The sequence below is a fragment of the Puma concolor genome, chromosome D1, assembly GCF_028749965.1.
Source record: "Puma concolor isolate L17-30 chromosome D1, mPumCon1.1.hap2, whole genome shotgun sequence".
In the NCBI taxonomy this organism is placed as follows: Eukaryota; Metazoa; Chordata; class Mammalia; order Carnivora; family Felidae; genus Puma; species Puma concolor.
The window spans coordinates 100,799,395-100,860,342 of NC_141676.1; the positions used below are offsets into that span (position 1 = coordinate 100,799,395).

Genomic DNA, 60,948 nt, shown 5'->3' on the forward strand with positions numbered 1-60,948 from the left:
CATCACATCACCTGTCATCTGACCCAGTCCTTTGCCTTTCATTAGCTCTTTTCTAACCCCGATCTCCCCCACATCTTGTATCGAGATCTGGGCTCTCCCGGTTCACTGGTGAGCCACAAGGAACTGCGCAGATGTGAACCAGAAAACATTGACTGAGGGCCTCCAGTATGCCAGGCATTTTGGAATTTAAAGAAAGCCTGTGTGTTAGGCAGTGACCCCATTTAAGTTTGAGATTGATAAATGGCCACATAGCTAGTGAGTGGCGGAGTTGGGATCGCCAAGAGGTTTCAGTGTAAACAGGCAAGGGGCATCAGTATCCCATGAGTGGTGGTGATCTGGGAAGACTTCCAGAAAAGATTGAATTGGTGTGTAACAGAAGCTCTCTACTACACGGTTGAAACTTTATCGTTTAATATGACCGGAAGCAAAGATTATAATGTAGGGAAGTGGCATTTGATGAGAAAAACATAATGGTATGTACCCTGGAGAAACCTGAGCAGATCTGATTGATGGAACAGAGGTGGAAAGAAAAATTAGGGGTGATATCAAGGAGCGAAGAGCATCATTTCAGTGCCAAAATCAGCTGCCAAATGTTCCAGAGAAATCAAATTAAGGATGAGAAAGTTAATTTACCAATATGGAAATATTAGAGCAGTTTGAGAAAATTAGGATAGAAACCAGAGTGAGTGAATATGGCTATAAAGGAAGAGGAGTCAGAAAGCTAAATAAGGATGTGGAACATAAATAAGGTAGATGGAGAATTGATACCTGAAGAGACCAGAAATTGTGGGATTAGCCTTGGAAGCATGGGGCCTTTTCCATGGATGGGATGATGGGAGAGAAATTTGAAAGTGGAAATTCTGAAGTCTTTATCTTCCCAGTGAAGTGAAAAAGCAAGATCTTCAGTGAAGGCTATGTGACAGGTCGGAGAAACTGGAGAAAAAAGGTTAAAGCTTGAATTTCTGGACACACACAAGGGTTGCTGGGCACTGTTGGCAACCACAGATTTGTGTTCACACTGCTCTAAAGACTGTCATTTTCCTACAACAGTGGTCTGGAGCTTGGATACTGGAACAGAGGGGAATGACTGGGTTAATCCAGGTTGAGGTCTTACATGGCAGAGGTATAGAAACAAAGGGCAAGACAGGGAACATGGTAGTGAATGATTAAAATGAAAGACCTGGGGTTTAGGCCTGATAAAGAAAAGTGAAGCCAGAAGTGAACTGATTAGGAAAACACATGCCCCAAGACTCATCTGGGTAACTCCAGGACCAGAAGCCTGGTAAGGCAGGTCAGCCAGGTGACACACATTTGATAGCACCTTGAACAGAAGTGAAGGTCAGAGTCCTCTAAAATTTCAAGGGGATTTCTGAAACTGCCACTAGCTTTTCATACCGTAATGAAGGAAGTGATAACAAAGGTTGTAAGTCAGGTGTTCATTTATTAAATACAAGCTTTGAACAAACACCCCCAGGCAAGTTTGACAAGAAGTAACCTTCCTGGAATGTTTCAAAATACAGTTACGTTGATCAAATTTTATTTCAATCAACCTTTTTGTTGTTTTGTTTTATTTTTTTATTTGCTTCTAGGTTTTCCTGTGTTGCAGTTAGAGCATGTGCATTATTTCCTCATATGACATCAACAGTGCAGCGTCAGCCTCTCTGGCTTGTAAAGGCACCCAGTAGACTTCTGCTCTGGGCAATGGCTGCTTAGCAACCAGCATCAAATAAAGTAACGAAGCTTTTGTAGACTGTGATACCAAATAGGAACTGGCACCTTCACCTGCACCGGTAAAAAACTTTTAAAGTTTCTTTGTTTTTACATATCCATTAAAAACTATATATATTAAAAAAAAAAAAAAACAACAACAACCAAATAAACCAAGATTGCTTGATAAAACCTACTTAAATAATTTTCCAAGTTTAGTTATTACCCTCTTGGTAAGCAATCCCAGAGCTGATAAAGAGTCTTCATTTTCCTATCATACTCCAGCAAAGCCAGCACTTAAAACTAGGGATATCAGAAAGTCTGCTTGAATAGACTTAGAGCTGCTTCTGAGTTTCAGACAACAAAACATCTCTTCAAGCTTCTGAGCGCGTATATACACCACGGTGTATCAAGATGATAATTTTTTAGTCTCGTTTTTGGGATGTTCTTAAATTAAGGAAAGAAAAAGAAAAAAAGGCACAGAGGACACTTGGTTTCCTAACCACCAGTGGCCTTAAGCTAAACACTTGCTTTTGTGATGAGTTTAAAGATACTCAGCAGCATTAATGGTGCCACAGCCATTCATAAAAAGTTTCAGGAAAAAAAAAAAAAAAAAAAAAAGGCTTGCCAGAAAAGGCTTACAATCTGAAGACCACAGAAGTAGAGTACAGACACAGATACAAGAGGCAGCAGAGAGGTTGTTAACTAGAAAGCTGCTGGCAACAGCTGCCTTCTGAGGTTTTGTACCCATTTTTCCTCCAATTTTGTCCTAAAACTGGTCTTTTCCGCGCTTAGAAAAAAAAAAAAATCCTATTACATTGGGTTTGGAAAATAAATGCAAGTAGATAGAAGCTTATTTTTTTATACACAGTTCATTCGCAGAGCAGGAGGCTAATAAATATGAAATGAAGCTCATCTTAAGAAAATAAACAAATCCTGTTAACCCAAGCCTGAAAGGCCCAGGTTGCAGACTAAATTAGTATCTTACATTCTGGCATTTCCAAGAGTCCTAGACTCCTTTTTTTTTTCATTATAAGCAACAGCAACAGGCAACTTTACCTAGTGTGGGATTCCCGCTGATATGAGGTTTTCCAAGTGACACCATCAAAAGCGCTTAGAGCAACTTGTGCTGGAATATCGTACAACTACCATCTTCTCTGAAAGAGGCCACGGTTAAAAATGAAGCAGTGACCCCTGTTTCTAGATCATATCACTCTGTCACTTATGATATATTCAGGCTTACGGGGATAGTGCTGTAGTCCATGGGGGAATGTGCCTCACTTAGCATGGTAAGCTGCACCTTTGAGTAGGGAGCGCGAGCTCAACTTGGACAAGTGGGGCCCATCCGCCTGCTAACTACACAGGGCTAAGTGGATATTTAAATTGGCCGTGGACAAGGTTGTGCTCAAATTCCTACTTTGCTAATTGATGATCTAAGGCTGAGTTAGAAGCAGATCTTGGAAATTGGGTCACAGGCCCAAACAAACGTTAACTATATACATGTTATAGTCTCAGAATTTTGTCTAGAATAAGTGTGTCAGTAAACATGGCCACACACTGCATACATCTTACCATGGAAGAGACAATATAGAGTGGTACTCAGTTTACACTAGACCAATATAAAAATGTACATGGTGTATATATATACTGAGATATGCTGTTGATGAGTGTCTTAAAATGACATTTTTCATGGTTACCATATTTGTTCCCTAACTTTTCTACTCAAGCCTAGTCCTTATAGCAAGTTTTCTTCCTTTTTTCTTTCACCTCAGAATTTTCTGAAGAAAGTGTCAACAATTCACGTCTGTCCTACCAATCCTCCTAAAAATATTATGGGGTATATATAAGTTTTTGGGTAGTGATAACCCCAGGGGCGATTTCATGGGATCTTTTGAGTTACAAGAGAACACAAAATTAAGAACTACCAACAGAAATTGCATCAGATTCCTTTTTGAAAATCTCATCTATTATATTCAAAAGTCTACTCAAACATCAAGGTATCTGCTTTTATGTGAAAGGTTATTCTGTAACATGGCGGAGCCGTAACAAGAAAAGGGCTGACATCCGGGTCATGAAGACTAGTAAATAGCTTGACGACATAGGACTTTCTGGTGGTGTCAGCTGTCACTGAAATATGTGACCCCATATACTTAAAAGCCGTGTTCACCAAAGGTGTTTGAGCAGTTCTTGGAAGAACAACAGTAAGATGGCAGGAAGTTTTAGTAGCTAAAGTTAATATAACTTAAGGTAGGAAAAGGAAGAAAAAAGAGTAGGAAGAGAGAACAAAGGGTACAATTAGCAATCGTTTCTAAACTTGGTGCTGCTATAATAAACATAATTTCCTGCAAGCCAGGAGAGCACTGTAAAGTTCTTAGGAATAAATCTAAAGTATCATAATTTGAGCAAGAGCAGTTCTCTAATCTAGTAAAAAAAAAAAAAAAAAAGAAAGAAAAAGAAAAGGAACAGAACCAAAAAAAGAGAGAAACCACAAACAATTGTTTATCTACACTCTGGGATTGGGTTTTTGGTTCGTTTAGTTCACAGTAATTTATTCAAGTTGCTCCTTTTGTTGTTGTTTCCTCTCTGCGAGCCACCGTTGTATTTTTTCTTTTAGTTCTGTGTTTGGCCGGATCTGGTCCATGGTGAGGGGACTACGGTTAAAGGGATCGGTTTGGTCACTGGGACAAAGAGAGAAAGGGAAAGGGGTTATTTCCGCAAGTTCTGACACCCGGAGCCCAAGCTAGACCAGCTGGTGCATCTCCCTGTGGGACTGAAGCTAGACCGCACTGTGACAGAGTCGAGTGCCGACTTGAGGCCAGAAAGAATGAGATGAGAAAGAGTGGTTTTTGGGTGTTCTGCAGACTCTTTAGCTACGTGGTCTCTCTGCTTCTTAACAAACTTTATTTTGACATTGCTGTTCAGGACGATCCTTGATTGGATTTCCCTGAGGCAGAGAGCCTGTGCACTCATGTCAGCGTAAAGAGCTGTTTGTAGTTTTAGTGACAGACTCTCGAGACAGTCTAAGATCTTAAGGGATAAAGCCCTGTAGACTGATACCTGAGTTAGTTGGCTGACTGCTACACAAGTCAATGCAGATTATGGTTTCCTGACAGGTAAGAGGTTCTAGTATACTTTAAGGGCTGCTAAGTTTTCTGTCTGTATCCTGAGGCCACAATAAAATATAAGTTTTCACTGATGCTTTGGAAAAGACATACCATCTGGTACAGCCTTATGCATATAGTAAATGCTTAATACCAAATACCATGAAGTCGAAAATCCCTTTTTGCGATGTTTAAGCAACAGTATTTCCTTAAGTTTGGGTCAACTTCTAGAACTTAATTTCTAAGTAGGAAGAGTCTCTCAGTACCCATTTCTATCTAATGTAGCACGTACGGCCTGCAGGCTTGGTGAACCTCGTGGCCACCATGGCTGAGTACCGTAGCAGCAGCAGCAGATGGGTTAACCCATGTGATGGCTACAGTGTAAAAACCAAGTTAAACAAAACAAACTGGTCGTTTATATTTTTACAACTGAAATAAAATTAAAACAAGTTTCAGTCAACTTCTACTTCAGGTTGACCTAATTCGTAACATACACTGTCAGAGAGGACTTCCTTAAGGAAATTTCTCAACGGAGTGTCTTGTTGTGGAGGTTTAAATCCTCACCAATCAAGCGATACACCTCTACCGAAATGCCTCCCCAGCTCACTAATAAATCAAGAACGTGGGACACCTACTGGGCGCACAGCTCTCTATTAGGAAACTGCGAAAAGAGGAGAGCAAACAAACGTGCATCTGCTGCCTGGGGCTGCTCTTTGGGGCCGGCATACCTGAGCAGATGTCTGGCAATGGTGGATCTATCCACAGTGACTCTGGAGGATGGCAGCACCACAGGGTCGGACATGAGCGTGCTCATGATGGGATCCAGGAACTCATCGCAGGCGTCTGCGTACGTCTCCTCTTCCTGTTGCTGGAGGTCTGCTAGAGACTAAGCACAAAACCTGGTAGTTAAGGTGACTTCACAGAGTCGCTGAATTCAAAATGCTCACTGACTATACCTTAATCTTCAAGGGTTATTTTTGGGTGTTCTTTACGAGACAATGACAATCCTCAGCCTTCTTTTCTACGCAAGCCAAGACAGGAATTATAAAAGCGAATTTAACATTCAACCCTAACTCTGAAACTTCAGTTTGCCTCAGCTGCTGGCGGTCATGACTAGAGATGGTTTAAGTGTTAACAGAAAAAGAAACACATCACATGGGAGATCCTGCTGGCAACAGCCCTACTGTAAATGTCATAATTGAAAAGGGGATGGTGGGAGGAATTATTTACACAGTGCTCCATCACTCATGCAGTCTATGTATGAAAGGCAGCTTCTGGTTTTAGTTACAAACAGGTATAGGAGGAGTTTAAAGTAGCTTCAACATTTTGATCTCTTCATGACTCTAGTTCCTCAAGAAGCCACCTGGGTAAGCTCTAGGCAAGAAGGAACCCAACTCAAAAAGTAGCTCAAGGAAGGGAACACTGATGTCAGTAAGGAAGATTTGCTTTTTTTTTTTTAACAGTTTATTTATTTAAAAAAAATTTTTAATGTTTATTTATTTTTGAGAGAGAGAGAGAGAGAGAGACAGAGAGAGACAGAGAGAGTGTGTGAGCGGTGGAGGGGCAGAGAAAGAGGAGACACGGAATCCGAGGCAGGCTCTAGGCTCCGAGCTGTCAGCACAGAGCCCGATGTGGACTCAAACTCATGAACCGTGAGATCATAACCTGAGTTGAAATCAAGAGTCGGAGGGTTAACTGACTGAGCCACCCAGACACCACTCTTTTTTTTTTTTTTTTAATAAGGAAGGTTTTCTATTAGAGTCGGTGCCATGATTTTCCCTTCTTTGTAATGCTAATGAAGGTCGATCAAACTTCAACCAGAGGGATTAGCTGAATATAAGACAGTATTTTTATCTATCAAATGTATGACTATTCCCATATAAGCCAACTACTAAGTACAAATATAATGAACAGAGAAAATCCATAAAAATCAAACGACTAAAAACAACTGATCTTGAATTCTATTCGAAAAAGTTCTGGGTTAATGACAGATTTTCAAACCTATTGTTAACACTGTGCAGAAAAGTTTTCATAAAAACAGCCTATAAAAATCTGTACATTCTTCTCTTCCAGTAGAAGTTTCTTAAATCGATTTTCTGTTCTTCCCTCTCGTGTTGACAAGAGAATTAATATGGTAGTGATGATACGATATGGTGATGTGTGGAAGTGCTGAATCACTATATTGTACACCTGAAACTAATACAACATTGTATGTTAACTAACTGGATTTAAAATACAAACTTAAAATAAAAACAAGGTAGTTCTACTTATTCACTGCCTGGCAAGAATCATGTTTGTTTTCTCAAGACAATATCCTTTTTACCCTTTGAAATAGAGTAACCAGAAGAACAGCTGAGTCAACAAAGCGATTTCTATTGAATACATTAATAAACAAATTCTCCTCCTCACCTTGATTCTCTCTGCTAAGTTGCTGAAAGCCACAATCATATTCCCGGGCTTATTTATTTTCTTCAGGACTCGGACTGTCTGTGCAAAGAGAGTTGGGGAATAGGAACGTCCATCCTTGGGCACGGTGGCACAGAAGTTCTCCTCATCCCTGGAAGGTCAGCATCAGAAAAAAACTGAACATCAGAGGGTAGGTCAATGAAGGAGATAACATCTGGGTCGAGGAACAAGGCTCCCCACCACTTACACGCCACGAATGTTCTTTTGATTATAGAAAGATTTCTTCTAGTTTTTAGCAAGGAAGTCTATCAAGTATCCTGCAACCTTAAAAGAATACTGCTTTTCCAAACATTGGTTAAAACTAGTAAAGTTTATCTTTGCACAGATAAAGGCAGAATGTTGAAAAATCTGAACAATGTCCCATAGGTCATACAACACCTCATTATTAAAACTACATAAAATTCCTTCATCTAACCAACTGGAAAGGAACCATTTTTCTATTTGCACATAATCACCAGTCATTCCATTATCAAAATCCCAAATTAAAACATTAGCATTCCCTCTGGCTTGCCCAGTTAAATCTCAGGTACCCAAGATTTAAGTAGATAGTGCAGATATCTGATACGAGCTGCTGGGGTTTGAAGTCAAATTCACTGAAGTCCTTGACTTTTAAGGCCCCCATCTTGGGGCCAACCAGGTGCTGCAGGAAGTAGTTCAACATGGAGATGATGCGCTCAGCCAGGAAAGGATGCACAAAGAGTGATTTGATCTCTAGAAAAAAAGGCAAAGTCTATGAAAACTCAACCTATAAACCATCTTTTATTATGTCTTAGAGTTTCATTTGGAGACCTCTGGGAAATAGTTTTTAAATTATACAAGTAATACATTTTCATTGCAGTTGTGTTAGAGAACTGCAGTGAGCAAAAACAAAATATAAACCTAGCACCCAGAAATAAACACTGTCAACATTTTGCTAATACTTCCTTTTAGCTTTTGTCCATATTTACATACACATTTTTAAAACAAAATGATTATCATGGTGTACATATTCTGTAACTTACTTTTTCAGTTAACTATATCATAACTATCTTACCATTTTAGTAAATGTATGTTCCTGTGTTGTCCAACATGGTAGCCACTGGCCCCATGAGGCTATTTAATTTAAAATTCAGTCTCTCAGTCACACTAACCACACTGCAAGTGTTCAACAGCCACACATGGCTAGTATCTACAGTATTAGTCCAGATTTACAGAGCATTTCCATCAGACAGACTTCTGCTGAATAGCAATGATTTGCACTTCTTTAAAAAAAGTATTTATTTTTTGAGAGACGGAGAGTGAGAGAGCAAGCACGTGCACAAGCCAGGGAGGGTCAGAGAGAGAGGGAGGGAGAGAGATCGCAAGCAGGCTCCGCGCCGTCAGCACAGACAGAGCCCGACGCGGGGCTTGAACTCATGAACTGTGAGATCACGACCTGAGCCAAAACCAAAAGTCAGATGCTCCACCAACTAAGCCACCCGGAGCCCCTGCACTCTTTTTAACGACCACATAGTTTTGCAGTGTGCGATTTCACCTTAAGTTATTCATCTTTACTGCTAGCCATTCTACTATAAGCATTTCACTTATTTGTATTTATTGAAAAAAAGATTTTATTCTTAAGTCATCTCCACACCCAGCATGGGGCTCCACCTCACAGCCCTGACACCAAGTTGCAGCGCTCCGTCGACTGAACCAGCCGGGCGCCCCGGCATTTCACTTACTGATGAATTTCACTGTGTACATATTTTGTAGACTTACTACTTCCTTACAATGAATTTTTAAGGAATTGCTAGGGCAAAAGACATAAACTCCACAGAAATGTAAAACAAAACATTAACACTTGTCAGGTTTTAAGAAGCCAAACAGCACGATATGGCTTGCTTAGTACTACTGGTTCTGGATCTTATAATTTTAGTCACTGTCAATATTGACACCACTACCGATGAGAGTTTAACTCTTATTTCCTGTCTCTCTTTCATAAATACAAATCCTCCCAGTATATAGTCATTAAGATTATATAAATATCATTCACAGTAGAGTGACATAGTGTCCTAATGATTACGTATATAAAGTAATACATATACAGTTTTTAATAGAACTATTAACAAATTGGCTTGCTTATTTTTAGAGTACCAATCACTCAATCTTCCCAAACTCTCCCCAAGAAATGTAAAGCTCTCGATAGGATCATTTCTAGCCCTTCTTTTTCGAACTGCTCCTTCTGGAAGCTCCCATGTGGACTCCTGGCTCTATAGGCCTGCTGTGTGGTGGTCACACAAGCTCCTTTTACCACATCCTGGGCACCTCTCCTGTGTCTCTCTTAGGGGATTCCACCTTCCTCCTTCTGGGTTTACTCTCTCACTTTAATGGAGAAGATCTTTTTGTAGCTTCTCAAGAAAGAGTATTCTGGAAGTAAATCTGACACCTTCATGTCTAAAAATGTCCTCAGGTTCACCCTCAAACAGAAGTGATAATTTGGCTGGCTAGAGTTCTAGGCTGCAAAACTATTTTCCATGAGGAGTGTGTGCCAGCTTCCATTGTCACTGCTATGAAAATCAAAGACATTTCATACTTAAACCATTGACATGACCGGACTTTTCTCTGGGACCCTTTAGGATCTTCTCTTTACCTTGATTTCCTGTCACAATAACACCTTAGTGTGAAAATTTAAAAATTCCTTGTGTTGGGCACATGATGGCTCTTTCAGTGTAGAAGCTTTTAGTCTTTGAGAAATTTTGGTATTATTCTTTGATAATTTCCTCCACTCCATTTTTCTCTTTTAAGACTTTCTACATTGATCCTTTATTTTCTTATCCTTTCCATTCTAAGTCTTTCTGTTCTGCTTTCATGGAACAGCCCCTTAAGTTGATCTTTTAACCATTCTGACAGGTAAAAATTACTTGTCATATTTTTAATGTCCAAGAGCTCTTTCTTGTTCTTTATTTATTTAAAAAAAATTTTTTTTTCAATGTTTATTTATTTTTGGGACAGAGAGAGACAGAGCATGAACGGGCGAGGGGCAGAAAGAGAGGGAGACACAGAATCGGAAACAGGCTCCAGGCTCTGAGCCATCAGCCCAGAGCCCGACGCGGGGCTCGAACTCATGGACTGCGAGATCATGACCTGGCTGAAGTCGGACGCTTAACCGACTGCGCCACCCAGGTGCCCCAAACGTTTATTTATTTTTGAGAGACAGAGAGAGACAGAGCATGAGTGGGGGAGGGGCTGAGAGAGAGGAGACACAGAATCTGAAGCAGGCTCCAGGCTCTGAGTTGTCAGCACAGAGCCTGACACGGGGCTCAAACTCACAGACTGTGAGATCACGGCCTGAGCCAAAGTCGGATGCTCAACCAACTGAGCCACCCAGGCGCCCCTAAAGATTTTTTTTTTAAGTTTTCATCAAATATCTATGTTTCATGTTGGAGGATTTCTTCAAATGTCTGGTGATCCTTGGTTATCATTTTACATGTAATCAATATAAAATTATTAATGAAATATTTTACATTAAAAATACTAAGTCTTGAGGTGTTTTATGTATCTCAATTCAGACTAGCCACATTTATTTATTAAAAAACAATTTTTATTCATTTGGCAAGGGGGGGTAGAATCCCAGGCAGTCTCCACGTTGTCAGGGCAGAGCCTGCTGTGGGGCTCGAATTCATGAAACTGTGAGATCACGACTTGCAACGAAATCAAGAGTTGGATGCTCAACTGCCTGAGCCACCCAGGCGCCCCCAGACTAGCCCAATTAAAAATGTCCGATAGCTACATGTGGCAAGTGGCTACTGAATTGGGACACTAGCTCTAGAGGGAGTGGAGATAAATGTGGACCTACCACATTTAATCAGAGTTCAAGAATATTCTTCAGGTTAACACACACGCGCGCGCACACACACACACACACACACACACACACACACATGCTCACACCCCCCCACATATATTTATATGGCTACCTTGTCCTCAAGAAAAATCATACCAACTTATGCTTTCTGGTAGCGGTGTGAGGGTGAACATTTCCCATGTCAACAATGGGCATCTTGAAGCTTCTCTAGTGATTCATTTCCCGATGGAGCACACATCACCAGAGTCTGAACTCTTGGTTTCATCTGGGCTGATCCCTCACATGAAGCAGGTCTTGACCACTGGACTTTTTGGGAAGACAGTGCTTTGGGTCCTTACCTGATGTCAGAAAGGCAAGGGTACCAATTGTTTCATTGGACATGATGTTATGGAAACGTGCCAGCTGTCCAAACATCTGCAGGCCAGCCTCCTTCTCTCGGCGGGCTTCTGGAGTCAGACTATCCCATTCGCCTCGGTCTTTCTCAATCTGTTGAATCTTTATCTTGCTCAGATACTACAGAAATCAGAGGTGAAACGTATCAGAGACGAAAGTGCATTTGAAGGGAAGATGGTATTTAAGTGGTTCTGCTTAAAATCTAGTTTACTAAGTTGGGAAAACCAGGCACTATGCGAGAAACACGAGCCTTTATTTCTCAGCATAGGGCTGGAGCTCTATATAGACGGAGCTTGGGTCGACTTACGGGTAGTTCTAGTCTGCACAGTATGGCCTGTGAAGTAGAAAGGGGGGTAAATAGTGTAATGTAGGAAACCTAGGCAAAAATAAACAGGCTGAAGTGAAAAAAAGAATGAATCCTTCCTGAAAAATGGAAAACAAAACAAAACAAAAAACCAGACTCCAAAACTGCCTATCAAAAAACAAAGCTCTATCAAATATGCAAGCTGTCTGGAAGGAGAAGCATAAATATTAAACACTGTCTACTTCTCATTCTTACAGTCCTATGACAATGCCATCTGGTGTCATTCTCTGTGTCACATGGCTCTCGCTTAGAAGGGGCTGTTTCTTACAGGACTTGTTCTTGTTTTCTAAGAAAACCTATCTAAAATCTCAAAGTATGGGCTTATGAAAAAAGCAGGCGCTTTTCTCACAAATTAAAGACAAGTTACTGGGGTGCTGCTAATCACTCTGAGGACCTTGTGTCTGTCCAACAGACTACCTTCACTGTTCACCAGCTTCCTCTCCCTTTGGGTCACTGCCTTATCTATCTGACACCTGTCACAGAGAAGGGAGAGTTTTAACAGGAGCAATAAGCAGCTCCGTAAGGGGTGGGTAAGGATATGATGCACTGAAGTTGCTGATAGGCACCCTGGTGTATACTTTGGGAAACTTATGTTTCAAATATAAAGATCTGGGAGGCCATGGACAGAGGGAGTATTGGTGACTTGGTAGTGTTTATGTGAAAAAATAACCTAAACCAGAGATTTTTTTGCCCCCCCCAAATGGTGGTGCAAAAATCAGGATCTTTTAGGAAAGGGGTAAGAATCATTGCCTTGTGTGAGTCACTGTTACTGATGAGATGGGATGGAAGGTGGCTGAAAGTCACTGACCAAACGCAAGGTCCTCTTGATTTCTTTTTGTGGTGCTGGCCTGATGAATCCTGCCAGTGTACCTTAGTTTGGCTTCATCACACTTTCTTCTACCTTGTTTTTGTTTTCGTTTTTAAAGTTTATTTACTTATTTTGAGAAAGAGCGCACATGTATGCATGAGTGGGGGAAGGGCAGAGAGAGGGAGAGTGAGAATCCCAAGCAGGCTCCTTCCTCACTGTCAGTGCAGAGCCTGACTTGGAGGTCGATCCCAAGAATCATGGGATCATGGCCTGAGCCAAAATCAAGAGCTGGACGCTTAACCAACTGAGCTACCCAAGCGCCCCAACACACTTTCTTTTCCACTCTGCCAAAATATCATCCTAGCTTAGGAGGCTTCAATGGCCCCGTGATCTTGATCTCTAATGGAACAACACCTATCAAGCTCTGCAATGGCAAGGTGGGTGGTACACTACTACTCAGAAATTTTTGGTGTCCAAACTGCTACTAGGGGCATAAGGATTGCTCTGATATAATTTGATGGTAAAAAGTACGTATTGATCATTATTTGATGAATTAGGGGCAGCTCAATACGTTTTAAAAATTATTTCTTTATCTATTCTCACCTGTATGGCTTCATCCAGAAGGAAGATGGCATCGTTCATTAGCAGGTTGAGAAAGCGGAGGAAAAGTGGAGGATTCATGGCTTCTAAATTCTTTGACGCATAGTCAGCCAGATCCTGTAAGTCCCAGCCCAAGACAAAAGCATTTTAGGACTGAACCGAAACTCACTGGGACTTATCTGAAGTAAAACTCTGGGTCAATCAGCTTTGGCTTCAGTGAAAGCTCTCTCACCTTAATGCTCTCTCGATAGGTATCCGTTCCCCACATATACCTTAGGATGGGATACATGGGACGTCGGTAATTAAACTTCTGTTCAAACTGATGGGGGTCTCCTGGAAAAGGGCAAGAGCAAAAAGCCAGCAAAGGGAGTGCTATCAGAGAAAGAGTAAGAGCTTATGTCCACGGGGAGCTACTTTATTTCATTCTGAATGTGTCAACACTACTGGCAAAATCTGCCCTGGGGAGTTGATAAAGGCCCAGAGTTACAGCCAAGTGTTTACTTATTTCCTTACTGACAGAGCAAGAGGGAGACAGATGTAAAGGGTACCTTATGCTGAAAAGGACACGGTCTAAGTTGTAGAATAAAAGCCAGGGGAAACAAAGGCCTCAATATCCAAACGTAGGGTACTTTCAGACTTTGAACGAGGCCTCTGAACTGGCCACTGTGGCAGTGGCAGTGACAACTGTTGCAAAATGGGAAACTAAGTAACGCCCACATTCTTCACGGCTAACATCCAAGCTGTGAGACCAACTGGTAAATCAGGTCAGGGGCTAAAAACCTGATGCTTACACTGTTTTGACCTATCAGAGGAACCACTTGATCTCTGTAGCTTGGGTCATATAATAAAAGAAGAACGTGGGATTTGTAGTCAGAACATCTAGGCTCCACTTAATACAAGTCTTTTAACATTTTCAACTTGCAAATTCAGAAATAAAACAGGAATTGTAATACATTCTCTACCAGTGCAAGTGAAGGGCTGAAATGGTTATATGAGTTAAATGCAGTACCTTATTGTGTGACAGTGTATGTATTATGAAGGTTTACATGCACTATGTCAGTCATCACTTCAACCCGTTTTATGGATGAGGAAACTAAGGCTCAGAGGTGAGCAAGTGACAAAGCCAAAATCCAAATAGGAAAGGCAGTCAGTACAATGTTAAATGTCTCTTTAAATGTTAGTCATATTTATTACTGAATGGTAGGACATCTCTTTTAAAGGGGGTCTTAAATAACCACTTAACATATACTGTTTACTGAGATGGGGTAGTTTACTCTTGATCTCAGGGTCATGAGTTTGAGGCCGATGTTGGAGATAGAGTTTACTGAAAAACAAGGGGAAAAAAAAAAAAAAAAAAAAAAAAAAAAAAGAACCATCCCACTATTCTGCAATTATGAGGCACAAAAAAATAAAGACCTAGGTTGTGATCGGACAGCCTGCTTTGTTTGAGCATGATTAAATCAAGCATATAATAAAATTGGTAAGAGCATATGTTTTGATGTGAGACAGAATCAAACGGATTCTACCACGTGGTTGTAAGAGACAGACAATTCATCTTCTCGAGCACTCACATCCTTATATGTACAATGAAGACAGTACAGGAAAACTTGCCAGATGGTGACAAATTAATGAGACAATGTAAAAAAAAAAAAAAAAAAAAAAAAAGCACTCAGCATCAAGACCGGCACATAGCAGATATTCAATAAATGATGGTGCTTCTCAGTTCTAGGCTGTGTTACCTGTAAACTCAATGTCCACAAAGACCTTGATTAGAGCTTCTGCAAGGTGGGATGCATAGGGAAAGTTGCAGAACACACGTTTCCGGTGGAACACACTGGATACCAAGGGGTTTGGGGTCTGATCCAGGTGAGGCATCACTGCTTCCAATACCTCAGCCAGTTTGGCCCTCAGGTGGGGATTCTTCATCCTGCAAAAAGGGCGGAAAGCAAGATGAGCAGGTAGAGAACTTACCTCTCAAATTCATGACTATTTCCTCCACATGAGGAGCCAAACACCCTCTATCACTGTTACAGAGAAAAACAAGACTCTGAAGTTTCAAGTCTTGGCAATTTCTGGGGGGGATAATGCAGGGTACATCATTCAACTTTTGAGATAACAACTTACCAAGTATGAGGATGAGTACTTAAGTTTCTATTTAATATGTACTTGTCTATAATAATCCATTGTTTACTGCCTACTATTCTCTGACAGTTTCACTGAAGATAAACTTGTCTTCTTAAGCTTTCTGAGAAAAAGGTCCGGGATGCAGTTATTCTAGGTTACTGTTATATAACGCACCCCACATGTACCTAATAAACACCTGTTGACTCGGGATTTTTCATTAGGTCTGCTCAGATCAGCAAAGGACTGGCTTCTACCTACTTCTCACTGATGTGGCTCAGGGGACTATGCATCATTTTCTTTGTGTAGAAATCTTCACTTATGTACACAGCTTCCTTTGGCCTAGATACCAAAACAAAACAAAACAAAAAACAAAAAACCCACAGAAGCAACTCTACAGGTCAGTGAGCATCTTTCTTTGAGAAAGAGGACCAGAAGCTATGAATGAAAAGATGAGATCAGAAAGCATCTACGTATGTTTACTACCCATGCAACTCAGAATTTCAAGGGTAAACTTTGTTAGCATACAATTATTAGCTCATTAGAAGCTGCCTGCCGCTGGTAAGGTTTCTGGCATTAAGGGAACTATTTTAACCAGGGACTAGCAGTGGAACTCCCATCAGGTATCTTACATGCAGGTTCAAATTCTCTGTGGGCGAAGTCCTTTGCTTATTGTGCCTCTCAAGGGTGGGATTTGTGGGCTACCCATAAGGATGGCCACGTGATTCATTAATGCTAACACAACTTCTGAAGGCAACCCCTTATGATTCAGGCGTGTGCGTTGCTTGGTTGTGCACCTCTAAACAGTGTAAGAGCCAAGCTCTCAGCCTTTCACCTTTCTATGCTTCCAGTGAAAATGGTGATAAAGTGGAGGACATGTTCCAGGGAATCTGCTGACGTCTCCAAGATGTCATCAGCAAAGCGGCGGAGAAAAATGAGGAAGTCACCCAAGTTATCTGCAAAAAATTCTGAAAGAGAAAATACTCAATGTAATTAGTGAAACACCTAACTTCTGTACTAAGCAATACTGAAATTCCTTCCTTTTGCTCTACCCAGTAAAGGTTAAAAAATCCCAAATGTTTTGTAGATGCTAGGAATGGTGACCAGTTCATAAGTGTAGAATCTCCTTTAAATCTAAGTCAATTTTTATTTCTATCCTAGTAAATATGAGAATAGCAGAGACACAAAATACTGTTAAACCCACCAGTGCAATTTAAGAAATTACACTGATTTACATTCTTTTCCATACTCAAGGTTAACTGTGCATTAAATAACCTTTTATTTATTTATTTAAGCTTATTTATTTATTTATTTATTTATTTAGAGAAAACGAACAAGCTGGGGAAGGACAGAGAGAGGGGGACAGAGGATATGAAGTGGGCTCTATGCCGACAGCAGAGAACCCAATGCGGGGCTCGAACTCAAGAGCCAAGCCGTGAGATCATGACCTAAGCTGAAGTCGGACACTCAACCGACTGAGCCACCTAGGCGCCCCCACGATCTTTAATAAAGATGAATACATTAGATTAGATGACTATAGTCATCAGTCTCCAGGATGGTCCTCCAATTGTATTTGCTTCCTGGCATTCATGCCCATGTGTGTCCCCTCCTACACTCTTCTAGGGTAGAAGCATACAGAAGCAATGGTGTATCATTTCTATGGTTAGGTTATAAAAGCCTATAGCTTCCATTTTGGTCACTAGCTCTGGAGAAAGCCAGCTGCCATATTACGAACAGTACTCAGGAGAGATCCGTGTGACCTGGAAAGGAGGCAATCAGGGTTTGCCAACAACCACATGACCAGGCTTGTAAGCAGATCCTCCAGTCCTGGTCGAGTCCTCATATTCCTGTGGCCCTGACTGACAGCTTGGCTGCAACCTCCTAAAAGACCCAGAGGCAGAACCATGAGGCCAAGCCACTCCTGGATTCCTGATCCTCAGAAAACTGTGTGAGATAATGTTTGTTTTAAGGTGCTACGTTTTAGGGTGATTGGTTACTCAGCAACAGATAACCGATACAGCGATCAACAACACATAACCTGATCTTCATGGACAATATTGGCCAACTCCACACCAACAAACCTCCCTTGTGGGTTAACCAACAGGAGGTGATTTTTTTTTCCCTCTGAAGAATAGCACTGGGCGAGGCATGCAGATAAATTTGTATGCTGAACAACAAAAACAACATGAATGCTAAGACTAAACAGCTCTGAAAACCCTGGCTGCACTTAATCCTTTGAAGATTATTTTCTAATACACAAAGAAGTGGGGACACACGGCTGAGGAAAAAGCTGTTAGTTCTCCCATACTTCGACCAGTAGATAGTAGCTACATATTTGTTTCTCCAAAAACAGTGGAAAGGGTATTTTGAGGATTAAACTTCTGAAGTGACCCAGTTAAACTCAGACAGTTATAAATAGGCAGTTCCCGAGGGAGAGCCTGCTTACCTGGCACATAAGCCAAAGAGCTGTAGCCATCTGGCAAAGGGAAAGTTAGCTCTATTGGCTGTGAGCCCTCATTGCCTATGGCCAGTTGAACGAGTAGAACAGCCATGGACACCTGCAAATTCAGACAATTTTGTAGCATCTGTGGCTCGGTCATGGCAGTCTTGGTAGAAAGATAGATGGTCATCAGTCGTTCAAACTGCTCACGAAGGCTGTCAGCAGCAGGGCTAGAACTCTGCTGAGCATCCCGCCAGGCAACCTGCAGCCGATGCAGATTTTGGTTGATTTTTACCATCTGATCATGCAACCTGCCCCCAAGAAAGCAGAAGACACCGGGTCAGGAGCCTCATATAGGACAGCTGAGTACAGACTGTTGGAAAAACAAGTCCTCATTTACTTATTCTAGTATTCTCTTTTAGGATATAGGGCGCTGCAATCGTGATGACACAAAAGGCACTCACAAAAATCGCTGACAGGGCAGGGGTCATAGCGTCGGGAAAATGTTACCCGGTATTTGACATAAGTGACGCTAATTACAAATAGCACACTTCAGCTGAAATGCACCGTCCAAAGAACAGCAGCTTGGCCGGACAGGGAGTAGAAGGGGCTGTTATCACGTAAAATGACTATGAGACCAAGTACGAAAGGCCTAGCAGGATTCTTCGCCACTGTACCGTTGCAATGATTCTACTTGGATGTGGTTATATGGACAGTCTTTCTACGGTTAGTTGAGAACTAAAGCTGGTGAAAGAGGCCTCTAGATTAGTAACGACCACATATAAACCGGCAGCCACCTGGGATGCAACCTGAGAACAGCTTCCACACCTCTACTGTTCGACATAAAATTGTTCTTCACAAAGGGTCAGCCAAATGTTCTCTAATGAAAGGAAGCCCCATAATTCAATGTTATGGATAGCTGTCTCTATGGGTACAGTCCAAAGCCATCTTCTTTGGTCCTACAGATAGCGTCTAGGGTTAGCTAGCCAATATGGGGGAAACCAGATGACATTCATTCCTGGGTCTGAAGCTAGGTGATTGAACAGGCTGAACACAAGCTGCACTGTTATCCAGTACCTCATTTAAAACGTCAATGAGGGGCGCCTGGGTGGCGCAGTCGGTTAAGCGTCCGACTTCAGCCAGGTCACGATCTCGCGGTCCGTGAGTTCGAGCCCCGCGTCGGGCTCTGGGCTGACGGCTCAGAGCCTGGAGCCTGTTTCCGATTCTGTGTCTCCCTCTCTCTCTGACCCTCCCCCGTTCATGCCCTGTCTCTCTCTGTCCCCAAAATAAATAAATGTTAAAAGAAAAAATTAAAAAAAAAAAAAATAAATAAAAAAATAAAACGTCAATGATAGGGACAGAAAAACTATCTGATAAAGATATAATCTCATTTTTCTAGAAATTTGCTGAGGTTTAAAACATGCTCTGTGCCCATGTAAGTATCCTGAAAAGACATTAAAAACTGCTATCCTCAGGACCTCTTCCTACCGACTGTATCATCTTTCTTCCCTTAGTTATACTTGCACTCACAATCAGTTAAACCAGAGGGGTGAAAATCAGAGAATGGCTTGTGGCCAGCCAGAACCAGAACCATTTTTGGAAGTCAGACATTCCAGTTCTTAAATGTTCCCACTTCTAGAATCCTTTTGATCTTTGATCTTTTGTGGTCCTACTCATCTTACTGGAATCCCATACAAACATCTTTAATTTTGTCAATTTTGTCCCTGTATCAGAGAGTAGAGCTTTGTCTTTTTTCCATCAGGAGTGGTAAGTCATGAAAATTCAAGAGCAGGAAGTGGAAAGTTAAAAGAAAACAATTCCACTATCACAGATCACAACAGGAAGACAGCGATTTACAAAATTTCAAGTTTAGAGAAAAATAGTAGTGCGTTTTTACTTTTTGAGAAGTGTAGCAGGTCAAGAATGAAAAGTAAATTCAGGTTATTTGGATAAAGCCAACTCATGTACACACAAACGCGTACAAACCCCATTCCTATGAGATCCTAATGGGAGCGTGCAGACTAAAGGGAGACTCACTTTCAACCTCCTGGTTATCAACGCCACGAAACAGTTCTTTCTTAATCATATCAGAACAGTTACCTGTGAAATCCCAAGTACAAGGTGTACTCTGTCAGGACAAGGTTCTCCGTCACAAGGTTGTAGTTCTGGGGAAACTTTGGCTCCTGCACAGCTGGGATCAAACAAGTTTCTTTGTCCAAACCTCAAAGAGGGTAAAAGGAACAGTAAATGACTCGGCACGGACTTCTGTCTGGGGTCTCCAGTGTCCCCTTCCTCTAGCTCAACTTCCATACCGCTATCAGTGAGGGTTTAAAAAAAAAAAAAAAAATTTTTTTTTGTTTTGTTTTTGTTGTTTTTGTTAGTAATTTCTTTTAAAAAACAAACATAGAAAACACTGGAGTTTTTCCCAGTGATAGACAGTGGATCATCTGTATATATTTGTGCTTTTCTGTATTTAAGATTACTTGCTTTTGAGCAGGTATCGCTTTTATAATTAGAAGAGTCACAAAACTGAGAGAGAATACGCCAAAATTAGGAGTGATTCGTTTTTTCTTTCTTTTTAAATTTTTTTTTTTTTTTCAACGTTTATTTATTTTTGGGACAGAGAGAGACAGAGCATGAACGGGGGAGGGGCAGAGAGAGAGGGAGACACAGAATCGGAAACAGGCTCCAGGCTCCGAGCCATCAGCCCAGAGCCCGACGCGGGGCTTGAACTCACGGACCGCGAGATCGTGACCTGGCTGAAGTCGGACGCTTAACCGACTGCGCCACCCAGGCGCCCCTTTTCTTTCTTTTTAAAGAGTGATTCATTTTGAATGACTTATATTTTGATTTCTCTGCATTGTTTTCTCCAAACCGGCCCCAATATTCTCCCGCCCTCGTCTCATTTCCTGCCAATTCCCATATCCCTGCCCCGAATGCCTTTCCCCCCTGTTCTAGACCCACCGAGCTTTCCCACTATTCCCCAGCCAGGCCTTTCATAGCTTTGTACCTTCATACTTTAAACCCAACTCATCTTTCCAGACTCGGCCACGAAGGCTTCCACCTTCTGTGGAATTTACTATTCACTCCTTCCTCTGTGCTCCCATAGTTAAGCCCTACACCATATTATGATCATCTGTTAATATTATCTGCCTTCTTCTGGAGACTTTGGGTCAAAACACAAAACAGGGATTGTGCTTTCTTTATTTTTAGAAAGAATGAATCAATCAATACCCAAGGCTGCTAAATTCAGAAGGGTGTCACTAAGGCACAACATCTAAAAGCTACCAGTTTTTTTAAACATCTTAGTTATACCAGCTCTTCTTTCTGCCTCATCTTGAGAAAGAAGCACCTTTGTGAAAAAGGATAAAAGTGAACGCCTTAGATGTTACACACACACACACACACACACACACACACACACACACACACACAGTCTTGAAAAGCCCAGTGCTCCCCTACCTCTCATGTGTACATTTTTAATTTTTCGTTCTTCATCATTCAACTCCTTCAGGGCACAGTAGGTGGGATTAAAGGTGAGGAGCCGAGAGGATCTGGGTTTGCAAAATGGCTGGCACAGCTTCAGGAGAGCAGCACCCAGATTCAGAAAGAAGGCATCCGAGGCATACATTTGGAAGAAGATTTCTGGCATCTGATTGGCCCAAATCTTGGTGCGGCCTGCATTTGCGTGCAAACAGTTTCCAAGCCAGGCCAAGATACAGTGTTTGGTTTCTGGAGAGAGCTGGAGTAAGTTCTTCAGCATCTGGTAGATCTTTTCATGGAACTGAGCCATGAACTGTTTAACCAGAAAACACAACCACAGAACATTCCACTTTCACAATCCTCGTATTTGTTACTCCCAAACCTTAGCCCCTGGCAATTTCCAAAAATAACCTAATCCTAATCTTTTCCCTCACTCTCCCTGTGCTTTATGCCCTAGTTCTGATTAAAAAAAAAAAAAAAAAAATTGCGGGCACTTATGAGAGATTCCCTGAGGAGCTGCCAAACCGCACATCGCATTCATGTAGCTTTAGAGTAGGGGTCAGTAAACTTTGTCTGCAAAGGGCCAGGTGATAAATATTTTCGGCTTTGCAAGCTATGTGGTAGGTGTGGCAACTATTGGACCCTACCACTGTGGCATGAAATCAAGCCACAAATACATTTATGAATGGGCATAGCGATGTTCAATAGAACTATTTACTAAAACAGGTAGCAGGTCGGATCTGGCCACTGCAGTAATTTGTCAATCCATGCCTTAGAGTGCGATGATGGGGGATTTAAACCACCCCTGACTCAACCATTTACTGCCTCATGTTGGCCAGACTTCTACTATAAATTACACTAAGAAGCCATGTGGAAGGAAAGAAAGGGAAAAAAATGGTTTATAAGCTGGAGTTCAGCCCAAGATTTTAGGAGCTAAGGTTGGAAGAAATAGCTTAGTGGTGGGGCACCTGGGTGGCTCAGTCGGTTAAACGTCCGACTTCGGCTCGGGTCATGATCTCGCGGTTTGTGGGTCTGAGCCCTGCATCAGGCTCTGTGTTGACAGCTTGGAGCCTGGAGCCTGCTTTGGATTCTGTATCTCCCTCTCTGCCCTTCCCTCCACCCATGCTCTGTCTCTGTCTCTCTGTCTCTCTCAAAAATAAATAAAATAAAAAAAAGAGCTTAGTGACAACAATGAAGGCAACAATGAGAGGAAGTGCTGTGCCACAGAAGAGCAGCAGCTTACTCTTAAACCGCACACAGATTTCTCCTCTTCCTTCACCCATGCTAAAAAGAGGACAATTTCTTTACATGATTACAGTAGAAAGCCAAGCAGATCAATCTGCTTTCCCAAAGAGGCTCAAGCAGCCTTATCTGCATCTGCTTCCCGAGGAAACTCGACTTAATCTAAGATCAGGGCACTGGGATACAGTGGTAAACAGTTCCACCTGATGGATGTTGGCCTCTTGCACTTTGATCTCCTGGGGACTGGAACGAGATGGATTCAGGAAGTAGCCATGATTTTCTACTACACCCGGAGTCTTTAGTAAGCAGGAGACATTGAGGATTACTCCCAGCAAGGTCTTCTGGTACATCTGCCCATTGCTAGGGTCCTTGGGCTGAATGTATTCAACAAAAACCTATAAAAGAAAACAAGTCCTTATTTATCTGTATGAGGAGATAAAGGTGGTGAGATGAGAGGGTCTCAAAGAGTTAAGTCTATACAACGGCCAGTGTATCTTTCTTTTATTTGATAGGGAATATTTGAATGCCCTCACGATAGGGATGCATAAAGTAGTAAACGTCCAGCTCAAATGAATACATACCACTTTTCAGACTTACCTTTGCCATATCTTTCTGCCTAGTGAAATAGAGAAGAATATCCAGATATGCATAAAACAGGATCTGACAGAGTTCTAGGTCTTTTATTCGGCTCAATAAAATATCAAACACTGGAATCATGACTTCTGGAAATGTTCGAACTTCCTCATCCAATATCAAGGCTTCAATGACCTCTTCCAGAAACTCAGTTACATCTTCAAAATCTAACAGATGACAAATGAGAGCAGAAGTGCACAGCAATTTTTACATGCTTTTACACAATGGATCTCTACTTTTCTCATACTTCTGATAATTCCACTGGTATTGAACCCCAAAGGTCAAGTTATGAGCTCTCTTCTGGCACCGTAGTGGCTCTGAGGCTTTCTAAAGCAATTAGAGGAATTTTAAATTGTGAAGTCAGAATGCAGAAATGCACAAATCTTGCTTATGTACTCACGGGCTCCTTGGATGGCTTCCAACATCAAATCTACCAGTTGCTCATGGATGTTTTGGTCAACATAGATCTCTGGGGTGAGGAGAACTGTTCGGGTATTGGACACAGTGAGGTTCCTGCACTGTACTGCAAAGGGGAGCAGGTTCTCTGGAACTTTGGTAATCTGGAAACAGAATGAAGAAGAGAGGGGAGAGTCTAGCTCTATGACTTGAACAAAGGAAGACACAACAAATAGAATGAAAAAGACAATGTATTCCCAAACAATACTGCTGTCCCGTGGATGCTTGAAAATTCAGGAGAGTTCATCCTTTGGTTTAAGGAATCACCTACCTGCTAGGATTCTAATCCTAGAAGTGACCAAGCTTAGACTACTCTATTATTTATACTTTGGTGGAAATGAATTTATTAGACCTTTTATTTTCCCCCAGACCTTTTCTAAAGGTATGCTTTTTTTTTTTGAAATTTTTAAACGTTTATTCATTCTTAAGAGACGCAGACAGAACGTGGATGAGGAAGGGCAGAGAGAGAGGGAGACACAGAATCCAAAGCAAGATCCAGGCTCTGAGCTGTCAGCACAGAGCCCGACGTGGGGCTTGAACCCACGAACCGTGAGATCATGACCTAAGCTGAAGTCGGACGCTTAACTGACTGAGCCACCCAGGTGACCCTAAAGGCATGCTTTTTTAAAATTTTAGGTTTATTTATTTTGAGAGAGACAGAGAGAAAGCATGAGTGGGGTAGGGGTAGGGGCAGGGGGAGATGGAGAGAGAGAATCCCAAGCAGGATCCACACCCAGTACAGAGCCCAATGCGAGGCTTGATCCCACGACTGTGAGATCATGACCTGAGCTGAAATCAAGAGTCAGTCATTCAACTGACTGAGCCACCTATGTGCTTCAAGGATGTGATTTTTTTAATGTTTTATTTTTGAGAGAGAGAGTATGAGTGGGGAAGGGGCAGAGGGGGAGAGAGGGAGAGGGAGAGGGAGAGAGGGGGAGAGAGAGGGAGAGAGAGAGAGAGAGAGAGAGAGAGAGAGAGAGAGAGAGAGAGAGAAAGAGGGAGACACAAGAATCTGAAGCAGGGTCCAGGCTCTCAGCTGTCAGCATAGAGCCCAACATGGGGGATGACCTCACGGACTGTGAGATCATGACCTGCACTGAAGTCAGACACTTAACCAACTGAACCACCCAGGTGCTCCCAACAGTATGATTTTTTAAGAGGTTTGTAAAGAGAACAGGGGATACTGGTTAATTAGGGAAAGGAGTAGACCCCAAGCCACAGAAAGGAGAGACTAAAGTTTTAGACATCAAATAGTGCCTGTAATATCTAGTTCCAGATATAATATGATGTATATAAACTGACATAAAAAGCCAGTGATCCAACTCTCTGGCTTACATATTGAAGTCAAACCCAAGATGACCACACAGTTCTCAATAGCGAGTATTCCTTTACCTCTTCCTTAGCTCTTTGGAAGCAGGAATAAAGGTAACAAAAAATGTGCCTCTCCCCTGCATCTCGATCAGCAGAGAGATTCAATGTTGTGGAAGAAGTCATGTTAATCAAGTGGTTGCCTGGATCCTGAAGTAATAAGCGAGCGAAGACAGCCTTTAAGAAAAACATATAAACAAAACACTAAGCAACTGCAGAATTCATCTTAAAACATCAATATGAAAAGGTAATCTGGACACAGGTTATTGTGAGAATCACAGGATGTAGAGTGAAGGGGGAATAAAGGACCCCACTTACTACTTTAGAAAGTATTATATATGTAAATATAACTGTATATGCTATTGATCTTTGTTTTAAAAAAAAATTTTTTTTAACATTTATTTTTAAGAGATGGAGACAGAGTGTGAGTGGGGGAGGGGCAGAGATAGAGGGAGACACAGAATCTGAAGCAGGCTCCAGGCTCTGAGCTGTCAGCGCAGAGCCTAATGCGGGGCTCGATCCCACCAACCGTGAGATTGTGACCTGAGCTGAAGTCAGATGCTCAACTGACTGAGCCACCTAGCACCTCTATGCCGTTGATCTTTGAACAATATGGGTTTGACGTGGATTTTTTTTAATAAATACAGAATGCTATCATAAATGTATTTTTTTCTCTTGCTTATGATTTTCTTTGTAATATTTTCTTTTCCCTAACTGACTTTGTTTGTTATCGGTGAGGCTTCTGGTCAACAGTAGGCTTCTAGTTAAGTTTTTGGAGTCATGAGTTACATGCAAATTTTCAACTGCCCCTAACTCCCATGTTGTTCAAGGAGCAACCGTACAGTTATCCTAAACAGAGTTCAAGTGTCTGTCTAGTATAAGCCTGGCACAGAGTAAGCACGAAAACAGATTTGTCGAATGGTGTGGAGAATTAACGATTCAACTTATATACGCAATCTACTTCTCTGTGTGATTGCTGGCCTCATTCAGACTTACATAAAGATAATTTAAACACAGAAGGTTAAACTACAAGTTGTGGAGTATCTTCCCTAGCAAACTCTTATTCCTTTAATGTTCATTAGGCACTTATAAGGCAAAACACACTGTTTGATTTTGCAAACGATATGAAGAAGAAAGGCATGGGCCCTGCCCTCGAGAAGTTAAAGATCTGATAGGGAAGATAAGACAGGTACATAAAAAAGCCACTACATGTGACAGAAGGTGACAATTCCCATCAGAGAGGCATAGATAGATTACTCCAGGAATTCAGAGGAGAGAATAACAACTCCTACTTGGCAAGGCTTCATAAATAAGATGGCATTTTAACTGGGCCTTAAAGAAAGGGTATATCTGGATATGTGGCCCTGGTAAATGAGAAGATTGCAAAAGAGGCACACCACAAACAAAGTTAAGAGATGGAGCTAAGCAAAGTCATGGTTGCAGAAAAGTGGCCAATTTTTGCTGAAGGCATAAGAAAAAAAATAAGAATGGTACCTGCTCAACATTGTTCATATCAAGCCAGTCTTGATCTTCCAGGTCTACCGCCATTTCTTCCAAATACACACAACGGCTGGGGATGCCATTCCCACTTTTCAAGCTTGGGTCACCTGGGAAATGGTTTTAATCTGGTAGGTTAAGGATAACGCTTCTGTCTTATATGGACAGCTGATTTTGACAGCATTTCTTTTCAACTCCAAGTAGAGCTCCGGTAATATCAGAATAATCTTGACACACAAAATAGTAGCTAAAGATTTAAATCTTTTTAAAGAGTCCAAAAGCATGGGCTCGGTTATAAACCTAACATCATGACATTTAAAGAATACATCCCAGACACTGGCACCAATCTTGGGGTTTAACTATAGAGAGGACACAGAAGGAAAACACCGACACCTCTTGAGGTTTCCATCTAAATGTTTAGGTCACCTCGGAAAAGAAAAAGGGTTTGGCTGCCATTCCCACTTCCCTTTCAAGGTAGTGAAGACAAGAAGCTACATGGCCCAGTCAGTACCAAAAGGATAATGAAAGCTGCACCTGTGTCTAAATACTATTTTTAGGTCACATCAGAAGCTTCACTGAAATATCAATCTTGTGTTCCAGGGAGTATAGCGGATTTGTTTAAACACCAGATACAATAGATTTCTAAGAGCAAGTTGCCAGCCCAAGCAGGAAGGGCAGAGTTATGAAAACTGGCTGCAAGTCTGTAATCCATTGTTTGTTTGTTTGTCTTTTGAGAGGGCATGTGTGCACGGGGGAGGGGCAGAGGGAGAGGGAGAGAGAATCTTAAGCAGGCTCCATGCCCAGCGTGTGTGTGTGTGTGTGTGTGTGTGTGTGTGTGTGTGTGTGTGTGTGTATGTGGCATGGGGTGGGGTGGGGGGCGCGACAGGGGTCTCCATCTCACAGCCAGGAGATCGTGACGTGAGCTGAAATCAAGAGTTGGACATTTAACCAACTGAGCCACCCAGGTGCCCCTGTAACTCACTGTTATCCAGAGTAATGAGGAAGATCCTTTGGATCATGTGATTGATGTTGAGTTGCTCACATATTTCCTGCTGTGAACGGAATGAGCGGCTAATCTCAGCCACAGAGTAATCAAATTCATCCAGGCTTTCTGACACACTATTATCCGAGTCATCTGGGGTAGCTGGGAGTTCATCTGCCAGAAAATGTAAGCCATTAACAGTTAAACTCCTCTCTGTAGGAGGGAACCAAGTATCCTATCAAAAATGATAAAAGTAACCAAGAGGAAGACAATTTCGGATGTGAAACAAGTTAATCATCTAATTAGTAAACATCTCAAGTCAGGCACCATCTTTTTTAAAAACTTGAGATAGAAATGACATGCAACATTATATTAGTTTCAGGCACACAACATAATGATTTGATGTATGTATATATCGCTAAATGATCACCACAGTAAGTCTAGTTAACATCTGTCACCATATAATTAAAAAAAACTATTTTCTCTTGTGTCAAGAATCTTTAAGATGTACTCTCTTAGTAACTTGCAAATATGCAATACAGTATTAGGAGCCACAGTCACCATGCTGTTCATTACACCCCCAGGACTTATTTCTAACTGATGTTTGTACCTTTTGATCCCCTGTACCCACCGTGGGCAACCACCAATCTGTTTATCTGAGAGCTTTCTCTCCTTTTTTTAGATTTCACATATAACTGAGAACATCTGTTTGTTTGTATTTGTCTTTTACCGTCTGACTTATTTCACTTTACACAATGCCCTCAAGGTTTGTCCATGTTGTTGCAAGTGGCAACAAACGTGTGTGTGTGTGTGTATGTGTGTATCATATCTTCTTTATCCACACATTCATCAATGGACACAGGATATTTCCATGTCTTGGCCATTGTAAGCAATGCTGCAATGAACATGGGGGTGCATGTATCTTTTTAAGTTAGTGTTTTCATTTCCTTTGGAGAAATCTCCAGAAGTGGAGTTGCTGGATCATATGGTAGTTCTATTTTTAATTTTTTGAGGAACCTCTGTACTGTTTTTCCATAGTGGCTGCACCAATTTACATTCCCACCGACAGCGCACAAGGGTTCCCTGTCCTCCACATCCTCACCAACTTGTTATTTTTTGTTTTTTGATTACAGCCACTTTAACAGGTGTGAAGTGATACCTCCCTGTGGTTTTGATTTGCATTTCTTTGACGATGAGTAATGCTGAGCACCTTTTCATGTACTTGTTGGTCATCTGCATGTCTTCCTTGGGAAAATGTCTGTACAGACCTTCTGCCCATTTTTTAATTGGATTATTTGTGTGTTTTTAGCTACTGAGCTGCATCAGGCAACGTCTTAAGTATAGGATTCTGAAATCCCTGGCTGAAATCCTACCACATTTTACACATCAAAAGTTTTATTCTTTCTATTCATTAATTGATTGCACTCCCTATTAGGAAAAATGGCAACTATGTTCCCTACAGAATCCTAGCGAACGAAGATTTACCTAATAGATCAACATGCCTTTAATTATTTCAAAGACACGCTTTTTCCTGATTTTAAGAGAACACATATGTTTTAATAATCTATTAATAGCAAAGCATTCCAGATATTTTTTTCTATTCTGAGATGCTAATGTTTATTGCTAGGATTTTCAGTTACAAAAGAGGAAGGGGTATCATACTATATACACTGCTTTTCAGCTTGCTTTTTAAACTTAATCAGCACCAACACCTTTCTCTGTTAGGTCATTTATAGGCCTACCTCATTCTTTGCAATAGCTCACTGTATTGCATTGTATGCACACACTCTGATTTGTGTAGCTACTTCTCAAGTGATGAACATTTGGGCTGTTTCCAACTTTTCATGATTTCAAACACTACTGCACCGAATAGTACTCTTTTTGTACACCTGAGTATTTCTGTAAGGTAAATTTGTAGAAGCAGAATTGCTGAGTTAAAGAGCTTGCACATTTAAAAGTTAACATATACTACCAAATTATTCTCAGAAAGGTTGCTCTCATTTACAAGCCCATCACAAATTTCAGGGGCGCCTGGGTGGCTCAGTCAGCTGAGGGTCCGACTTTGGCTCAGGTCATGATCTCATGATCTCATGGTTCATGAGTTTAAGCCCTGCATTGGGCTCACTGCTGTCAGCAAACAGCCTGCCTCAGATCCTCTGTCTCCCCACCCTTCGCCCCTCCACTGCTTTCTCTGAAAAATAAACATTAAAACAAAAAACAAAAAACAAAAAACTTCACAAATTTCATAGGTAAAAACCTAAATATTATTTTTTTTAAGTTTACTCATTTTGAAGAGAGAGAGTGAGAGAGAGAGAGCAAGCAGAAGGGCAGAGAGAGAGGAAGACAGAGAATCTCAAGGAGGCTCTGTGCTGTCAGTGCAGAGCCCGACATGGGGCTCAAACTCACGAACCATTAAGATCATGACCCGAGCTGAAATCAAAGGTTGGACACTCAACCGACTGAGCCACTCAGGTGCCCCTAACCTAATTGTTTTTTTAATGGGTAGTATTCTAATTTTAGTGAGACTGGATTTTTTTTTTAAGTTTATTTACTTATTTTGAGAGAGAGAGAGAGAGAGAGAGAAAGCGCAAGCGGGGGGGGGGGGGGGGGGGGACAGAAAGAATCCCAAGCAGGCTCTGTGCTCTCAGCTTGGAGCCCAGCTTAAGGCTTGAACTCACAAACTGTGAGATCATGACCTGAGCTGAAACCAGGAGTTGGATGCTTAACCGACTGAGCCACCTTGGCGCCCCAAGACTGGATTCTTTAAATCATTTGATTATTGTATATAAATTGCTTGTTCAAATCTTTTTTTCCCCCTCTGATTTGTCACTATTTTCTTATTGACTGGATCTCTTTACATTTTTCTAAAGCAGCCTGAATGAGTGCCCCTCAGAAAGGAACTCCTGCCGAAGGAGAAGCAGTGTGGTGCCGCTCGCTGAAAGCCACGCGAAAAAAAAAAAAAAAAGTAAAAGCCACACGAGCCCGCATCTGTTTTTCTCTGCCGACACAGTGATTATTCTGAAAGTCCAGGCAAAATTCTCAGAATGTAAGAGTTGCTTCAGGTGGTGAGTTTCGCCAACGTGAGGCTCAACGTAGGAGGTCAAAGGTTCTGGCACAGCACTAGGTGGTGGCAGAAAACAGGTTAGATCTGGTGGCAAACTCAGTGTAAACAAACGAAGATGAGGAGGAGCCAAAACAGTAACAGAAGGGCATGTGCCTGATCTGTCCCCACTGCTGGTGCCTGCAACCCTCCCAATTCCAGCCAGTTGGGATGTCTGCCGCCAGCCAGAAGGACAAACATTCTGTTGCTCTCCTATATGGCTAAGTTCTCCTCTGAACCCCGAGTGCGACAGGAGCTAAGAACCTATGTAGCAGAATTCCCCTCAACCACACACTCATAAATCATATTTTCCCATTTCCTTATTTTTCCTATTCCTCACCTGCCCTTTGTCTCCTGCAGTCTCCTAATTCAAGCTTTCTCCTCCTATATCCTGGCATCAGCAAGAGATTTCAGAGACTGAGACCCAGAGCTGCCTCCTTCTATCATGTTAGAAAGTCAGCGTTACATGGATTTCTCCCTAGCTTCATCCATCACCCTGTCTACGACTCATCCGTCTTGCCCTTACTTCCCTTTAATTCAGTCCTGATTGGAGCGCAAGGCCACAAGTCAGCTATGCATATGAACACTTTTGAAATAAAATAAAGGGAAAAGACAAACATTTCTCCTTTCCAAACAAAACTATTATTCTTTTTGGAGAGAGAAGGACAGCGACTTGGCTTGAAAGACTGTGAATATCCTCAGAAGACTAATAATTTTGAGAAATATCATCCCAATTCTTCTTGGCTATATGTCTTCTCATAGGAGGAAGGTAGCCTTGACCTTAATTTTGGTCCGAGATGAGGAACACCATTTTTCTGATTAGTGAGATATTATTGTTGTTGTTATTATTATTATTATTTTCACACGCAGGTTTTCTTAGAAATCTGTTCTAATAGCAGTATGCTATGAAAGTGGCCATTCTACAAAATGGGAGAGGTATTTTGTTTGGGATGGACTCTGAAGCATTGAGCTTAAGAACAACTTTCATTTATTTGTCTACCAAAAAGCCAAAAAGCTTTTAGAATATTCTTCCTTTTACACATCTGCTTTCTATAGCTGCATATAGTGTGCTTTCCACACCTATGCCTACAACCTCAGCTTCCTATGTTAAAAAGATTTCTTTAAATATCTTTTACTAGGTGATTTTTAAAAGAAACAACTTGACAGCTTTGGAATCACGACTGGCGTCTGTTACTACGGAACCACCTGTTAACTGGTCTCTTTTCATGCAGGGGGAGGATAGGACCCAAAAACAAAACAGATAACAAAAATGAACACCCCCCACCCCCAATTTATGCCCTAAACAAACAAAAAATGACTTCTGCCCCAAACCTCAATTCCAATTGCAATTACGGACCCAAAGAAGACTTCATCCGGGAAGACCCCATTCTAGGTCATCTCATCTGCTGCTATTGGCCCCTCTACTTACCAGATTGCTGCTTCAGCTGCTCTTTTTGGATTGCTGCAAACTGCTTGGCATCAGCCAGGGAGCCAAAAAGAGCAGCAAAGGGGTTACTTGAGATGTTGTTGTTATTCTCCTGGTCTGTCATTTCACTTTAAAGTATCCTCCATCCAGACCTAGGGGGAGGGGCTGCAGAGAGGACAGGTATCAGACACAGAGGGGCAGGCAGGACAGCTGTAACATAGCCACAGTCAGGTCTCTCCCCGCGTCTCGAATACAATACGTTTAAAAGGCTTTGGGTGACACTTTTCCATTCCTGTTCTAAGGTGCAAGGTGTTTTTAGCAAAATGGTTACAAAGCCACCGACTGGACAAGTTGGCCTGATTTGGGGGCAGCTAAAACCAGAAAGCTTTAAAAATAAAAATGTTCAGCTGGAATACATTTATCTGTTGACATATTTCTATTTGCCTTTAAAGAATAGGTTAAGTAGAAAGAATTACTAAAGTCAACGAGGGAACCCATCTACTCATTGTGACGCGGCACTGAGTGAAAAATAATATGACAATAGCTACACATTTCCCATAAATCTCTAGGCCAGCCAATGAGTTCCCATTCACCATGAACGTAAGATGGCGCTCGCTCAGGCTTCTAGGACTTAGAGCTGGAAGCGGGAATTCCTCAGCTACAAATAAACAAACAGGAAGCCTTCACTGGAGATGGAAGGGCAAACCAGGACAGGAACCTGATCAGTAGCGTGCTGTGGGTTTTCAGTATGCATTAGGCAATTTATCTCTACTCCTAGGCTTAATTTGATATTTCTTCCGCTAAAAACGAAATGGTCTTTGCTTATTTCTATATTTAACTTTCACGATCTGATTTTTTCATACCCCCGCAGACACACACATGTCCCTAATGTGTAACAGGAAATAGATATATACCTGGAAGGTATTTAGTGGAGCTGACTGAGCCTGCATTTGCACCCTTCTGACTACAGGTCCTCATTCAAGCGCCAAGGGGACTCAGTGGCACAGTGGGAGGAGCAGAGCACCCTGAAAGGCTTTCTCCCCTTTCTGAAATTTTAAGGCCACGGCATAGAAACACAACCCTGAAAAGGGTGGGAAGAGACAAAGGGTAGGACTATTCTGCCCACAAGGATGTTGACTGCTAAGAGGACAGAGGCCTCAAAAGGAGTGGGGATGGGGTATGAAAGAAGGAGAAAAAAAACCTGGCCTATCTTTAATCTACTGATGTAAGACTCCTTATAGAATCATATTAACAAAAGCCAATGTGAGTTGGAAAAGTTCCCCTTATTATTGGGTGGAAGAGAGATTTTAACACTTGACAATCCGGCGCCATCTCCGCCAGCTGCCTCACGCTCCTCTGTCCCGTTTTCTACATAAGAGCTAATGGCTAATTATCTGTAATGACTTAGGCACGCAGTCTAGACTCCTCTCAGCATGGTTCTGGGCTTTAATGCTCCAGGAACTGAACTGTTAGATGTTGCTCTATGTACTTTATTTTTTGTTACGTATAGTTTAGTTAAGCTTAGCAATCAAAAATAAAGATAGCACATTTAGTGCTAGAATTCACAACAATCCTTGAGAGGACTCTCCCCTCATTTAACCACTGCATAGGCTTAACTGTTACCCCTAATTCAAGTTAAGACATTGATTGTCTATTGTTAGCTGACCGCCACTCTGCCTCTATCCTAAGGTACCCTAAAGTCCAGAGGAATGCAAAAAGTGTAATGACCTCTTGTTATTTTCTGTCTTCAAAACATCATCCTCTTTTTTCAACGTGACACCCCACATTCTTCCTTTGGGAATCCATCCCATTCCCAGCCCATGTGTTCAGAAGATGGTCTCACACATTAGCTTTAGGAATGGTCATATGAATCTGGCCTGGCCAAAAAGAGTACAGCGTTTTCTGGCCAAAGTGACTGAGGGGTGGGCACAAGACCCTAACAAGGCCTATCAGAATCAATGAACATCCAGCTTTAGGCCTTTGGCTGAAATGTACAGAAAAAGGAACTTTTTTCCTGCTTGGATTGTTAGGGGGTATGATATAATCCTGGAATTGTGATCTTTCCATCATCTAGAAAAGCCTTAGCCCAAAACTAAGTAACCTATAGGAAAAGAGTTGAGAGATGGAAAGGGAAAGTCTTTCAGTGTGTGTGTGTGTGTGTAAATATATAATATATAATGTGTAATATATAATATTACATGTGTAATATGTATATATAACATACATATATATACAAATATATATAAAAGCCAATTCAAAGGGGTTTAAAATATATATACAAATATATACATATGTGTAATATGTATATATAATATACATATATACACAAATATATATAAAAGCCAATTCAAAGGGGTTAAAAAAAATTTTTTTTACTGTTTATTTTTGAGAGAGAGAGAGAGAGAGAGAGAGAGACATACAGAACGTGAGCTGGGAGGGGCAGAGGGAAAGGGAGGCACAGAATCCGAAGCAGGCTCCAGGCTCTGAACTGTCAGCACAGAGCCCGAAGTGGGCTCGAACTCATGAGCTGTGAGATCATGACCTGAGCCGAAGTTGGACGCTTAACCGACTGAATCACCCAGGTGCCCCTCCAAGGGGTTTTTACACACACAACTGAGGAGTGCCAGGCTGGCTCCGTCAGTAGAGAATGCAACTCCTGATCTCAGGGTTCTAAGTTTGAGCCCCACATTGGGTATAGAGATTACTTAAAAATAGGATCTTATTAAAGAAAACCCCCACAATTGAGAAGAGTTTAGTTTAATACAAAGGAGATGATGCATCATCTGCACCATGTTTGTAGAAAGGAAGTTGAAAGCTAGGAATACAGAACATATGAAAAGATAGGATCCTAAGACTATCAAGACAAATGAACAGGGTTTATGATAATAAATGGCATTATTTCCTCCCTTCTCAATACTATACTCTCATATTATAAAAAGAAGCTAGCTTCCCATTACATTTTATCTATATTAATAGGATTTATAACTTTCTATGCTGTATTCCTAATGCAAATCTTCTACCCTGCTAGACAGGAAGCAATTTGAGTACATTTTCATGTCTGATTAGTTTTTCTTCCGCGTCTGGCATTATAGATCACCATCACAAAATCCCACATACATATTTATTAAATGATTTAACCTTACATGTAATTACTCCTGACCTTGTAATCAATAGCAGCACCCATGATCCTACAAGGGCTTTGCTATGTGTCTTGGGTCACAGTAGCAGCTCAAACTTCCGGGCCAGACACTTGTGGCTCTTTGGTATCTCAGCATGTGTAGGGTACAGACAGAAATAAATCTCTTGTCATCTCCGCTATGTGTCTTTTTGAAGAACAAAAGCTTTTGCCTGTCCTCACTAAGTTCATCTTTTTCATATGAACTTCAACTCTGTGCACAAGCTACTGTCGTAGTCAAATGGCAAATACTGTGTAACCACTTACAGAAAAGTTTCATAGGAAAAGGGAGGAATGATCACTTGATGGGAGTCTTTGTGGAGATGATCAATGGTCTCACAAATGTTAATAGCACCTAGATATCACCCACTCCAAAAGATCTGATAAAATGGAACCCTGATATTTTGTTTTAATATTCAATGGCACGGATTATTTATAATCTTCTGTTTTCAACTGCCATACAGAGATACAGCACCATCCTGTTGGTGGTGGCACCACCAACCCTTAAGAGCTTTTGGATTTGATTCCTTTTTTTTTTTTAATGTTTATTTATTTATTTTTGAGACAGAGAGAACACAAGCAGGGCAGGGGCAGACAGAGAGGAAGACACAGAATCCAAAGCAGGCTCCAGACTCTGAGCTGTCAGCACAGAACCCGAGGTGGGGCTTGAACCCACGAACTGAGATCATGACCTGAGCAGCAGTTGGACGCTCAACTGACTGAGCCACCCAGGTGCCCCGGATTTGATTCCTTTTTAATATTTCCTACTTAAAAACACAATTCACTCAGATAATACTCCCTGCAAGGGTCTACATCTATAATAGCTACTTATTTCCAGTCCTACAAAAATCCTTTCATCCCCACCTCCATTCAATCTTTTGTTTATGAACCGTACTGCTAATCCCTAAGGATCAATGTCAGCTCTTAAAAAGGTGAGCACACAAATGTTTGAACATCAGACTTAGTAATGCTTTTAAACAGAAATATGTAGAATACTTCATAAAACTGGATTGGCAAAATCAAGCTCTACTAAACCATACTCAGTAAGGTCTCTGTCCTGGTGACTAATACATACATTAAACCAAAAAAGAATTAAAATGTTTTCATTGCTATATGTTCCACGCCCAAATCCTTTCAGGTCCTGATAATGTGGCAAGAGATCCTAACAACATTTCAGCAAGTTAGAAGGATCTAAAAGCCGACAGCATTCTTTCCTGGGTCCCATTTTATCTCAGGAGGACTCCCATGTGAGACCAAAACAGTGAGACTAAACACATCCTTGTTCTGGGAGTGAAAAACTGATCCCAAAGAGAAGACCCATCAAATATAAGCTCCCGAGTTGTGGTTACGCAATCTTATTAGTGTCTTCTACACCCTTTTACTGAGGGAGAACGAAGCAGAGTGCCAGGAGAGTTCTGAGTAGTGAACTGATCAGGTGGCTGAAAAAATGTCACCATCTTGCCATATGTATTCAGCTGGCTTGATTACTGCGTCCCGTGCTCAATATTACCTTCTTTGGTATCTGGCTATTTGCTGTCTACGCTTTACATGTCATCCTTCCAGGTTCCATAAGGGATTCGCGGCAAGGAAGGAGACCCACCCACTCGGCGCTCATTCCAGAGGAAGGAAGTCAAAGATAATGCATGGCCAGTATTCTGGCCTTTTCCTGGAAGGGAATGGCAAAGAAGGGGAGAGATGCCAGAAGCTGGGGGCACTGTAAAGGGTTCCCAAATCAGACAGAGTCGAAGTTCATGAAGGAGAGGGTCAAGGGTCAGGAAAGCACAGGAGAAGGAATTTGGAGGCAAAAGTGCAGAGGCCCGGAGCGGCATTCAACTAGGAGAAAAATATCCCATCGCAGACTCAACGACCCCCTCCCCTGAAGCTATTTCCTCTCTTACCAGAGCCTGAAAGGCCAGCAGCGACGACACGACAGAAGTCTTAGCGGCCGAAGGGTTCCCACTTCCGACTCAGCACGACAACCGGAGCTTACATCACTACCAGGCGCCAGGCCTTGCGGAATCTCATCCGGGCGCCGGAAACAGGGTGTGCCGCCCAGCTCGGGGAACTGGCGCGCAAATACCTCGACGGCGCATGCGTCAGCCTGGTGGGCGGGGCGGAAGTGCCTCTGGGCTCCTGGGGGGCGGGGCCGGGCTGGAGGAGGGGCTGAGAAAGACAGCATTGGGGAGGTGGGGTGTCCGCGGGGCCGCCTGGAGCTTGGTGAAATACGAGTGTCGTGCCTTTTTGAAGCGGCTTCTGTTGCTCTTCATAGATAATAATAATCTATGAGGCAACAACAGCAATAACAACAATAATAATAACATAAAATTTTGAGCTCTTGTTAGGTGTCAGGCAGTGTGCTAAGATACGGTAGCTTTGGATTTTATTTTTCTTGCTGTAAAGTGTCAATATGCATGCTACAAGGTTACTTTGAGGTACACAAAGGCTGTGAAAGCAGCATACTTTTCAAGAGTGCAAGTGAAAAGACAATTCATAGAATGAAACACAATATTTGTAAATCATATATCCGACAAAGGATTCACATCCGAAGTATATAAAGCACTTATACAACTCAACAACAAAAACTCCACACAATGTGATTCAAAAATGGGCAATGGACTTGAATCGACATTTCTCCAAGGAGGATATACAAATGGCCAATAAGCACACGAAAAGATGCTCATTGTCGCTAATTAGGGAAATGCAAATTGAAACTGCAATGAAATAACACCTCACATTCTTTAGGAAGAAGCCTACTACCAAAATAAATAAATAAATAAATAAATAAATAAATAAATAAATAAATAAATAGAAAGAAAAAAGGAAAAAAAAGAAAAAGAAAAAAAGGAAAATATGTGTTGTTGTCGAGAAGAAATAGCAACCCTTGAGCGTTGCTGATGGGAATGTAAAACAGTGCAGCACTTTGGGGAAATTTTTGGTGGTTCTTCAAATAGTTAAACATAGAATTACCATATGATGCAATAAATTCCACTTCTGGGTATAAACCTCAAAGAATTGAAGGCAGAGACTCAAACAAGTACTTGTACACCAATGTTCGTAGCAAAATTATTCATACTAGCCAAAAGGTGGAAACAACCCAAAATGTCCAGGGACGATTGAATGAATAAACAAAATGTGGTATATACCTGCAATTGACTGTTATGCAACCTTAAAAAGTCTGAAATTCTAATACATGTTGTAACATGGATAAACTTTGAAAACATTGTTATATGAAATAAGCCAGAGACAAAAGGGCAAATATTGTGTAATTCCATTTATATGTGGTACCTAGCATAGACAAATTCATAGACATAGAAAAGTAGAATAGAGGTCATTAGGAGCTGGGGGGAAGGGAAGAATGGGGAATTAGTGTTTAATGGGTTGAGATGATGAAAAATCCTTGAAATGGATAGTGGTGATGGTTGCACAACACTGTAAATGTACTTGTCTGGTGAAATTGGAGTGGTGACACCACTTAAAATCAATAGGCACAAGATGGATCATTCAAAAAATAGTTCCGGGGGCACCTGGGTGGCTCAGTTAGTTAGGGGTCCACTTCTTGGTTTCTGCTCAGGTCATGATCTCATGTTCATAGGTTCAAGACCCTCGTTGGGCTCTGCGGTGACAGTGAGGAGCCTGCTTGGGATTCTCCCTCTCTCTCTGCCCCTCCCCGTCTCATGCTGAATCTGTCTCTCTCAAAATAAATAAATAAACTTAAAAAAAATAGTTCTGGAATAACTGGATAGCTATACAGTTTAAAAGTTAGTCAATATATTTGGCCTTTGCATTAAAATTAATTCAAGATGGATCAAAGATTTAAACGTATGAAATGACACCATAAAAATGCTGGTGGAATTCATAGGAAAAAATTCTTAAAAGAATAATCTTAAAATGGGGAAGACCTTTCTAAATAGGAAAGAGCCTAGAGTGCTTGAGCTGCAGGAACTGGGTCCAGCCCTCGAGGGACCTGTGCCCTGACCCTCCCCAGTGGCCTTCTTTGTATCAGCTGTTTCTGCTGCTGCAGTAGATACTTTCAGGTGCAATTTCCTGCAAGGTGGGGCACCCATCTCAGGCAGGTTTTGTGCACCCCACTGACTACCCCACAGGGCCCTCGCTGCCGGTGGCCTCAGGATGAAAGCGGAGACCCCTGTGAACAGCACAATGAGTACTGAGCAAGCCCGCAAGATGGTGGAACAGCTTAAGAGTGAAGCCACCTTGTGCCGGATAAAGGTGTTCAAGGCAGCAGCAGACTTGATGGCTTACTGTGATGCCCACTCCTGCGAGGATTCCCTCATCACCCCTGTGCCCACTTTGGAGAACCTCTTCTGGGAGAAGAAGTTCTTCTGTGCCCTCCTTTGAATTGCTCTGTCCCTCCCCACAAGCTCTTCACCTTTCCCTCTCCTTGGCCCTTCCTTAGGTCAGTAACTGTCGTGAGCCCCTGAGGGTCCCTGCGTCCCATCCCTAGCCCTTGTCCAACCCTGTGAGGTATTCTGAAGCTCTCTGTCACCTATCTGTCGACCCCATTTTGTCGCCCACTGCAGCTGAGCTCAAGTACCCCCTGACTGGGGGAGGCCCCTTTAGCTCCATCCCCAGAAGGGCCGTCAGACTCTGCCAGCATCCTGCTGGCTTCTCTCTGTGACTGGTCAGACAATGGAGAGAGGGATAGCCCGGGTCAGTGCTCTCAGTCTCATCTGGAGCTATGAGAAGGGTAAAACCATTTAAAGAATAAAGTCATCCAGACTCTCAAACAAACAAACAAACAAACAAACAAAAAACAACCTAGAAGCCACAAAAGACCAATGAATTCTACATTATATGCAGATATTTGTAAAATGTGCACAGAAAACTAATCATCATTAAGTCAAAGAACAAATACCAAAGTTGGAAAAATATTTGCAACTAATATCACAGACAAAAGATCTAGTTTCCCACATATGTAAAGAGCTGTTGCAAGTCAATAAGAAAAAGATAAAAAGATATGAGCCTATATATCATGAGAGGGAAAAACTCGTGGCTCTCATTTTTTATAAGAAGAATGTAAATTAAAACTACACTGAGATGCTATATTTAACTTATCAGATTGGCAAAGCTCAAAAAGTATGGAGTAAAAGACACTCTCCATTATTATTATTAGGAGTATATACTGGTCCAACCTCCATTAGGTGCAATTTGGCAATATTTAATAAAATTGCAAGTGCAAACACATTACAGAATCCAAATTTCATTTATTTGTATTTGTTACAAATAGTCTTAAGCATGTTCAAATGTCACAACTAAAACTACGGAAATTTTAACTGTAAAAAGAAGACATAGAAGAAATCTTTGTGATCTTGGGTTTGGCAAAGAGTTCTTAGACATGATACCAAAAGCACAATCCATAAGAGAAAAAAATGGATAAAATGGACTTCATCAAAATTAAAATTTCTTTGTGCTTCAAAAGTCACCATGAAGAGAATGAGAAGGCAAGCCGCAGACTGGTAGATGTATTTCCAAATAATGTCTTGTAATAAAAGACTTGTATTCAAAATATATAAGAACTCTTTCAACAGTGAGACAAAAAAAAAAAAACTAAAAACAAAAGAAGATTTGAATAGACATTTCACGAAAGATGTAAGAAAGGCTAATAAGCATGTGAAAAGATGTTCAACATCATTAGTCATTAGGGAAATGCAAATTAAAGGTCCAGTAAATACCATTTTATACCTACGAGAATGGCTATACTAAAAAAATATAGAGTAACAAATATTGGTGAGGATGTGGAGAAACAGAAACCCTCACCCATTGCTAGTGGGCATGTAAAATGATACAGGGAGTTTCTTAAAAAGCTAAACAGAGATTTACCATACAACCTAGCAATTCTTCACACCCATGAATCAACCCGAGAAAAATGAAGACACCCACACAAAGATTAACATGAGAATGTCCAGAGCAGCTTGTATAATTCCATTTATATGAAATGTCCAGAAAAGGCAAATCTGATGCGACAGAAAAGATAATAGTCATCGCCTGGGGCTGAGGGTGGGAACAGGGAATGACTGAAAACAGCACAAGGAATCTGAAGAAGGCGATGAAAATGTTCTACAACTGGTTTATGGTGATGATGGTACAATTGAGTAAATTCTCTAACACGGAGAACAGGAGAAATTGCTTAAAATGAGTGACTTTTATGGTATGTAAACTATACCTCAACACAATTATTTTTTTTAGATGACACTTATACAATGTTAGTCATTACAGCATCGTAAGAACAAAATATTGGAAGCAACTTAAATGTCCATCAGTAGAGCATTGGTTAAATAAAATATAGCGTATCTGTACAATGTGGCTGCATTAAAAAAAAAGTTCCTTTACTTATTGATATGAAATAATCTTAAGGTTATTTTTTTAAAAAGTTTATCTATTTTGAGAGAGACAGAGAGAGAGAGAGGTTGGGGCAGAGAGAGAGAGAGAGAGAGAATCCCAAGCAGGCTTCACGCTGTCAGCACAGAGCCCAACGTGGGGCTTGAACTCATGAACCGTGAGATCATAACCTGAGCTGAGATGAAAAGTCAGATGCTCAACTGACTGAGCCACCCAGCTGCATCAATCTTAGGGTTTTATGAGGTGAAAGTGCAAGATGTAGATCGTATGATGCCATTGGTGTGAAAAATAGGGAAAGGGAGAATAACATGTACTTAAGAGTTTGCTTGTGTATGCCTAGAATACTCTGATTTATAACACCTTATATGAAACTAGTATGTTGTTCTGTCTCTGGAGAGGACAGCTGAATGGCCGGGGATGGAGGTGGAGGGAGACCTTTCATTGCATATTTAAACCAAGTAAATTATGACACATACAAAAGGTAAACAAAAATTAAAACTTAAAAAAAATAATATTCAAATAGAAGGGGTTATTCGATCTTTTCAATTTTCTTTTACAGAAAAACTACCTTCCAATAGGTGGCGCTCCTGCAACACCATACATACTATTTTGCTTTAATTTTGTTTGATTTTGAGAAAAATCCAAATTTGTTCTGATGGCCTTTCTTCTCCATTTGTCGCCTTTGGGAAACTTGAATCTAGATTTAGGGCTGAGATTCTCTCAGCTAGGAGTGCTCCAAAACGTATTGCTATGTTCCTGAGACCTATCCAGAAGGGAGGACACCTGGATTGAAAAAAGAAAAATTGGGGTGGGTTCAGAAAACCAAATAATGCTTGGGTCTTGTTTTCCTGATAGACACTTTTCCTGCTTGATTGAATCAGAACTTCTGATTGATTGATTGGTTGATTGAAAGTTAATAGAGGTCAGTGGTTCTTAACAAAAGGTGATTGTGCCCTGGAGGAGACATTTGAAATATCTGGAGATTTAAAAAAAAAAGAAAAAAAAGTAAGGTTTATTTATTTTTGAAAGAGAGGGCAAGTGAGCAGGGGAGGGGCAGAAACAGAGGGGAGACACAGAATCCAAAGCGGGCTCCAGGCTCTGAGCTGTCAACACAGAGTTGGAAGCTTAACCGACTGAGCCACCCAGACGTCCCTATGTGGAGATATTTTTGATTGTTACGGCTGGGGGCACCACTGGCATCTGGCAGATAGAGGCCAGGGATGCTGCTAAAAACCCTACAATGCACAGAGCAGTCCCACACCACAGAGAATTATTTGTCAGTCACCCACTCTCCCCCAAGCTTTAGAGCTGGTTGGGGAAAGGAGACAGACTTGGCAGCAGTTGGAAGGGCAGGTAAAGGAAAGGTAATTTCTTAGAATTGGTATAGAAGAACACACCTACTTTGAGTCCTGAGTTCAATTTTTCCTCAATTGTTTTCCTTGAAGGTGGCTGTAATGGTCATTTTCCCGATCCTTGAGGGGCTAAAAAGGACAGCACGGTCATAAACTCATCCTTCCTCCCCCTCTCTGAATTAATTTGATGCATATTTATTGAATGCTTTTTCACGTGCAAGCCTTTGGCGTGGGTGCTTCCCTGTCCAGGGGGTGGAGAGAGGACAAGGGGGAAGGGAGGCTCTGTATACAGTTTCTTTGTGTGTCCCTGTCAGCGTGTCCTTCAACTTTTTCTCACTAGATCCTGACCTCAGTCTCTCTCAACCCTTCTTTTTCTTTCATCCGTTCTACTCAAAGGGTAACTATGTAATCATCTGGTATGCCCTAAGTAGTTTCTTATCTGTACGGTATCCTCCAAATAACCTGCCCCCAACTCCAAATTTTACCCCGAATTGTAGCAATGTCTCTTTCATTCCCCCTTCCCTTACCTGGTAGAGCTGGTCATTGGACAACAGAGTCTGCTTGTCCGAAGCTGCACAAAAAATAAACAAAACACTCAAAGTAGAGTGGCTAATAAATTGGGTTCTATTCACACACTAGAGTACTAGCTAGCAGTGAGAATTAGTGAAATACATCTTCATACGAGAATACAGATAGACCTCACAAGCATGTTTTTGAGTGAAAGAAACACACACACGAGTATCTGCTGTATGAGTCCACTGACATAAGGAGTGAAAACAGGCAAAATTAATCAATGCTGTTAGAAGTCAGGAGAGTGCTCACTTTGAGGGCTAGGGAGAGGCCGGAATTGACCACAGAGGGGACTTCTAGGGTGTTGGTAACATTCTCGGTCTTAAACTGGGTGTTGGATTCATGAGTGTGTTTGCTTTGTTTAGCTGTATGCTTGTCACTCATGCATTTTTCTATATGTAGGTTTTACGACAGTGAAGAGTTTTTTAAAAACACGGAGGAAAGGGGCGCCTGGGTGGCGCAGTCGGTTGAGCGTCCGACTTCAGCCAGGTCACTATCTCGCAGTCCGGGAGTTTGAGCCCCGCGTCGGGCTCCGGGCTGATGGAGCCATCAGCCCGGAGCCTGGAGCCTGTTTCCGATTCTGTGTCTCCCTCTCTCTCTGCCCGTCCCCCGTTCATGCTCTGTCTCTCTCTGTCCCAAAAATAAATAAAAAACGTTGAAAAAAAATTAAAAAAAAAAAACACGGAGGAAAATCAGAGGGAGGTGGATCTTGTGACCGGCGTGCATGCTGTGAAAAAGCGGTGTCCTTTTCACCCAACTGTGCGCGTCCACAACGCATGCCTACCTCGTCTCTTCTATTGGGTCTGTGTCGGTAGGAAGGAAACTGAGGGTCCTAGGTGGCCTCCTCTCTCATTCAAGAACCTTCTTACCTCTTGACTGGCGAACTCCATCCTGTCCAGCAATGAAGTAGACCCCAACAGCAAGGAAGAAAATGCTGATGATCTCAGCGAAGACAAAGCCGGATACGGTGGCTCCGCTTAGTTCAATGCAGTTCTGACACACTGTGGGGAAAGGGAGGGACAAGGTCCTTCAGGGTGTGAAAGTGGTTCTTCTGAATCTTTTTCTCTTGCCTACAAGTGATAATGCCTATATTTAGGGTTGCAGATTCCTCTGTGCATGGTATGGAAAGGAATTGCCTGGGAGGACGCCTGCACTAAGAATGCAATACTTTTTTTTTTTAATTTTTTTTTTCAACATTTATTTATTTTTGGGACAGAGAGAGACAGAGCATGAACGGGGGAGGGGCAGAGAGAGAGGGAGACACAGAATCGGAAACAGGCTCCAGGCTCTGAGCCATCAGCCCAGAGCCTGATGCGGGGCTCGAACTCACAGACCGCGAGGTCGTGACCTGGCTGAAGTCGGACGCTTAACCGACTGCGCCACCCAGGCGCCCCAAGAATGCAATACTTCTTGATGTCCTTCTATGGCCCGGGTGTCCTGGGGAAGCAAGCCCATGTAGTCTTACCACCAGGAACTATGTGAAATAGAAGGAAGATCAGATCTTCTTCTCCGTGGTCAACTGCCTTCTACATTTGATTGCCGCTCACCTTATAATCTCCTCTGTCTCCCCTAGCTACACCAACTCAGTTTATAGCAGCAAAAGCCGACTGCTCCAATCCGTGGGGGTCCATCCAAAACCAAACCAGGCTTTATAGGACCGGTTATGCTTTTCCAAGAAGATTGGGGAAACTGTGTTGTTATATTCAAAAAGAGGCAAGCTGAGATTAAGAGACCCAGAACGGTTTCGTGTCTATTTCCATACTCGCCCACCCGGGGCAGGAAGCCCGCCAGAACAGCAAGTACTGATTAATTGTACGACAAACAAACCGAAGGGGATTACATACTTCTGAAATACAGTTGGAGTGTTCTTGAGCGGTTCTCGGATACTTGACACCAATATATCCCTCGAGGGTCCTTGATACTGCTTCCCAGATTCTGTATATTTTTATTCTTTTTGTGGGGATTCATTTCCTCCCCATCTTTAAACCATTTGACATCTTTGTCTGGTGACTCACAAGTCAGAAGTACCGAACCATCTTCTCGATCGCTGTTTACTCTTACCACAGGAATTTCTGAAAAGGGAAAAAGCCATGGTCTGTTAAGGGTCTCTCCTCTGGAATTCTCCCTGCCCTGGGGTATCAGACCAGACCATTACAGCAGTGCTTCTCAAACTTTAATGTGCACATGGATCACATGGGGATCTAGTGAGAATTTCAGGTTCCATTTAGTAGTTCTGGGAAGGGATTGCAATGTGGCATCTCCCAGGTGATGCTAATGCTGTTGGTTCATGAGTCTCACTTTGAATAGGCCGTAGCTGCTAGTGTCCTGTTTCTACTCCAAGAACTAGAGAATGAATCGTTTAGCTATAGGAAAACTGCCTGTTCATGACTGGCCACTCATCTGGAAGGCAACGAGAGATTTGCTATTTATCATTCATCATCCCATCCCTTCCATCACTCACTCCTGTAGGACCACTATGGTAGGAACCATATTTCTATGAGACTTGAGTACAGAAAGAAGCCATGCACCCTACCTTGTTTTGACTGGGCCAGAGTACCTGTAGAGATAGAAGACAGAGAGCAGATTAGTTGGGCATAGAGTCATTCAGATGCCCTGAGGTAGCATTTCCATAGTCATTTGAGGCCAAGATAGAGAGAGATCCTAATCTACGGGAGTGGACGGTATTTATACTTATTTCATTGAAGTGTAGCCTAAATCATCAAATTGAATTCAGGGTGCTGTATAATAATGTGTCTGGTGTTTGTCCTGGATTCCTGGGAGGGAGTTTCTAAAGCCTTGGAATTTCATGAGCGATAGGATTGTCTGTTATTCTTAGTGGGCTTTTGGACCATATATGAGTTTATGCTAATGAGATGACTCAGGATGGGGCTGGTCAAGAACCATGTAATCTAGGACTTTGAGCCCTGGAAGGGAAGGGGGCTGGAGATTGAGTTCCGTCACATGGCCAATTATTCAATCAATTATACCTATGTCATGAAACCCCAATAAAAACTCAGTGCACAGGCACCTGGGTGGCTCAGTCAGTTGAACGTCTGACTCTTGATTTCAGGTTGGGTCATGATCCCAGGGTCGTGAGATTGAGCCTCATGTTAGGCTCCGTGCCGAGCAGGGAGCCTGCTTGAGACTCTTTCTCTCTCACTCTGCCCCTCTCCCATGCTCACACGCTCTCTCTGTCTCAAATAAACAAAATTAAAAAAAAAAAACAACAAACCAACAACAACCAAAAACCTCAGTGGAACTTCCTTGTTGGTCAACACAATGTATTAGGAGGGTGATGTACTCTGATTCCACAGGGAGAAAGCACAGAAGCTCTGTGTTCAGGGCCCTCTCAGACTTTACTTTATGTGCTTCTTCATGGAAAATCCTGATTTTATTTTTTTATACTAAAACTGTAATAGTAAATGCGGCACTTTCCCGAGTTCCGTGCGTTGTTCTAACATATTATCAAATCTGGGAACCCTCCAGATTTGTACCCCGTGTGTCAGAAGTGTAGGTGGTATGCGAACCTCTGAACTTGTGCCTGGAATTTAAAATGAGGGCAGTCTTGTTGGGGACAGTGTGCCCTCAACCTGTGGAGTCTGATATTAACTCTGGATGGTTAGCGTCAGAATGGTACTGCAATATTCATAAGGGTATTGCCTGTGTAGTCTGGAATGCTCTATTTTTTTTTAGCAGCTAAAGTTCTGGCCAAACACGGGGTTACACCAACTAAAGCCCCCCCCTTTTAAAAAGTTCTTTTTTAATGTTTGTTTATTTTTGAGACAGAGAGAGACAGAGCATGACTGGGGGAGGGCCAGAGAGAGGGAGACGCAGAATCTGAAGCAGGCTCCAGGCTCTGAGCTGTCAGCACAGAGCCCGATGCGGGGCTTGAACTCATGGACCGCGAGATCATGACCTGAGCTGAAGTTGGACGCTTAACCAACTGAGCCACCCAGGCGCCCCTACCAAATAAAGACCTTTTTAAAGAAATGTTTATTGGGGCGCCTGGGTGGCGCAGTCGGTTAAGCGTCCGACTTCAGCCAGGTCACGATCTCGCGGTCCGTGAGTTCAAGCCCCGCGTCGGGCTCTGGGCTGATGGCTCAGAGCCTGGAGCCTGTTTCCGATTCTGTGTCTCCCTCTCTCTCTCTGCCCCTCCCCCGTTCATGCTCTGTTTCTCTCTGTCCCAAAAATAAATAAACGTTGAAAAAAAAAATTAAAAAAGAAAAAAAAAGAAATGTTTATTTATTTATTTTGAGAGAGTGAGAGAGAGTGTGAGCAGGGGAGGGGCAGAGAGAGGGAGAGAGAGAGAGGGTCCCAAGCAAGCTCCGTACTAACAGCATGGAGCCCAACCTGGGAGTCAATCCCACGAACTGTGAGATCATGATCTGAGATGAAATCAAGAGACCCTTAACTGACTGAGCCACCCAGCCACCCCTACACTAAGTAAAGACTTTTTAAAGTACGTACTTCTAGAATCCTCAGCCTTGGTGATCCGTTTTTTTGTAGAAACCCTGGATGCCGTAGGGGAGGTAGGTATTCGATAGCCCTCAAATCTGTCTCAAAACTCAGGGTAGTAGAGTTGTATGGTAGATGTACTACAGAGCACTGACACGGGAATTCAACTCAAATGAGTTTAATCCAAACATGAACTAAGCACTGTTACGTACCTGGCATGATTAATCAGGGTGGAAAAAAAAGACTGTAATACAAGAACTAACTTGCTGCTTCCAAAGGGTTTACAATGAAGTAGAAAAAATAAATATGTATGTAATTAATAGAATAGAATTTGTCAATTATCTTTAGTACTTCCATGAGTGCATATGAAAGGGGGTAGAAGCTATTGATTTTGCCCAAGAGTGAGGGACAGGGAAACCTTAACAGGGAAGGTGATGTTTGGCTGGGCCTCAAAGAATGATTAGGAATTCACCGGACAGAGAAGAGCATTCTGGGAAGAAAGAAGAGACGAGCAAAGACACGGGTTGGAAAAGGACAGAGAGGTAGTGCGTCTAGATGTAGAGCGTGTGATGGGGACAGATAGGGCAGAAGTGAAGTATGATGGGAAAAAAAGGTATGATGGAAACGGTTGGAAGGAGTCAGCTGTTTTAGAACTTCTAGCAGGACTGAACGGATTACTAATAGTACCTAGTACAGTATGTGGAACATGGTCAGAGCTTTACATTTGTTGAATGAATGCATGAATGACTGGATGATTGAATTAAAAAAAAAAAAGAAAAGCAAGACAAACCGTTAAGAAGATTTCTTGCTAGCCTTTCTTCCCGACCACCTGGTCACCATGGGAGGGACAAAGACGTCCCTCATTCTAACTCAGATTTTATAGGAGAGAGGGTCCACCTGATTGCTGACATCTTTTAATTTTGCTTCTCTGAGTCTTACTCCTTTTTAGGATTTGAGAGTTCATGTAGCCACATTTCCTAGGTTGACTAGTGAACCAACAGAGCCCCAGAAAGGAGGCATTGTCCAAGTTCACACAGCTCACTGGTGGCTTGTCTTCTTCAAGTCTCCCGCTCAGCCATCACCCAGTTTGGTTTCAGCAAGTGGCATTGCCTTCCACTTAGTTCACTGAGAATGTAGATGCCGTAATGACCTTCTCTGGCTTCCTTTCCATCTACATGCCTACCCATGACTAAAGCCATCTCCCTTTCTCTTCGTCTCAGATGGTAAGGTTGTCTTCTCTGCATCCTTGAGCCCACTCTTGACTCCATCCTTCCAACATCAACTCCAGGACCTTGGTCTACTATTGTTTCCTTCAGCCTAGAAACGTGCTCAAATTTCTCTCACACTCAAAAATAGTTCATCTTAGACCCTATTTCCTTTTCTGCTTACCACTTAAACTCTCCTCATCCAAACATCTTTAAAGAATAGTCTGGGGGTGCCTGGGTGGCTCAGTTGGTTAAGCATCCGACTTCAGCTCAGGTCATGATCTCACAGTCTGTGAGTTCGAGCCCTGCATTGGGCTCTGTGCTGACAGCTCAGAGCCTGGAGCCTGTTTCAGATCCTGTGTCCCGCTCTCTCTCTCTGCCCCTCCCCTGCTCATGCTCTGCCTCTCTCTGTCTCAAAAATAAATAAAAACATTAAAATAAATAAAGAAAGAAAGAAAGAAACAAACTGAAAATTCTTGAAAAAAGAAATAAAGAATGGTTTGCATTTGGTGCGCTTTATCACCTGCCCTGTATCTTCTACATGTTTCCATTCAGTTTCCATTCTCATACTACCCCACTGAAACTGTTATAAATCAGGCATGGCCCTCCTTTATTTTGCCAAATTCCACAGATTTAAACTTTTAAATATATTCTATCAGCAGACCTTTCTATAATATTTCATACTCTTGGTGATTCTTTCCTTCTGGAAGCTCTCTACTCCTTTGGTTTTCGATGGTATTGCACTCATCTGGTTATTCCAGCCCTGTGATCATCCTCTTATCTCTTCTTCGAGATGTTTTTCTCTAATGACCCTTTAAAGGTTAATATCTTCTCAGTTCCATCCTCACTCCTCTTCTTTGGGGATCTCACATTGTACTTGTGTGATTTCAACAACTTTTGTGGTTTTAGCCTCCCCCCGGTATGTGGAGAACCATCTCTAGTCCAGATTCCAGGCATTGACCCAGTTCATCTACTTCCTATTGTTTATTTCCAACTGCATATTCATACAGGCACCCTTTACTGCACCTTACATTCAATCTGGCGACACTGAAGCTTCTCTCTCCAGTTAGACTATAAGCTCACTAGGGCAGAGGTTTTTATTCATCCTTATATCCTTCTAGCCTGTTATGTAATAGGATCTCACTCATATTTGTTGACCAGTTGACCAGCTGAGCAACCGAGTGAGCAAATGCCTTATCGGTCTGTCTGCTCCCTACTCCAGCTCTGCGTTAAGAAACACATACTTTTTCTCTTCAGGTTCCTGCTCTGTGCCCTTTGGGGCTACATTCGACCTAAGATGGCGGCATCCGGGTCCTCTCTCTAGCCCGTAAAGTCCTCTGTTTTCACTTCTGAAGAGACAGGGACCCCGTATCTCTCAAGGGACACTGCTTCTCTCTGGCAAAGAACAGTAAGAGGCTTCATTTTTGCCCTTCCTTCTCGGAATTCTAATGTGATGGCTCTGGTAGGCTTGAGGTTAGAGATGCCAGTATTGTTTCCCCCCTGGTGATGATCTCTTCCCCTGAGCCTTCCTCCAGGCTGCCAGAACCCCTTACCTTGAAGAAGAGTGACGGCCAGGATGAGGCCAGCCAGCTGCTTCCCCTGCTCCATGCCAGTCTCTGTCTTGTCCCTCCAGAAGCACTAAGCAACCCCTAGCAGCCAGCTGACCTGTTCAGCAGCTAGTCTGGCTCCGCCCAGCATCCTTCAGGCTGGGGCCCCTGTGAGAAAGCACGAATCTGAGCCTCCACCCTCTACTTGAAATGTGGGCAGAAGGGGGCCTCAGCAGGGCTGCAGGTGCAGATGTATTTTGCTTTTCTGTTAAGGAGTGGAGGATGGGAGGTGGCAAGAGGAAGAGGGAGAGAGTGCTGGATCCCCATTTCAGGGACAGCTTGCACAAGAAAACCCCTTGGGTTCTGGGTAGGAGATGGCCTGGGCCCCTTACTTCGTGAGAGAGGTAAACATCTCTGCCACAACCTGTTGCTAGGATCTCAGCCGGTTGCTTGTTGCTAGCTGCTGTTGCCAGAACTAAGGAATTTAGGTGGGAGCACTCGTGCTCAGGGCTGGAGACCTGAACACAAGCCCGTCTCAGTCCAGGCCCTTGCTCTGGAATTTTTCACTGCTCTTTTGAGACGAGGTCATCAACAAAGTGCCTGCCTGGAAGAGAATAGGAAGAATAATTGCAAGGGGACAGGCCATATATTTCCAAGGGCCAGAGCCTGAGCAGAGCTTCCAGGATGTTAAGGTTCGTCTCCCTCAGCAGGTCAGTCAGTGAGTCAACAAACACGTACAGAGATCTCGTTACGTGCCGGACATGAGCCAGGTATTGGAGATACAGAAGGGAACCACCAAACCCACGCCATCTCTGCCCTCGGGTAAATTATAGTCCAACTCCGGCAGTGTAGAGAGTTTGGACCCTCAAAGGCCTCAGGGGGAAAAAGTCCACCTGTCTCCTGGGGAGGCTCACTCTGCCTGTGGGTCAATCATATTGTTTTTAATAGTTACTTCTTATTGAGCAAATATGATGTGTCAGGCACGATGCAAACCTTTTGTCCAAATCATTATTGTGATACTGAGGGAGTTGGGCTCTGAAAAATTCCCTGACTGGCCCAGGCCCTGTGGGTAGGCAGTATTGGAGCCGGGATTCAAATGTCTGGCTGAGGGCGGTGGGGGCGGTTGGTGGTGGTTCCAAAGCCCAGCCTCCTACTGGTGGGAAGCTACTTAGTCTGGTATCCCAGGCTGCTCGAGGAGGACCTTGGGCAAGGTCCCAAGAGAGCCCAGCGGTGGGAGGAACCTTCTGGGATGGCTCATGGGATGGGGCTCACAGCTTTTCTCCAGTGTTTTGAGAGCTGGCGGGTTTCAGGTGGTGAGCAAATGCAGTTATTCTGTCGACAGAAATTCTGCAATTGTTGTTTTTCACCAGTGACGCAGGAAAGAACATTCTAAATCTCCTTTTACTTCCTGGAGGTCTAGGCAACCTTTTTCATAGTCTCTACTCTCCCTCCCACCTCATCCCCAAGCTCACTGCTTGGAGAAAGAGCAATTCACACCTGCTTCTTTCCTACCCCACCCCCAGTCTACCCCTACCCTGACAGTTTCCCATCACCAATGGCAGAGAGCAGAGAAATAGGCGTTTTCTAGTTCCTCCCCCACCCCTTTGCTTTTTCCGGGTACCCGTGAGTCGGTTGGGGGAGGGCATCCTCTCTCACCCTGGCCGCTCATTCTGAGACCCGGGGCTGTCTGCTGAATGAATTCTGCCGGAAAATGGAGCACTCCAGTTTTCTGGCCGGCCTGATACTGTCTGTCCTTCTCTCCCAAGGTAAGGCTTCTCCAGGTGGTGGGGGCATCTTGGGGGAGGGACCTCAGGGACCTTGGAGAACACCTCTCCCTTGGAGAGGGACGTTACCACCTGGAGGGAGCTCCACTTGAAAGTCCTTCTCAATGCTAGCTTCAAGTCACAAGGCAGAGCTGTCAGGAGAGCAGGGTTGGGATACAGCCCAGGGCTTGGGTTTGGGAGACAGGCTCTTGGCTTTGACGGACTCTAGGTAGGCATGCATGTTGCCCTTGAATGTCTTTTTAAAGGCTTTAGGCCAGAGATCTCTGCAGGAAATGTTGTGGTCTGCAGGGGTCTGAACCTGGGCTGGTAAGGGAGCACTATTCCTTCTAGGGCAGAGGGTCTCTGGGGTCTTACTCATTTGGCCATCATTTGTCACCACCAAGAGCCATGCATGACCCAGCACTCAGGGGAAAGTTAAAGAGAAAGTCAGCTTTAGGTTGAACAGGAAGGAGGGCAGATTTAGGGTCGTAGGCTCATCAACTCATTTGTTTGCCTGGTTTTAAAACCGATAGTCCCTTGTTCCAGAAACCGTCTCAGCCTCAGGCAAACTGGGACTAACGCTTTGGGACATCCAGGATTTCCACTGGAAACAGGTTCCCCGTGGGAGACACGACTGACTGTAGGATGTGCAGCCTCTGACGTGCCTGTATCTCCCTGAGCGAGTGCACACGCATGTATCATCCTGGCCTGCTTGAGAGGCATGAGAAACAGCTCTTTTGGGGGATTTTCTTGAGGACGCTCTTATACTCAAACGGGTACCTGAATATGAAGTTCAGGGAAAAATCTGGATTCCACTTTCCCCGGGGATTGGAGATACAGATTCTAGGGCCTCTGTGGGCTGTGGACATGCTCTCAGTCAAAGCAATTCAGGGGATCTAGAAAGACGCTGTACATACGCCTCCAGCCTTTAAACTCCCTACAAGACTTGACTTGTATGGAGCCCCACGAATGAATTTGATAAAACTATTTTTCTGTTCCCCTCCCCCTAAGCAAGGGTAGAAAACCTAAAAATCTTTACATGGCATTTGTCCTGGGTCTCCTTCTGGATCACTGGGCTGGTAATTCATACTAGCTTCTCCCCTCCCCCAGGTCGACTTCTCCTTGTTCCCTATTTGTTCCTTGTAATTCTAGAAGTTTTGTTGGGGAACAAATGTAGACATCTTCAGCTGAGGAACGCTCTTCTGCCTTTCATGTTTCTCGGGTGCTTCCGCAGCCTACGCTCCCCTCCGACTTCCTTTTATTTATTTATTTTTAATGTTTATCTATTTTTGAGAGAGTGTGACTGGGGGAGGTGTGGGGGCGGTGGACAGAGGGTCTGAAGCAGGCTCTGCGAGGACAGCAGAGAGCCAGGCAGGGCTCGAACTCCCGAACTGCGCGATCATGACCTGAGCCAAAATCAAAGGGTCAACCAGCTGAACCACCCAGGTGCCCTGAAAGTGGTCCTTTTTAAGTATAAGCCTCAGCAGAATAAGGCATCTGCTGGAGATCAAACAGCTGACTTGAATCATGGTATTCCCCCCCCTCCCCCAAGTGAGTCCCTATAAGATATCCGTGGAGGAACTGGAGGACAAGGTGTTGCTGAGTTGTAACACCAGCATCATATGGATGGAGGGAACGATGGGAACGCTATTTCGCAACGATACAAATCTGGACCTGGGAAAACGCATCCTGGACCCACGAGGAGTGTATACGTGCAAGAGGCCAGACGAACAAGACAAGATACGTTACATGCAAGTATATTATCGAAGTATGTGCCTTCTGGGCCCTTGGGGTTGAAATGGGTGGGACCTCTGGCTATGAGAACTTCAGAGCCAGAGGGGACTACAGTGGACCAATCTGTTCTCCAAACAAACTGGGCTCACTCTTGTAATGGTATAAACCAGGCTTTGGAGCCCTCGGAGTGAGAAAGAGCTTAGCTGGTGGAAAAACAAAACAAAACAAAACAGTAGGGGCTTGTGACTCAAGCAGTAGAGGTTTGGTTGGGAGAAAGGTTTGGCCTACCGCCTTGTTTACGTTCCTACAAAGCTGACATTACTTCTTGGCTCTTCTCAGGGATTCCTGGGGATAAAGGGCACAGGTGGATGTAGCCAGGGCATCAGCAGGCCTTTCTCCAAGGGTCTTACTGACGTTTGGGTCTTGGTGTGAGAGATCCCAGGGCCGCCCTAGGGAGGCAGAGATGCTTCCCTGGTCTTGAAGGCTCCCCTTCCCCCTCAGTGTGTCAGAACTGTGTGGAACTGGACTCAGGCACCCTAGCCACCATCATCATCATGGACATAATCGCCACTCTTTTCCTCGCTTTGGGGGTCTATTGCTTTGCGGGATATGAGACCGGAAGGCTCTCTAAGGGTAAGTGGACGGGACAAAGTGTGTGTGCGTGTGTGCACGCTTATGTCGTGGGTGTGAGTGTGCCCCTGCGAAGCATGGGGCTGGCAGTGGGTTGTGTCTCATCTGGGAGCCGCTCTTGCAATCTCCCAGTGACTCCTAAACCTGGTTCTGGGAAGACCTGTGCCCATCTCGCTCACGCGGACTTCTGAGGATGCCACCAGCTGCGGTCGTCCTGCAGGGTGCGTGGGGTTTCACTGTCCCATCCTCCTAGGCCCCTGATGGCTCTTTTTCCCTGGTTCTTCTAGCCGCTGACACTCAAGCTCTCCTGGGAAATGACCAGCTCTATCAGGTGAGCCCTGAGGGGGAGGAGCCATGAATGGGGGGTGGGGGGGACGGGAGGGGACATGAATGGATGTGAATGGATGAAGGGTCCTGGTGGGGAACTCATCACAGGGGATGTGGGGGCTGGAAAACTCAGGCAGGAGCTCTCATCTCTGGGGTCTGCTGGGGTCCTCTCTGGGAGAATCCTGACTCTGCCTGCCTCACTGTTCCCCCTTCTCACCTCCTAGCCCCTGCGAGATCGGAATGATGCTCAGTACAGTCATCTTGGTGAAAACTGGCCTCGGAAGAAGTGAACCGGAGACCGGTGGCTTATAGGAGTATCAGCTACATCGACTGCACCTCCTTTCCTTGTTCAGCAAATAAAGATGTCTTCTCTCCCTCAGCAGGTGCCTGGACTTTTCAAGACTGCCGGGCAAGGCATGGGAGTTGTCCTGCCTCAGTTGGGCCCTTGCCCTCCCTGGCCACCTGTGTCCTTCCTTCACTGCTTCCATTCCTCTGCCCCAGACGGACCGTGTGACGGGCACTCTCCCACCCCCATCTGGCCCACTGGTGCTTGCTGCCCGGTGGGCTCCCTGGGTGCAGGGCCACTTGTTGCCTCCGGCCCCCTAGTGCAACCCCTTAAAGGCCTTGGCTTTCTCACCACAGCCGAGGGCGGGCTGCTATGTTTAGAGACTCAGCCACACAGAAGTTTCCATGACATCGTAAGCAGAGGAGGTGGGAACATCAAGGGCCCAGGAGACCATTTCTTATCAAGATGTGGAGGTTTCTACGTAGGTCTGCTCAGGACTCTTTCTTTCCTCCTGTATAGAAGATACCATTCACCTTCCACTTCTCAGAACCTGTCCCCGTCCCACCCCTGCCTTCTGCATCACAAAGTAACATCAGAAGCTCATCAGCAATCCAAATGCGTTATTCCTCTTCAACCACTCGGAAAGCTGGAATTTGAGAGAGGACAGGGGCCAGGGATGTTTTCAATACATGTCATCTTCAGCTAGTGGTTAGTGGTGGTTCTGAAACCTTGGGAACCTGAGAGATTTATTAAAAGTATAGACGCTCGATGGGGCGCCTGGGTGGCTCCGTCGGTTGAGCGTCCGACTTCGACTCAGGTCATGGTCTCACGGTCTGTCGGTTCGAGCCCCGCGTCGGGCTCTGTGCTGACAGCTCGGAGCCTGGAGCCTGCTTCCGATCCTGCGTCTTCCTCTCTCTCTGCCTCTTCCCCACTCTCACTTTGTCTCACTCTGTCTTTCAAAAATAAATAAATGTAAAAAAAAAATTAAAAAAGAAATAGACACTCGGGCCCCCCTCTCGGAACGTGGCCCCCAGGTGATTCTGAAGCACCTCCAGTACAGAGAGTCTCTAGTTTAGAGGAAGAGCTGAGGCCACGGACTCTTTTGAGGCCCTTATGCTCGTTCCTGTCCACCATAAGGGCAACCCTTCCCTTTTGTTCTCTGAGTTAGAGTAATTGGAAGCACTTCAGGACAATTTAATAAGAGTGGGAGTTCCCCAGACCAGGGTTTCCAAAGGAGGAAAGAATTAACAACCACACAGCCAGGGATCTGTACGATTCTGCCCACTATCTTCTCGAGCTATACGCAGATGTTAATTTTGTTAGCGACAGAATGAACTTGTAATTTACACATGCTTGGACCATGGTTACGGTTTATTTCTACCCTTTCTATCCCTACTACCGTAGTCCTCTGAAACCTGCCTCCTGCTTTCACACTGGGCTCCCTCCGCCTTGGGCAACTTAACCGTGGCTTCTACAGCACCAAGGCTTGTACCCTTCCCATGCCCTGCACACTTGTATTCCTCGTATGCTCTTACATCCCCCTATACCTCTCTCCAGTCCTCAACATTGGGTGCACTTGGGACTCCTCTGCACTTTGGAATCTCCAAAGATTCTGATTATCTTGGGCTAAGGCATCAGGACTTTAAAAACGGCTTAAGGTGATTTCAGTGTGAAGCCAAGGTTGACAAATCTGCCCTCCACCTGAGCCCTCCTGGAAACTTGCGTCCCTTTGGTTCTCTTTTTGGTGCTTTGAAAAAATAGCTTTACTGAGGTAAACCGACATGAAAAACCTGCATGTATTTAAAGCGTAAAGTTTGATGTTTTGACATATGTATGCACTTGTGATACAACACCACAGACAGGTAATGAACATATCCAACAACGTGAACAGTTTCCTTGTGCCCCTTTGCATGCAATCCCTCCCTTATTTCTCCCCTTATCCCTCCACCCTCCAGGCAACCGCTGATCTGCTTTCTGTCATTATAGATTAGTTTTTGTTTTTCGAGATTTATATAGAAGTGTAATAATGTAACACGTACCCTTTTTTGGTCTGGCTTCTTACACTTGAGCATAATTATTTTGAAATTCATACATCTTGGTGCATCAATCAATAATTTACTGCTTTTTACTGTCCAGTAGTATTCTAGTGTATGGGTATACCACAGCCTGTTCATCCATTCACCTGCTGATAGTCTTTTGGGTTATTTCCTGGTTTGGGCTATTACAAATAAAGCTACGATGACCAGTCACCATAGAAGTTATTGTGTGGTCATTTGATTTTATTTCCTTTTAAAAAATATTTTAATGTTCATTTATTTCTGAGAGAGAGAGAGAACGAGAGAGAGACAGAGTGAATGGGGGAGGGATAGAGAGAGAGGGAGAATGTGAGGCAGGCTCCAGGCTCTGAGCTGTCAGCACAGAGCCCGATGTGGGGCTCAGACCCACAAATTGTGAGATCATGACCTGAGCCAAAGTCAGACGCTTAACCGACTGAGCCACCCAGGCACCCCTCATACGCTTCTATTTCTGTTGGACAAATACTCAAGAGTGGAATGGCTGAGATGCAACTTTTTTTTTTAAGTTTACTTATTTACTTTGCACGTGGGAGCAAGTAGGAGAGGGGCAGAGAGAGAGAGAGAGAGAGAGAGAGAGAGAGAGAGAGAGAATCCCAAACAGGATCTGCACTGTCCATGTGGAGCCCCACGTGGAGCTCAAACTCATGAACCACGACACTATGACCTGAGCCAAAGTTCGACCCTTAACCAACTGAGCCACCTCTGAGATGCAACTTTGAAAGAAAGTAATCTGGCTATTCTAGGTCCTCTGTAGTCCCATGTGAATTACCTTCTCAGTTACTACAGAACACCTGCTGGGGTTTTGATCTGGATCATGTTGAATTTACAGACCAACTTGGGGAGAATTGACTTCTTAATGATACTGACTCTTCCAATACACAAACACGTCTTTTGTCAGATTTACCCCCTAAGTATTTTATATTTTTTGACGCTACTGTATATGGCACTTTTAAAATCTCAATTTCCAATTGTTCACCGATAGTATCTAGAAATACAGTTGTTTTCGTATACTGATCCTGTACCCTGAAAACTTCCTAAGATCACGTATTAATTCTAGTACCTTCTTTTTTTTTTTTTTTTTTTTTTTTGTAAAGTTCATCAGAATTTCCACACAGATGATCATGGTGTTTGTGAATAAGGACCGTTTAACTATTCAATTTCTAAACTGGATGTATTTTACTTCTGTTTCTTGGCCTATTGCGTTGGCTACCTCAAGTACCATGTTGAATAGATGCGGAGTGAGGACATTCTTGCCTTATGTGTGATTTTAGGGGGAAACATTGTCTTTCATCATTAAGTGTGATATTGGCCATAGGTAGGTTGGTTGGTTTATTTTTTGAATTTATGTATTTTATTTTTTAGTAATCTCTACATCCAGCATGGGGCTCAAGCTCATGACCCCGAGATCAAGAGTCACATGCTCCACCAACTGAGCCAGCCAGGCTCCCCTCTTCTTTTTATATATTATTAGACTAAATTTGTTAAAACTTAGTGAATAATTCTTGCGTCTATTCAAAGGGGATATTGGTCTGCCGGCTTTTTTTGTTTTTCTTGTAGTGTCTTTGCCTGGTTTTGATATCAGCGTTTGGCATTAAGTTTCTCCAGAGAAACAGAACCAACAGGATGTGTATGTAGGAGATGGGAGAGAGAGAAGGAACAGAGGGAAGAGAGAAGAGACAGAGAGGGGGACTTATTTTAAGGAATTGGCTCATTTGATTGTGAAGGTTGGCAAGTCCAAAGCTGGCAGTAAACCAGGAGGCTGGGGACCCAGGGAAGAGTTGATGTTGCAGCTTGAGTCCAAAGGCAGTCTGGAGATGGTGACTTCTCTCTTCCTCAGGGGACCTCAGTCTGCTTTTTCTGTAAGACCTTCAACTGATTGGATGAGGCTCACCCACCCACACTATGAAGGTAACCAGCTTTACTCAGCATCTGCTGATTTAAATATAAATCCCCCCATATACCTTCACCACAATATCCAGGTATGTTTGACCAAATATCTGAGCCAGGTGGACACATAAAATTAACCATACACAGGATGAGTTTGGTCTCCATGGAGTGAGCCGTAAGTATTCCCTCTTCAATTTTCTGGAAGAGTTTGTATAGAATTGGTATTATTTTTTCCTTCAATGTTTGGTAGATTTCACTAATGAAGTCTTCTTGGTCTGGAGTTTTCTTTGTGGAGAGTTTTTTTTCTTTTTTTAATGTTTGTTTATTTTGAGACACACACACACACACACACACACACATACACACACACACATCATGAGCCAGGGAGGGGCAGAGAGAGAGGGAGAGAGAAAGAATCCCAAGCAGGCTCCACGTGTGGCATGGAGCCTGAAGTGGGGCTCGATCTCATAATCATGAGATCATGACCTGAGCCGAAATCAAGAGTCAGATGCTCAACTGATTTAGCCAACCGGTGCCCCTGTGGAAAGGTTTTTCACTATATAAGTTCAATGTATTTAATAGCTAACAGCCTACTTACCAGGTTACCTGTCTCATCGTCAGTGAGTGGAGTGCCTTCTGCTCTGTCTTCCAGCTCTACCCATCCTTCCCTTCAAGGCCCAGGCGAGGTCTCTTCTCTGTGTTGCTCTCTCCCTACCACGGCAGCTCTCCCGGCTTCTCCCGGGAACACTGTCCGCAGCCCTCACGGCCGCTTAATCTCATTTGTTTTTCTGTTGGTGTTCAACCTTCTGCATTCTTGGCCACCCTTCTATAATCACAAGCTCCTTGAAGGCAAAAACTGTTTGCATCCCCTTAGCGCTCAGCACAGTGCTGGTCTGCCACACGAGTGGTGAGAAAAGCAGTCGCTGAAGAAGTACCTAAAGGATTGAATACAGAGCTTTTAAGCCGGAAAAATGGCGAGCACTTTTCTATGGTCACAGCCGGCACACGGAGCTGCTCAGAGCGTTGGAGTTGGACAGTCCCGGCTGCTCATTCTAGCGCTGTCCCTCACTAGCCCTGCAACTTCAGTAAATAACCTCTCCGAGTCCCCTGACCCCATCAGGGCAACCTCTGTCTTATCTGCCTCGTTGAGTTGTCGAAAGGATTAAAAATGAGATTACGCGTGGAAGGCGCTAAGGGCGATTTCTAGAGCATAGTCAACGTTCACTAGACATGGGCTGCTATCGCTTGGATCACCCCGAGCCATACCTCCCTGTGTCCGTCATCAAGGGACACAAGGGCCAGGTTGCTGATCAGCAGCTAGGGATGGTCGGCATCACAGAGTCTCCTGGTGAGCCTGCGTGTTGAGTGTGCAGAGGCAAAGAACCGTCGCTTTAACGGGGACCGACACATAACACGGTCCCAACGAGCCGGCCGAGGCTGAGTGTGCACGCCATGTGGCAAGCTGCTAACCGCGAATGGCCTTTTCGGTCACGGCCACACGCAGAAATAGCCCTGTGGTGAGCAGGGAGGTTTCTGAGCGCAGAGAGGGAGAAGGGGGCCCGCTGGGGCTTGTCA

General features: G+C 43.3%; 3 protein-coding genes and 1 pseudogene across 9 annotated transcripts; 2 read left to right on the top strand and 2 right to left on the bottom strand.

Moving 5' to 3' along the window:
• Positions 1-1,421: 1,421 nt before the first annotated feature.
• UBE4A (ubiquitination factor E4A) lies at positions 1,422-37,240 on the bottom strand. Of its 3 annotated transcripts, XM_086678986.1 has the most exons (21): positions 37,084-37,240; positions 32,014-32,175; positions 27,485-27,658; positions 26,500-26,612; positions 25,030-25,182; positions 23,582-23,741; positions 23,146-23,348; positions 22,752-22,943; positions 21,286-21,619; positions 19,924-20,044; positions 17,830-18,134; positions 16,219-16,351; positions 15,645-15,725; positions 15,002-15,189; positions 13,495-13,595; positions 13,266-13,379; positions 11,436-11,610; positions 7,805-7,985; positions 7,218-7,365; positions 5,537-5,694; positions 1,422-4,385 (listed from the first exon to the last, which is right to left on the bottom strand). In XM_086678986.1, the coding sequence occupies exons 2-21, from the start codon at positions 32,132-32,134 to the stop codon at positions 4,256-4,258; spliced, it is 3,285 nt and encodes a 1,094-aa protein (XP_086535112.1). In that variant the 5' UTR covers positions 32,135-32,175; positions 37,084-37,240; the 3' UTR covers positions 1,422-4,255. The 3 variants fall into 3 exon arrangements, with proteins under 3 accessions (XP_086535112.1, XP_025784091.1, XP_086535111.1); XM_025928306.2 differs by lacking the exon at positions 15,645-15,725; XM_086678985.1 differs by lacking the exons at positions 1,422-4,385; positions 5,537-5,694; positions 15,645-15,725 and adding an exon at positions 6,562-7,004.
• A 1,992-nt stretch (positions 37,241-39,232) lies between these two features.
• Positions 39,233-39,773, top strand: LOC112866017 (guanine nucleotide-binding protein G(I)/G(S)/G(O) subunit gamma-3 pseudogene; annotated as a pseudogene).
• Positions 39,774-40,387: 614 nt separating this feature from the next.
• Positions 40,388-50,852, bottom strand: CD3G (CD3 gamma subunit of T-cell receptor complex). Of its 4 annotated transcripts, none has more exons than XM_086678992.1 (7): positions 50,678-50,852; positions 45,998-46,021; positions 45,309-45,536; positions 44,334-44,465; positions 43,422-43,465; positions 42,944-43,023; positions 40,388-42,325 (listed from the first exon to the last, which is right to left on the bottom strand). In XM_086678992.1, exons 1-6 carry the CDS (start codon positions 50,730-50,732, stop codon positions 42,958-42,960), a joined length of 549 nt encoding a protein of 182 aa, XP_086535118.1. In that variant the 5' UTR covers positions 50,733-50,852; the 3' UTR covers positions 40,388-42,325; positions 42,944-42,957. The 4 variants fall into 4 exon arrangements, with proteins under 4 accessions (XP_086535118.1, XP_086535117.1, XP_086535115.1 ...); XM_086678991.1 differs by having other exon boundaries at positions 42,940-43,023; XM_086678989.1 differs by having other exon boundaries at positions 40,388-42,518; positions 50,678-50,850.
• Positions 50,853-51,994: 1,142 nt separating this feature from the next.
• CD3D (CD3 delta subunit of T-cell receptor complex) lies at positions 51,995-55,504 on the top strand. 2 transcript variants are annotated; one of them, XM_025928986.2, is made up of 5 exons: positions 52,014-52,437; positions 53,987-54,202; positions 54,670-54,801; positions 55,086-55,129; positions 55,350-55,504. In XM_025928986.2, exons 1-5 carry the CDS (start codon positions 52,383-52,385, stop codon positions 55,413-55,415), a joined length of 513 nt encoding a protein of 170 aa, XP_025784771.1. In that variant the 5' UTR covers positions 52,014-52,382; the 3' UTR covers positions 55,416-55,504. The 2 variants fall into 2 exon arrangements, with proteins under 2 accessions (XP_025784772.1, XP_025784771.1); XM_025928987.2 differs by lacking the exon at positions 54,670-54,801 and having other exon boundaries at positions 51,995-52,437.
• Positions 55,505-60,948: the final 5,444 nt, after the last annotated feature.

Bases quoted from the DNA above. Each gene is read 5' to 3' on its own strand.
- UBE4A (XM_086678986.1), bottom strand. From the start codon at position 32,134: ATGACAGACCAGGAGAATAACAACAACATCTCAAGTAACCCCTTTGCT. The intron at 23,742-25,029 runs GTAAAGGAATAC...TTCTGTTTCCAG, and splicing joins TCCAAAGAGCTAAGGAAGAG to ATTACCAAAGTTCCAGAGAA. The intron at 23,349-23,581 runs GTGAGTACATAA...GTCATCTGTTAG, and splicing joins GGAAGCCATCCAAGGAGCCC to ATTTTGAAGATGTAACTGAG.
- CD3G (XM_086678992.1), bottom strand. From the start codon at position 50,732: ATGGAGCAGGGGAAGCAGCTGGCTGGCCTCATCCTGGCCGTCACTCTT. The intron at 46,022-50,677 runs GTAAGGGGTTCT...CTATCTCTACAG, and splicing joins GGCCGTCACTCTTCTTCAAG to GTACTCTGGCCCAGTCAAAA. The intron at 43,466-44,333 runs GTAAGAAGGTTC...TTTTTTGTGCAG, and splicing joins TGGAGTTCGCCAGTCAAGAG to CTTCGGACAAGCAGACTCTG.
- CD3D (XM_025928986.2), top strand. From the start codon at position 52,383: ATGGAGCACTCCAGTTTTCTGGCCGGCCTGATACTGTCTGTCCTTCTC. The intron at 54,203-54,669 runs GTATGTGCCTTC...CTTCCCCCTCAG, and splicing joins CATGCAAGTATATTATCGAA to TGTGTCAGAACTGTGTGGAA. The intron at 55,130-55,349 runs GTGAGCCCTGAG...CTCACCTCCTAG, and splicing joins GAAATGACCAGCTCTATCAG to CCCCTGCGAGATCGGAATGA.